The 72,089-nt window shown below is 34.9% G+C and overlaps 4 protein-coding genes and 1 long non-coding RNA gene across 6 annotated transcripts; 1 reads left to right on the top strand and 4 right to left on the bottom strand.

Annotated features, from left to right (window-relative positions):
• Positions 1-17,242: 17,242 nt before the first annotated feature.
• Positions 17,243-21,532, bottom strand: LOC148563369 (uncharacterized). Its single transcript, XR_015883393.1, has 3 exons — positions 21,480-21,532; positions 18,713-18,789; positions 17,243-17,302 (listed from the first exon to the last, which is right to left on the bottom strand). It is a non-coding gene; the product is annotated as an uncharacterized LOC148563369 (long non-coding RNA).
• Positions 21,533-26,531: 4,999 nt separating this feature from the next.
• On the top strand, positions 26,532-27,677 carry LOC148563368 (uncharacterized). The gene has a single exon (XM_088486773.1). It carries the CDS (start codon positions 26,532-26,534, stop codon positions 27,675-27,677), a length of 1,146 nt encoding a protein of 381 aa, XP_088342899.1.
• Positions 27,678-35,111: 7,434 nt separating this feature from the next.
• On the bottom strand, positions 35,112-36,794 carry LOC148563367 (uncharacterized). Its single transcript, XM_088486771.1, has 3 exons — positions 36,555-36,794; positions 35,723-36,351; positions 35,112-35,424 (listed from the first exon to the last, which is right to left on the bottom strand). Exons 1-3 carry the CDS (start codon positions 36,792-36,794, stop codon positions 35,112-35,114), a joined length of 1,182 nt encoding a protein of 393 aa, XP_088342897.1.
• A 1,275-nt stretch (positions 36,795-38,069) lies between these two features.
• Positions 38,070-39,584, bottom strand: LOC148563366 (uncharacterized). Its single transcript, XM_088486770.1, has 2 exons — positions 39,242-39,584; positions 38,070-38,950 (listed from the first exon to the last, which is right to left on the bottom strand). Exons 1-2 carry the CDS (start codon positions 39,582-39,584, stop codon positions 38,070-38,072), a joined length of 1,224 nt encoding a protein of 407 aa, XP_088342896.1.
• A 2,826-nt stretch (positions 39,585-42,410) lies between these two features.
• On the bottom strand, positions 42,411-44,898 carry LOC107642869 (uncharacterized). Of its 2 annotated transcripts, XR_015883596.1 has the most exons (3): positions 44,479-44,898; positions 43,255-43,594; positions 42,411-42,866 (listed from the first exon to the last, which is right to left on the bottom strand). XR_015883596.1 is itself a non-coding variant. In XM_016346367.3 (2 exons), the coding sequence occupies exons 1-2, from the start codon at positions 44,586-44,588 to the stop codon at positions 43,396-43,398; spliced, it is 309 nt and encodes a 102-aa protein (XP_016201853.1). In that variant the 5' UTR covers positions 44,589-44,898; the 3' UTR covers positions 43,024-43,395. The 2 variants fall into 2 exon arrangements, 1 of the variants encoding a protein (XP_016201853.1); XM_016346367.3 differs by lacking the exon at positions 42,411-42,866 and having other exon boundaries at positions 43,024-43,594.
• Positions 44,899-72,089: the final 27,191 nt, after the last annotated feature.

Here is a 72,089-nt window from a genome sequence, read left to right as displayed (position 1 = left end):
AATTTGACGGTAGAAAATTACTCCTCAATTTTGATACTCATTTGTTTTCAACTTACTCCACTATTCCTCTTCTTTGTTGAGTTCCGTCAATTTTAGTATCACACTGCTCTCAATTTGGGATTATACTACTCATTCTTCATCTTCAAAATCTCAGTTTATTCTTCAATTTCAAGATCTCATCTCATTCTTTGTTAGAAATTTTTGTTGAGAATTTTTTATGGTCAATAAGTGTCAAAATAAATAGTATTTTTGACGGTTAATAAGTATCACAAAAAATATATTCTCAACTTTTTCTAACAAATTATTTTTGACGGTCAATATTTATCAAAATAAGATTTAAATTTTTTTATAATTACTTATATGTTAAAAATACTATTTTTGACAAAACTTTTATTAACATATTTCCATAGTTAAAATAGTGTCAAAAATTTTTTTGACGAATTTTAATTCTTTTTTGACACATATAGTCCTAAAAAATAGTCTATATTGTTGTAGTGAATTATGGATGTTAATATGAAATTATGGATATTATGTGTATGAATTTATAAATGTTATGAATAACTTTATCAATTGAATAAATTAATTTAAGAATTTGACATTTTTTCAAATGCAATTAGGATAAAATTTAAAAATACATGTGTTAACTTGATAGTTACTTATGCAATAACTAAAAAATTATATGTGTATGGATGTAATATCTAATAAAATGTATTTAATTTTTAGATGTTAGTTGTATGTAATTAAGGATGTTATATATATGAACTTATGAATGTTATGTGTATGAACTTAGTTAGTACATTATAAATATAACTGCACATAAAAATTACACATAGAAAAAATTAAATCAGTTTATTACCATACCTCATCAAAGCTAGTGTGAGTTTTTATATTTTTGAAAATTGGTTGACTGGCAACAACTTCGTCGAATAAGTTCGTCTGTTCAAATTATTAACTCCTTCTGACATAAATACCGTATTAAGGTCGAATTCAAATGACATACTATTTGTAATAATAACGACGACTTCTTGAAAATTTTCTTAGCCTATCCTAATTATATTTGTAATCGAACTAGAGTTATAATTTTTAGTCTCGAAGAATAAACGGCCTTCATGATCCTTTTAACAATGAAAACCTAATAAACAAAGCTTTCACGTTTGCCAACTCCTGCTATGATAATAAATGAAATGAAGAAAATAAAAATTAATTTAAATTAAAATTATTTAATGTATATTATTATTATTTTTATTTTTTATTGTTATTAATTTTATTGTATTTTTAAATATAACATTCAAATTATAAAAAAAATATTAAATAGTAATTACAAGAATACTGACGTGACGAAAATTGACAGATTAAAAAATTAATGTAAGAAATACGTTGCAAGTACAGTTCTTAACCGGCAAAAATCCGCTTATCAATTTAAAAGGGTTGTCACAAAATTAGAATGAAAATACTGGGAGTATGAATCCCAAGTCGTCTCCCAACGAGTTGCAGGAAAGAATGCAGCTTATTGGTCAAAGGTTTTTCAGGAAATTTTGAGTTTGAGAAACAGAAAAAATTAAATAAGAAAATTTATATAATTTAAATAAAAGTCTTGACCGGGAGTAGATTAATTGGAAGTTCTATCCTCGTTGGATTTCTCTCAAGATCAATTGATAATTGAAGGTTGTTTCTACTTAGTTATCCTTTACCAAGTAAAGTAAAGTCAAGTAAGTTGGAAGTCTACTTCTATTCACAAGTTCTAATCCCCTCCCTTGGGAAGGATTAGCGTTAGTGACTAGTAGAGAGCCAGCCAACAATAAACCCAATTACAAATTGACTCTTGAGTAATCCAACTCAAGGTTCTCCTTTTAATCACTCCCAATCAAGTTAGGAAACTACTCCATTATCATGAATGTAAACTTCACAAAATTAAAAAGGGAAATAAAGAAAAACATGATAATCAACAATAAAAGAGAGATCAATTAAAAATAAAAATGGTTCTTATATTAATAAATTATAAAAATAATCCAATTGTAACTCTGGACAAATTAAGGATATGAAAGAGTAAGTGAAAAGTAAAGAAACAAACTAGAATGATGAAGTTTTGGCGGAGGTAATAACTCTTCTCAATATCCCAATCCAAAAGCAATAAAACAAAATTCTAAGAATTATGAATGTGTAGAGAGAAAACCTAGAGGAGGAGTAAAATCAGATCTAAAAACTGAAAAACTATCGTAATGTGTTGTCTTTTGAGTCTCTGCATGTTCCCTGGCTCTAGTCTGTGTTTCTGGGCCAAAAACTGGGTCAAAACATGGCCCAAAATCGCCCCCGGCGAATTCTGTTAATTTTGCAGATCGCGCATGTCACGCGTCCGCGTCGTCCACGCGTGCGCGTCATTCAGCGTTTTTCCTTGCCACGCGTACGCGTCGTCCACGCATTCGCGTCACTCGTGCAGCTTCCAATCCACGCGGTTGCGTCAGGCACGCGTTCGCATCGCTGCGAATTCTCCATTTCGCGCGTCTGCGTGGGCCATGCGCTCTCGTCATTGCTCGCTGGTCATCTCCTTAATTTCTTGTGTTCCTTCCATTTTTGCAAGCCTCCTCTCCAATTTCCAAGTCATTCATGCCCTTTAAAACCTAAAACACTTAACACACGGATCACGGCATCGAATGGGATGAAGGAGAATTAAAATACATAATTAAAAGTCTCTAGGAAGCAAGTTTTTAACCATGGAGTAATTTTGGGAAGGAATTGTAAATACATGCTAATCATATGAATAAGTGGGTAAAGATTTGATAAAACCACACAATTAAACACAATATAAATAAAAAGTTAATGGTTTATCAAATACCTAATAGTTAGAAATATAATATTATAATTAATATCATTAATAAATAGGACTGATAAGAATATGATAAGTGGATTGATATATAGGAGAATAAGATAAAAAATTAAAATATTATTAAATTATATAAATAAAATAAATTATGAAAAATTTTAGCTAGTTTTGCCTAAAAAATTTTTATAATCAAACTTTTTTTCATAATATAATGAATTCACATTTACAATAAAATTAAAAATAATATATATATCATGGTAACAAGGCAAGTGTAATAAAGAACAAATATAAGCATTAATATTTGAAAGTACAATATATATTCTTGCAAAATTTGACTCATGTTATTTCAAATTTATAACCATATTTGAATTAGTATATCCTTAAGAATAGATGCTAAAATGAATACTAAATATTATATTTCAACAACCATATATCGTGTCTTTCGTTTTCCATCGAAAATGGACGATATATATATAATGTTATTATTTAAAATTTATACAGTTATTTATATAATTAACATATTGGTTTAGTTTAACAAATTATATATATTATAATAAATTACAATTTCGTGGTGCATGAATTTTTAAACTTGTAAATGTTCAAAAATAAATCTTAAAACGTACAAATTAAAAATACTATAATCTTTTTTTTATAAAACATACAAAATAAATCTTAATTTTTTTTAAAGATTTTTATGGAAGTAATGTATTGACTTTTATTCTCTTAATCAATACCCTTAAAAACTAATATAGTATAAACGGTAATTTTACATACATTTTAAACATAAAACACAAAATTATTACATAGTTTAAATAATAAAAATATCTAATTTTATGAAAAAAAAATTAATTAATTCACTTATTTACAATCATAATACTAAATAATTTTAAAAGTTAGATCAGAATTTTAATTATATTACAATCATAATACTAAAAAATTTGAAAACTTAGATCAGAATTTTAATTTATTATTGGCCAGCGACAGACCCTTAAATAGATATCAGATTCGTGACGAATTAATCTTTAACCTGTTAGATTGAAAAATACCGCGAAAAACTAAAAAAATAGTATAAATTTAGCAAACATGATCCGATAGTGATAATCAAACTGGCTAGTTGGAAACTAGAGAATTAAATCATAGTAGTTCATTAATTCTATGACCTAGCTAGTTTGATAGCGTAAATAGCAGTGGTCGGGGTTAACCTTGATAACAATAATTACTCATGTCGGTCTGAATGAATTCTGATGCGTTCATAAAGAAAAGTTTGTAACAAATAAAGATTTTGGAGCAACCGTGGAACCCACCGAAAATAATTCAGTTGCGATATGGACCCAAGAAAATAGTTTCTACAAGTCCACTCTTCGTGGATGTCTTAGAGACAAATAAATATCTACTAATCCTTTAACTTTGTTTCTAATTGCAGCGCGTTTGGTTGCTATTAGTTCCAATAACTATCATGAAATTAAAGTGCTACTTAATTACCTTGTCTGTGTTTGTATTAAGCGGATAAATAATGGAGGGGGAGGGGACCAGTAACCATAAAAAAAAAAAAAATATTATAGTAACCTTGTCTAATAAACGACAACAATTATATCTTTGTTTAAAGGCACCAAAAAGGGTTTTACAGTGTTATGAGAGATTCTTATTATTTTATTTTTTGCGTTAGGAATCTTATAATAAGGTTTACTGATTGATGTTGCATTGCATTGTCTTAGCTTCCTTATCCATTGTTAAATTTCCCCTTACTCAACTATTTAATTCACAAGGGCCATTTCATATACCCAAAATTCTGTTTGTAACATTGTATAATATTTTGGTATATATACCATTTTCTTTTTTTTTTTTAATATTAGGTGAATAAATTATTTTTATAATCAACACTAATTAAATTATTTTTCTTCTTCTTATGTCTCTCCTTCTCCTATTTTTTTCTCTAACTAAATTTTTTATTTTATAAAATCATTAATTTACGTATCTCTAGTTATTGTCATATTTTTTTAATTTAAATTTAGAATTTTTAATTCTTGAACCACCAACACAGAGTATTTTATTGTTATGATTAGAATTAAAGATCCAAACTTTATGAATTTTATGAATAGTCGTATTCTTTTTATTAGAGAACAAATCAACTGTTAATACAACTAATTAATAAATTTTTTTAATAATTATAATACCACCTAAACTAATTTTATATTACCAAATTAAATCACAAATAGAATAAAAATCATAACACATTTCATATACCCAAAATTCTGTTTGTAACATTGTATATAATATTTTAGTATATATACCCTTTTCTTTTGTGTTTTTTTAAATATATATTAGGTGATAATAAATTATTTTTATAACCAAGACTAACTAAATCATTTTTTTCTTCTTATGCCTCTCCTTTTTCTGCTTCTTTTTCTTCAACTAAAATTTTTAGTTATTCATCCTTAAGTTATTAAACTAATTTGATTAAACTTGATTACCAAAATAATCTAGTTATGTAATATCACTGTATTTATTTATACTTTTTGTTAGTTTTTTGTTTATTTTTGTTTCCTTCTTCTTATTCTTTCACACATTTTTTTTCGTATTCTTCATATAAATAAAGAATACTTAATTATTATGGATAAATACAAGAGAAAATAAGGGACGAATATAGTTTTGAAAGGATGGTAATAACATCATAGATATAGAGGATTAACATTTAATTATCAAGAAAATAATCATCAAGACCAACATTTTTTTAGAAAGAGAGTAAACATGCTGGTTTATATAGATAGATAAATATGCTTTATTTAGAAAAATAAAATGCATTTGCAGATACAATAAAAATGATTCATAGTTTATAACTAGCGCGCGTGCATGTAAATAACTAAACAATTCCAAACAAAATAAACATTACTTTGTATATATGTGTTTTTATTTTATCTCTTTGTAACATGCTTGGAGGATTTAGTAGTGTAATTAAATATATTGTTCATTTCTTTCAAATACATGTTTGTTCTATTATTTAAAGTATGTTTACTGATTAATTCTACAAAACATATTTGTAATAATTAAGAAAGTGTCATGTTCGTTTTCTGGTGTGATAAGTTATGGCCTAACATATATAATGATAGAGTAAACTACTATTTCTATTCATGAAAGTTGAAAACGCTGACATATCTATCCATAAAAGATAAAAATTACTATTTGTACTCATAAAAGTTGATTTTTGCAAGAAGAATTATCCAAACTCTAAATAATTACCTAAAATTCCTAAATTACCCTTATCTTCACCACCACACCACCTCCTTTACCCAATCACCTTTCTAATCATAACCTTCTTCACCCAGCCACCACCCCTTTTTCTCTTTCTAATCTCAAATTCCACCACCACCCCCTTTCCCTGAGAAAGGATCAAATCTGAATAACCAAACACAGAAGCCTCATGTATTTGGATTCACTTTTTCTGGGAGAAAAAAAATGACGAAAGAGACAGAAAGAGAGAGAGAGAGAGAGAGCTCGCCGCGGTTTTGGTTCGCAAAGGAGACCGCGGTGGTGGCGGCTAGCGCGGTGGCCCGTCGGGGGCACTGGTTCGGTGATGAGGAGAAGATAGCCACGGTAGGTGAGGGTGGTGGCGGTGAAGAGAGGAGAGGGGGCTGCGACTCTAGGGTTGCTGGCGGCGGCGAAGCAGGGGCTGGTGCGAAGTTCCTCTGGTCGGCAAGGACGAGACAAGAAAGGAGAGAAGGAGGGGGTGGTCGCTGACGCTGATGCTGGAGGATGCAAGAACGGAAATAGAGGCTGCGATATTTGTCACGGAGGAGGAGAGGTGGCTCGCGACTGAAAAACCTACTGCTTTTCTCTTTACTTTTTCTATTGTTGTTGTTGTTGTTGTTGTTGCTGCTGCTGCTTTATGTGAAGAAGAAGATGATGGAGGTATAGTGGTGATGGTGGTGACACTACAAGAAAATGGAACATTTGTAACAAAAAAATTGTATCAAATTTAAAATTGTTACAAATTATAGTTTTTTTTGTAACAATAATTAGTTATTGTTACAAAATAAGAATATTTTGTAACAATAAGAAAATTTATTACAAAACATTTTAATATTTTGTAACAACTTGATTTATTTTGTTACAAATTATGTTGGCTTTCGTATCGAATTGTTGTTTTGTTACAAAATGTTATAATGTTTTGTAACAAAAGATTATATTGTTGTAAAAATTTAAAATATTTTATAACAAAATATCTATTTGTTTCAAAAGCTCTAAATATTTTGTAACAAAAAATTAATTTGTCACAAAATACAATATTTTTGTAACAAGTTATTTATTTGTCACAAAATTCAAAAATCTTTTGTAACTAATAAAAAATTTTATTTCAATATACTAAATATAAGACTTTAAATTTTTAAAAATTAACATAATAAGTTATTTATGATTTATTATATTTATTTAAGATTTTATATACAAAAATTTATTTTACTAAAAATATTTAAGTCAAATTAATGATAGATTGATAGTTTGAGTTTAAAATTATTTTAAAAATTAAATAATAAATTATTTATAATTTATTATATTTATTCAAAATAAATTTTTAGAGATTTATATATTAAACGGAGTATTTTCTCATTTATAATTTAAAGTTTTAGTAATTAAAAAAAATATAAAAATTTTATATTATTTAATTTAAATATTTAAGATTTTTGAATTTAATATTTTAAATTTTATGAATAAAAAAAATTAACTTGTGTAAGACTTAGATTTTTAAAAATTAAATAATAAATTAATTATGATTTATTTTATTTATTCATGATATTAATTTCAAGAATATATATATTGATTGGACATTTTTTTATTATTAATTTGAAAGCTTGAGTAATTGAAAAATAATGAGAACAGATATATGATTTAATTTGAATAATTAGATTTTAAACTCTATTTTATGATTTTAAAGATAATTAATTTAATTATCTCTAATTATTAAATTAAAATATTTATTTAAAAATAAATTAAAATAATAATTAAATAATATTTTTACAAATATTATTATTATTGGATTAAATTTAATTTCAAATTATTACTTTACCCGACTAATTTTATAAAAATAACTGAATTCCTAAATCCATTTATACAACACCCTAATTGAAACCCTAACCCTAATTTCCCTAAACTAGCCGCCTTTTCCCCCTTTCCCTTTCCCTTTCTTCCTAATCTAGCACACACTACACAACGGTAGTAAAGAACAAAAGAAAGAAAAAAGAGACAGGAGTTGGAGTGAGGGAGTTGAATGGAAAGGGAAAAGAGAGAGCATTTGGGAACAAAGAGAAAGAGAGCAACGGGGAAGAGGAGAGGGATTGGAAGGGAGGAGACCGCATCTACTGCGTCGCCACTGCCATCCCGTCAATGTGACCGTCGAGTCACCGTCGTAGAGCTGAGTCGCGAAGAGAGTTCACGAGCGAGAGAGAGAGCGACGTGGAGGGTGAGAGTCGCGAGCCTGGGACCGCTGTGACCATCGCATCGCCGCCATCCTCGCGCCAGCCACTGCCGCTGGCGGTGATGAAGCCTGTCGCCACCATCCACACCTCCATGATCGCCGTCGTTGAAGCCATGCGAGAAGGGAGCCACTGCTGTAGTGGAGAACGTCACACCATCGCCGCTGAGCTTGCTCCATGGTTGCAGATGAGCTTGCCGTTGCTGGAGGCTGCTGCCGTTCTGTCGCCCGGGATCCACTGCCGCTCTGCTTCCATGTTTTTCTTTTGTTACAGTAAGCATTTTTGTTCCGAAACCCTCACAGCTAGTGTATATGCGTTATGTTATGTGTTTGGTGGAAATTCTGAGGTTTTGGAGTCAAGTAAAAGAAATTTTGTTCTCATTTCTTTAGTTGTTATGAATAATTGGCATGATATTTTAGAATTTTAAAATTCTTCAACCAGAATATGTAGAAAAGGATTTAAAACTCAAAAGATATACCCTGAAGAAAGGTGGATTTGAATATAATTAATAATAGGATAACTGTTTGATTAAGTTTGCAATTTCATGAGTGGAAGAAACAGTAATTTAATGATTAGTGATATAGTTATCTTGGTCATTGAGTTGTTTTTGCTGAATTGTATGATTTTGAAACTGCAAAAGCATTGATTTAGAATGTGAAAATATCATTCTGTAATTGCCATGATGCAAGGATGATTTATTTTTTACTTGTCCCAATTATGCTCTCAATGGCTACAAGTTTGATTTTAGCATAAAAAAAATATTTTATGTACTCATATTTATCTTGTAGAGCCATTGCATGAGATTAACACAACTCTATATGGATACTATTTGAATATAAGAAATTAAGAAAGGTGATGAAAGTTATCCTTTTTTGTGCTCAAGAGGTGGAGCTACATGAAATTGCTTGATAATAATCACATGATGGATAATACTTAGATTAGTATTCTTCTCCTATTTCACAGCTCTTTGCCCGTCATCTGTCGCTGTGTTTGCTGTCAGCTTATCATCTTCAAAGGTTAATGCTCTGTTCGTGGCTCATTGTAATAGTGTAACATTGTTATTCATTTTTTTACTCTATTCATAAGAGTTATTGATCTTTGAATTATTCTTGAATGATTTGTGTTTTCAGTTTTTTATTCATTGATTGTTGATTAGCTCTTACTGCTGTTTGTGATTATTCATGATAAATGTGCTGCTATCCTGTTATTCTTTGTGCTTTTGTGGCTTAATTGTGATTAGATTGTGAACTGTCTTGATCAAATTGTTGAGGATTGTTGCCTCCAGATTTGGGTGCTCCAATTGAATATCTATAATTTTTGTTTTCATGATTTGTTGGTTTGTTTGTGATTATTTAAAATTTGGAATGCTTTGACTGGGTTGATATTGTTGCTGATTATGAACCTGGACTTTGGTTTTGTTGTTGCATTTTCATTTGAATTTCTGGATATGGTTGCTCTACAGCTTCAATTTTCATTTCACACGGCCTTCCACTAAACCAAGCTTTCAACATAGATTTTGGATCTTTACCGAAAACCTCTCTATGAATATGAGATTTCACACTTATTTACTTCCTTCTCTTGAATTTACTGGTAAGAGATTAACTTGCTATCATATCAGAACATTGTCAAGTATGGGTTTGGAAAGTGAGCTTTTATTCATGAGATTTTATCACAAGGGGAAAGTTATCATATTGTTAAGAGCTATTATTCAACTGATGTACATTTTTATTAGATGGTTCTTATTCATGAGCTTTTATTTAATTCTTTAATTATCTATGACATAGAATCTATTAATTATTAGATTTTGATATCATTATGAATAAAATTTATGTTTTTGTTTTTTTCTGTGCATTTTTAAAGAAAAAAAAATATTGTTTCTTAAGCTAGTGTTTTTTGTTTGGTGATCTTTTCAGGTTTGTGGCACTTATTAGAACTTCTTCATGAGAAATGAGAAAGGAGCTATATGAACATGATGGAGTTTGTAATTTGTAGTTTATATTTTGGAGATTTATAATTCCTTATTTTTCTTGTCCTATATATCTATCTAGTTCATTAGGGTTCTTCAATGTGTCTTGTTAGTTTGTACTTTAAAGTTTATATGTTGAAGATTTATAAAACAATATTAGTTAATGAAAGATATTTGAAATATCTATGTTATTATATATTATATAAATGTTGACTTGTTGAGTAAATTAGTTAATATATTAATTAATTAAAAAATAATATAATTTGATAAATTATGTGTGTAATTTGTATTAAAAAAATTATTACAAAATAGATAGTGTTTTGTAACTAAAGAAAAAAATGTTACAAAATCAAGTTATATTTTGTAACAAAATTTTATGATAGGAAAAAATAGATTGTCACAAAAAATACTTGAAGATCAAAATTTGTTATCACTTTTGTAATGACTTCTGATTTTTTGTATCATAAAAATTTGTTACAAAATATTACTTTGAATTGTAACAATTCCGTTTTTTGTTACAAAAACTTTTTGTAACGGGACATACTGCAACGGCCCCTTTTTTTTGTTACAAAATTCTTTTGTTTCAAAATTTCGATTTTTTGTAACAATTTTTTTTGTTACAAATATTGCTTTTTCTTGTAGTGTGATGGTAGTGATAAAGAAAATGAGATGTTGGTGGGATTTGAGATTAGAAAGGAAAAGGGGGGTGGTGACTAGGTGAAGAAGGTTAGAGTTAGAAATGTGATTGGGTGAAGGAGGTGGTGTGGTGGTGAAGATAAGAGTAATTTAGGGATTTTAGGTAATTATTTAGGGTTTGGGTAATTCTGCTTGCCAAAATCAACTTTTATGGGTATAAATGGTAATTTTTATTTTCTATGGGTAGATATGTCAGCGTTTTCAACTTTCATGAATAGAAATGGTAGTTTACTCTGCAATGATGACATTATGATGAATGATGACAACCGAGAAGCAGATAATCGTATTTGTTGCCAACATTAGATATATGGATCGGATCTAATGAGATATTAAATTTATCTAATTTCTAATTATTTAACGTAGTTTTGAAATAGAAAAGAATGTTGATAGCTAGTAATTAAATTTGACTACCAATGAAAAAATAAAAAGAAAAAAACAAACTAATAATGTTAATTAAGAGTTAATATTTAAAGTGGTCCTTAAATTTATAGTCGAGTCTTAATATCGTCCTTAAATTTATAATTGTCCCAAATTTACCCCTAACTTAACAACGGTCATTCCCGAGATATTTTCCGATCATGGAATAATGATATAGTTGGACAGAGGCCTCAGGCCACATTGAAAACTACGTTACACTGGTCAAATGTTGTCGTTTCATTTTGGCACCCAAATAGAACATAAACGACATCTTTTAGGGTATTTTGAAGGATTTTAACTTTAACATGTTAAAACCACTTAAAATACCCTAAACGATGTCGTTTATGTTCTATTTGGGTGTAAAAAATAAAACGAAGATGTTTTATCAGTTCAGCGTGGCTTTCACGTGGCTTCTGTCCAACCACGTTATCATTTCATCATCGAAAAATATTTTATAGACGACTGTTATTAAGTTTAAGGACAAATTTAAGATAATTTTTAATTTAGAGATGACATGGAAGTTCGACTGCAAGTTCATAAACTACTTCAAATATTAATTCGTTAATTAATTAAGCCTTTAACTTTTTAAAAAAGAAAAAAAATATTATTAATAGATAGATAAAGACTCAATACCTTTTGAATTAAAGAATAATTGACCACCCTTATAAGAATGAAGATGGAAAGAATCTAATTCAATTCTATTATATAGATATATAATTATTTATGTTGCTTCAATTTCTCTTATTAGCTTAATATTTTAGGAGAAGTGATATTATAATATAATGTCGGAGTTTTATATTAAAAAATCTAGAATTTGATTCTTTATGAGATTTTTTATTAAGAATGTTAGAAAATAATAATCATTTATGTACTTAAATTTTTGAAAAAAGTGGTATCATAATAAATTCTAAAAATTAGTTTAAGGAGGAAAAAATATTTCATATACAACTATATATAAACTAAGCTATATTGATGAGGGATGTAGGATTTATAACATATATTCTTTATGTCGAATGATCATCTAGAACGTAAACATTATTAAGTGGTCTAATAATATCATATTAGAACTGAAATTAAATGAGTCTAACTCAACTCCAAAAAATAATTCAAGAAAAAAGAATTGCCTCACATTTATAAACTATTATTTAAGATATAATCGCAAACTATTATTTAAAATATAATGATAAATAGTGATTTCTAATGTGTTTTTAAAATGTGAAGAGTATATATAGTATTTTATGAAAATTACTTTATTATTAAAAATAAGAAATAAAATTTTTAAATTTTAAATTTTTAAATGTAAAAAATTAATATGAAATATGATAAAATAAAAAATAAAAAAATTATTTAATTAATAAAAAATATAAAAAAATTTTACTTAATAAAAAATATTTAGAGGTACATAACTTAATGAGTAATTACATAAATAAAAGGTTTGGAGACAAAAATTACATAATTGTATCATTTGAGATTTCGATACATTGATGTACTAATACAAATCTATATAAACCGCGATGAGTAGTAGGGTTTTAGAATTTTTAACTTAAATCGTTGTGGCTTGTAGCAATGTACATGCATGAGGGAATAGGGCAAAAATTGATACAACTCGAAGTGATTTATGAAAGTATTTTATTCAATGTAAACGGTGATATCGATTTTTGAGAAATATAAAAATGCCATAAACAGCGATAGGTGATGAAGGTTTATGCACGAAACCTAATCCTCTAAAGGTTGTAGTGGTTTTTGAACTTCTATTGCTCTATAAATACTGGTTTGAAGGTTATTGTGATGTAAAATAAATAAATATGATACCTAGTAAGGATAATTTCTTAGCTCTTGTGTACTATACAGGAAAGATTCAGAAAAACAAAAAAAGGGTAAAAAGTTTACAAACAATAAGCCTTTGAGTATTTTATTCATTCATCAAATAGTTTTGTAGATGTTCAAACTAGAATATTACAGAAGTTTGGGGTGTGTAGAACTAAGTAGGCGGAGAAATTATTTTACAAGATCCTGATTACCGTTGTGTCAAGCGGTGTCAAGTATGATACCTTTGTCATAAGGTCCGATGAAGATTTGCAAGTTCTTTTTCATTGGTGGAGAAGTTTTCCAAAGGTAAAGACTCATGAGTTGTTTGCGAAGTTGAAAGATATTATTGCCAGTTCAGGGGGATCAACTCCAAATTTCCAATTAACTGGATTAAGGAGAGCTTTCAGTTCGATACATGTGGTTGCACCAGCTGTAGTGTTGCTTGCATCTCCATCTTTTACGGTTGATTTAAACTGCAATGCTGGGATGCATGTATTATCGAAGATAATTGTTCCTTCGGTGAGCTAGCAGTTGCGATGGTTAATTCTCATCACATGATTGTTGTTGGTGTGGAGGACCGAGAACTATATCAAATTGAAAATACAATGCGAGATGATGATTCAAAGGAGGAGCTAGTCAAGATAATTGGGGACAGTGATGAGGATCGAAGCGATCCACGTACAACCAGCAGGGTCCATCTATTCAACGAACCTAGGATTGGCAAATGCAGCATTCGGAGACAAGAGTCTCTGAGCGACCCGATAGTACCACTCTAAGAATCGTGCTAATAGGCGTGGATCTACAACTTTCTAAATACGGAGGATGGTAATCGGACAACTACCGATCTTCATCTTCCCTATCTTTCACGTGGAGAAAATCTTTGTTCAACGCTATCTCTAGTCGATGTTCTATGCCACCAAACCGTCGTATCACTCTTTCCACCAAATGCCCCTCAATCGCTGCAAAATAGATCAAGCTTGTTATCGCTATCTGTAAATTCGAGTGCTTTTCGGCAAGTATTTTCGGGTGAATCATCGCCAACGCGTCATGCGCAAAATATGGTTCCCGTACAACATGGAAAAAATAATATATTCTTATGAAATAACATAAAAGAGAAAACATATATATCACATGTGAAATTATTAAAATCTTTAAACAACTTCCATCTCAAGGTCGCAACCTATCCAACGCAAGCCTCATCTGAATAACCCTCGGCTCTCTTTCTCATTCTGCATAGGTTGATATCTCGCCCACCTACAAATTTGATTATTAATTCAACATATATATACCTTAAGATATTTATATAAATATTTTAAACATGAAAAATATTCAATCATACATGGATGTCAACGGAAATGAGAACGTGCTGAAACCATACGGCCTAAGTGTGAGGAACTGCCAGAATATTCACGACTGTAGTAACTGCAGTAGTTCCGTTAGGTTGGTGATATTTATGTTGGCCACCCAACACATGCATCTGTATAACCACTCAAGAGCAATTGAACCCCAACTATACTTGTTCATCTCATCTAGCTTTGCCACATATGGTAACCATCGAAGATAAACCCGATTTTCATTATTATCACTGAACGGCTAAGTAGAGAGTAACGTCCTAATGTAGGTCGGTGCATATACACAGATTGTGTCCTTAGTAGCATCAGTTGAGAGCATCTTGAACTGCTCATGGAACCACGTCAAATGCACTCTCATCTGCTTTACTTTATTTGACGGCGGAAGCTCACCCAAAAGTTCCTCAAACTATTCTCACACTAGCTTCTTGTCAGGAGTGAACTGTGGGAAGTCCGTAAGGCACCCGCTAATCGCCTCGCCATCAATAGGCAACTCCAAGTGGATGAAGCGTCCTGTAAAGTTCTCGTGCACTCTCCGAACAACATATAAAAAGTGTGCACCTCATGACTCATTTTCTCAATGAATGCACTAACCTTAAGGCTCATGCAGTTTGAACTAATGATTGTAAGTCTCGCCAGGTGGTACAATTCGATAGTCTTCGAGTATGGGATAATCCATTTGTAAAGAAGCATATTTTGTTGTCTCTTAACACTATATATACACCTAATCGACTGCATCACAAAACAACAAGTTGACCCTAGTTAGAAGGTCATCTGATCTTCATTAAAATTTTCAAATACAATATATCATCTAATCTCCTAATACAACATCAATAACCTACATATTTTGCTTAACAAAATCACTAGTTGGCAACAAAACTAGCATATCTAACAATATATCATGAACTTTGTGATTATTACTACAAATCTACTTTTAATCAATAAACTCACTTTTTTTTGGAATCTCACAAAAAAAGTTTTGCGCTAATTTTTTCATTAATATTTTTAGTAATATAGACAACACCGTCAAATCAGTATAGACAGACGATTTTTTTTTTCTGTCATGGCTCTACCCTTACGTAATCCTCGCGGTTCTCTTTAGAAAACTCTCCAAATGAAGAATTTGTGCCTAGCTATTGCAGTTTTATATATAGCACCAACGTAAACTGTTAATGCTAACTGCGGTTTTTTCACAACACCATCTCCACGTAATTTGCAGTAAGTCATGACAAATTCTGGCTAATCAATGTGCATAAACTACAGTGAGTTAAAGTGGTTTATGGCCCACAGTTCTAATTTCATAAATTATCCTATGGAATTTTAGGTTTTTTTTTTTTTTTGGTCTTCGTTTATAAATCACTGCCAATCATAGAATTGTATATATACTTTAAAATCATATTAACATAAATTGCTAAAAGTAAAAACTACAACGATTTACGTTAAAATTAGTAAAACCCACAGCAAACAGCGATTTATATAAAAGTAAAAAAGGACTTAAATATACGACAACTCAATTGTTGTAAATTGTAATTGTATAATTTCCACCGTCATTTTATTTAAACATGTCATTTATCCTAATTTAACACATGAATTCTGCTAAACTATTATTGTCTTACAACTTCTAACATTCTTTTCGCCAATAGACGCACAACAAAAACCAATAAACAAAAAAAAATGTAGTGAAAAGAAGTTATACCCATTTTCTTTGATCTCCGACCACGTGATTACATTATTACGATTCATGTGCAACTGTGCCTATTCTCTATTTGATAGTCACATCTGCCAACTTGCAACTTCAACCTTTACCAAATTCACATGCATGCATCTGCAAACACAAGAGAGGCAAAACAATTAAATTTTGGGATTCTATCTCAGAAATTATGCACTCAAAAATCTTTGTATGAAACATAATTAGTGTTTTATCGTTTAATACACCAATCCTATAATATAGCGAAATTTTCAAAAAATAAATTTTATTTTAAAATATAAACGAATATTATTATAGTTTACATTAGCATATTTTAGAATTTAACAATAATAATGATGAAATTACCTATATCTTCAACTGACATTTTGTTTGAGGAACGTGTCCAACTACAATTCTATGCACTGTACTTCGTTCGGTATGAGGTAGCCATCACTATCTTCATGAGTTGATAGAAAATATTTCATGAACCATGGTTAAGCACTGATAATGACCGGGGACAATACCAATATGGAATTATGGATATAAATGAAGATAACATATACTAGTTGGATATAAATTTAACAAAAAAGCTATTATAACGTCAAAATTAACTGGTATATATTTAAATATGTTGTTAAATTTATTTTTATATTAGTAATTAATTTTTTAACTATTTAATGTATAGTTAACATAATTGTAAATCTACATTCATATTTAATTCGAATTTGAAGAACTGATTGGCATCCGATTTATCTAATTTCTTCCAAAAAGAAAATAAAGTACTAAGAAGCATGAAGGAAAGCTGAAAAAGGAAAATGAAGAAAAAGGGCCACACAGCCGAAACAAAGAAGCCACTCGTGCGGGTGGAATGATGGCCAATCATTGCAACCACGTGGCAGAACCGCACGTGCGAACGAAAAGACGTTTTACGAATAAAATTCATTGCTACCAACCATTTATTAATTTTATTTTATTTATTTATTTCAGTTTATTGTGTAGGCCTTACCCTATCTGCCTTTACAGCACGATCTGATTTGATTAGACTCTGGATTTTGCTGTGAAACCTTCCACAAAAGCCAAACTTATGATCGCCTTTCCCATTTTACATCACCAAACATGAAATAAGACAATTTCAATCCTATTAGTTTTTAATTCATTACAATATTAACATATACACAAATTTATTTTGTGTATATTAATTTCTACTTATAATTAATATAATAATATAAGTTTTTTTTAACACTCTTGATAAATTAAATCTAAAAATTTACACGACTATATATATAGAATTTAATTATTTTTAGCAATTTATTATTAAACAACCGTGTAAAAGACATTAAACACTTTACTAATATATAGAGCAACTAAAAATTATTAAATAATTTAACATATTTGACTTAATTATTGAATATAATATATATTAATATTTACATTATTATTTTTATATAAAAATATTTTTATTTGAGTAATGACCTAAAAAATTTCTACACAAAACATTGAACAATGGCCTTTTATTTATTAGTATCTCTTTCAACTTTCAGATAAAATTTAGATAGCATGAGTGTGATCGTGTCATCGTGATATCTTGTATGATTATTTGGTGTACTCATTTATTTTTTATTTAAAAAAATTTTGCATCGATGGTCAACATGCAAACGTGTATTCTAATTATGATTATTATCTTACGGGGAAGTTGCAATATAATATTGTTAGTTTCACATTGTTTAAGAATAAAATTTAGTTATTCACTTAATCTTTTATATAAACATGCACGCACGATTTGGCCCTTTTTTTTTCTTTCTTTCTTTTGAGTTAATTATCAACTTGCATAGTAAGCTGCAGTTAAGCTTCATACTATTAAAAGAAAAAACGTTTTTTGACAGATATATGTATAAAAGATTTTGTAAGTATCCTTACACACGTTCCATGGATGTTACGTAGTTAGCTTTAAATTAAAGTCGGGAATACTTGACATAAATAAAAATGGCTTAGTTTTACACATTAATGTTCGTGAGTCGTCATGGTCTCTTAATTACCTATGTAGCAAGATTCCAATACTTGGAATATAATCTAATCTAATAAAACCATGTTCTCTTATCTTTAATATAATAACAAATAAGAAAAGAGAAGTCCTAGTAGTACTATTACATTGTATGTTACTATGCTTTTCTTTCTTAAAAATGTTCAATGTGTTTTATATGGCTATTTTTTTATATATAAAAAAATATTAGTGTTTTTGTTAAAAATGAGATTATTTGATATAATTATAAATGAGTAAATTTTGTAGGTAGAAAATCAATATATGAAGAATATATTGTCCATGTAGCAACATTCTAGCCAATATGCAGAAAACGTATTAAATCATTTTTATAATACACACTTTAAAAGTTAATATTCAAATAAAATATCATCTTTATTTTAATATTAAAAATAAATAATTTCCGATTTCATATTGAACAATATCAAGCAAATTAAAAAATATATGCATATCCTTTTCTGTACCGTTGGATTTGAGTGGTTGCCGATTAGTTCCCCAGTCAACACGCATGCAATGTATAGTTGTGACCAAAGGGGGCCAGCTATTAATTAGATGAAGAGTCAAACAACCAAACCAAGAAAAAGGAAACTATAAATGATGTGCATGGCAGACTAAAGAAATGGGGAGAACCCACGTGTGAGTTTAGTTATATATCACCAAAGATAGGAGAAAAAGGAAAAAAGAGAAATAGTATATAGTTTTGCTGTGACATTTATATTCCTTTTGCAGGGAAACGACAAGTGCGCATGCCATGACGTTACTGTGTACGGATTTATTTAACTACTATATAGCATTATCTCGTTCTAGTTCTTACCAGCTTGTTAGTTATTAGTAGTTGGTAGTAACTAGTAATTGACCAAATACACTAGATGGGAAACCAATCTTAGCTTGTTCAATTCATACATGTATAAGTTTGATTGTCGGACACACAATCATAAATGAAGAGGATATTAATAATCTTCTCGTATATAAATAACGCAGGCATGCAAACCTCACCACCCACGTTATTTATCACTTCGTGCGTGCTTAGATTACCCTTTACCAAAAAAAAAAATAATTATATAAAATTAATTTTACAAACTTAATTTTAATAAAAAATAAATTTGTGTTAACAAAATTTGTATTTGATAATTTTTATATCAAAATAAGTTATAATAAAATAAATATTATTTAAATTAAACTACTTAAAATCACTTTTAGATAATTATTAAAAGAGATATTAATTTAAATAATTTTTTATATAATTCTATTATTTTATTTTAAATATTTAAATAGATCTTATTTACAAATTTTACAAAATCGAATAAAAAATAATTTTTTTTTATACAAAACGAAAATAAAATACAGTAAAAAATAAAAAAATTTATACAAATAAAAAATAATAAAAATTTTATAAAACCAACAACATATATCATATAAACAAAAAAATTATAATAAAAAATAAATAAAATTTATATGAATAAAATTAAATAAAAAATAAAAAATTTTGTATACAACATAAATATAGTACAATAAAAAATAGAAAAAATTTATATTAATAAATAATAAAAATACCATACAAATTAATAAAAATAAAAAGTTATATCAACAATATTTGTCGTATGAAAAAAATACAATAAAAATAAATAAAAAATTATAAAAATAAAACCATATAAAAATAAAAAAGACTTCATAAAAAATGTACATATAAAAAATAGTATAGTAAATGATAAAAAAAATTATATGAACTAGGAAGTAGTATAAACTTTAATTAAAAGGTTTAATTATTCTGTTGGTCCTATAGTTTTGTGAAATTTTTAATTAGGTCTCTATATTTTTTTCTTTTTAATTAGGTCTCTACACTAATTTTTTTTTTCAATTAAGTCCCTCTTAGTAGTAATTGGCTTAATTTTATAGGACCCAACTAAAAAAAAGAATTGGTATAAGGACCTAAATAAAAAGAAAAAAATGTAGGGACCCAATTAAAAAAAAATTTGGTGCAGGGACTCAATTAAAAGAAAAAAAAGTATAGGGACCTAATTGAAAATTTTGCGAAACTATATGAACCAACATAGTAATTAAACCTAATTAAAAATATAATATCAGAACTCTAAAAAAATAATATAAAAAATATTTATCATATAAATAGAAAAAATACAATAAAAATATAAAAATCAAAATATAAGAGAGTACTAAAAACAATAAAAATTAAAATATTTACCTTGAAACAAATTCGAAAGATCTTGATGAAAATAAAATTTGGAACGAAGAACCACAAAGAACTAATGTAAAAATATATAGTTACTTGTATCGTTTTTATAGAAAAAAATGAAGGGTAGAATTGATAAAAAAAAAAAAATTTTTTCACCTAATTTTTCAACGGTAATCAGCCACTAAAGCTATCACTTTTAGCTTCACATGAACATGCGTTCATAAAAATACTTCTGTGTTCAAAAATTTCAAAAGTTGCCAAACATAAAAATAAAACGTTCAACACACTAAAACACACTTCTTTCTTGTCCAAAGTAAACCCCAGACACACCTTTAATTAATTGATCTTATTTAAAATGTTTTTTTCTTGTCCAAGGTAAACCCCAGACACACCTTTAATTAATTGATCTTATTTAAAATGTTTTACATATTGTAGAAGTTTAGCCATTGACTGACCAAGAGAGAGATGCATAAATCAAAATTAATTAGAAATGTATAGCAGAAAAATTTAGAATGCATATAATTTGTATTTTTATTTTTAATATTTTCTGTGTTTAAAATTTTGTAAAAAAACAATAACAACAATAAAACTATATTTTTATTTTTAATTTTTGTTTATTTTTTAATTTTAAAAATAAAAAATAAAAATATAAACCAAACGTATTTTAATTATTATATATCTTAAAGATATATATTAAAATTATTATTAATAAGTTTTAAAATTTTTTATTTTAATAAATATATAATAAAGACATTAATTTATATTTTTTATTATAAATTTTGAGAGAATAAATATTAATTAAATTGATAGCAGAAAGAGGTGCAGTGCATGCATGATGCATGTAAGTAGTGAGTAGCTAGGTGCTAGGGACAATGGTAGGTGTTTGACTTGAATTGAATAATTAAAGAGGTAATAGTAATTAATGGTCCAGAATGGACAGAAATTAAAGAGGGGCGGGAAGCAGTTGGAAGGAGGGGAAACAGAAACAAAAACAAACAAATTAAGCTTCAAAGTTACAAAGTTCAAGGCAGGAGAAGTACTGAGATATATCTGATGAGGAGCAGAAGAAGCAATTTTGGATTGTGTGAGTGGCTCGTGAAGCATGGGGTTAAAGGGTGGGGTCCTGTTCCTGCATGGCCACCATGATTCATGAGTTTAGCAAACCAAAGAGAGGGTCCCTCAATCATTGCTCACGCGCGGCTCTGCTTCCAAACGTGGCCGCACCATTCTTGATTCCTTCCTCTCAAATGTAATCATGCCCTTACAAGCGCCTCTTCTTTAATTTCCACTCACTCCCTTTGACCACTTCAACCCCACTGCTCTCCACTTAATTTCCATTTTTCAATTTGGTATTTTAACCTTCTTTAGTTAACCTATTATATGTGATTTTCATTCAATTTGATCTATTTAAAAAAAGAGTTAATGTTTGTATTGGCTTCTAAGTTCGTACCTCAATTTAATCATCAAAGTTTTAATTTATTTAATTTAGTCTCTTAATTTAATATTTACAACTCAAATTAATTTTTTATTTTATTTTATTATAGAACTAGTAACGACGTTTTAAAATAGACTATTAGTTACTATCTTAGACTCTAAAAATTATTTGATGTGATAATTAAATTTTTTTATCTCAACTTATTTTTTAAAAAACTTTCAAATCCTTGAGTAAAATTAGGATTACAATTTTTAAGGTTTCGAAAAAAAAAAAGTTAAAAATATTTTAGTTGTCACATCAAATAATTGTTAAAAAGTCTAGTGTGATAACGATCACTTATTTATCTTATTTGTAATAAAAATAAGATCAGAAATTAATCTGAATAAGTTAAAGTATGAGACTAAATTGAATAACTCAATTTTAAGAATCCGATTGAAGTGCAAATATAAATTTAGGGACTAATTTAAATATTAATTTTTAAAAGAATAAATTCAAATCCGATTAAGGTCATACAGTTTAACAATGAAACTCAATTTAAACTATTACGATTTTTATTGGTTTTTGGTTAGTTTGAATTGAGCTGGATTAATGTTTTTGGTAAAATTGAATTGTTGTCATAAAAAAGAAAATTGAAATTCAAAGAAAAGGATAAATATTGACTTATTGTCGCAGCAATATGTATATAAATAGTTGCCAGTCTTTCCCCACATCGAATAGCTGGCGAAACAAGAAAATAGAGTTATTTTAATACTTTATTTTTTAATATCATAATTAAATGTCAAAATAATATATATTTTTGACAAATATCACAAATGTTAAATTTTTTATGTTTTTTTGATGAATAATTTGACCGTAGAAAATTATTTTTCAATTTTGATACTCATTTGTTTTCAATTTATTCCACTATTTTTCTTTTTCTTTGGGCTCTGTTAATTTTGACATTACATTGCTCTCAGTTTAGGATTATACTACTCATTCTTTATCTTCAAAATCTCAATTTATTCTTTAGTTTCAAGATCTCATTTCATTCTTTGTTAAAATTTTTTGTTGAAAATATTTTATAGTCAATAAGTGTCAAAATAAATAGTATTTTTGACAATTAATAAGTATCACAGAAAATATGTTCTCAAAATTTTCTAACAAATTATTTTTGACAGCCAATATTTATCAAAATAAGATTTAAATTTTTTTCACAATCACTTATATGTTAAAAATACTATTTTTGACAAAATTTTTATTAACATATTTTCATAGTTAAAATAGTGTCAAAATTTGTTTTTTTGACAAATTTTAATTTTCTTTTACATATTATAACCCTAAAAAATAATCTATATTGTTGTAGTGCGAATAATTTGTAAATATTTTTAATAAAAGCTTAAAGAACTTATTTTCTTTAACCGAATAGAATAATTGTTGCTAAATGTGTGTGCAAAGTTTAATCAACAAAAGATAATAAAAGAAAAGATAGATAATTGATATTTCTGAGTGTCGACCCAGGTACCATAATGACAATATTGACTAAACATTATTTCTCATAGTAGTTTAGCACAGTTGCAAATTAGTAGTAACAACGTTTAATAGTTTGATTTGATTATTAGATGAAGATAATGCAGCTTCTATAGCTAGTAGAGCCCCACTGCACCCTTTTTCTGTTGAGTGGCCAAAGCTGCCTTAACAAAGGAAAACACCTTTAAACATGCGGAAATGGCTACGTGCACCACTTGGATGTTCACATTTTACAAATTAAAACAAAACAAAAAGGGAAGAAATGAAGGAAATATTATTAACTTGTGTTGTCAACACTTTAAGACACCCTTCTCACTTTGTTAGGCACCTACCTTCGAATCATGTAATCTGTATATAACTATATATCATATATGCATGCTTTTCACATACGTCGTTAGAGACAACATGATATTGTATGAGTGTAGACAAGTTGACATGATATTGTGTACAAATTAAAGGTACCATGATTAGAAAGAAAAGTGAGCCTTATTGTTTACTACACATTAGAGCTATTAGATAGATTGAATTAGGCCAGAAAGAACCATGTAAAATTTGCTCCTATTTTAATCCCTGTTGTAATGGCAATAATGTCATAGGCATTATTCACTACTCTCCCTTGACTATTGTGTTAATGTAAAATTGTTGTAATCATGTAACTAATTTAATTGCTTCCAAGGAGAAAAGAAAGTAGTGTATGGTTTGAACCTTAGCATTTGGTATATATGTACAACCATAATTCATTGTCTTATTGCTACATGTTTTTTTTAACGATATGTTATCGAGAAATCACTACTTTAAATTTAAGTCAATAAGAAGAGTCATAAATAGTTATATCTTTTAACACATTTTTTTAAATAAAAATTTCTTTTAAATTTTAGCATTGGTTTTTTCTTTTTTTTTTTTGTTTGCCTTATGTTTTTTTTTTTTTCTTTTGGGATAATAAATATAAAATTTTAGATTTTTCAATCATAAAAATTTTGATGTTATATGATATTATTTTTTTCAAAAACTTAAATTGATAAAAAATTATATGAATAATTATATCTCTAATAGAAAAATATTAGAAAGTCAATAGAATTTATTACTTTTGGCAGTAATTAGTTAACAATGTTTAAAAGTGCAGGCTAAAAATATATTATTAAATTGTTAGATAAATAAATTAGACTAATAACTAAAAATAATAAATTCTAGTAACGATATATTTTTTTTCTCTAATATATTTTTAGCTATACCTAAAAAATAATATTAATTCAAACTGTATCCATTTTGTGGATAATTATAATCAATAAGGTGGGAGCTCTCAATCTCATTATGATTGAGTTGAAAATACTCATTGATAATGCATTAGTGTAAGAAGAAATAAAGTGAGAAGTAAGACAATTATTTGCTTCCTCGACCAAAATATTTTTTTTTTTTCTTTTTGAATCTTACAGTCTTTTTGGTCTGCATCTTTGAAGCTCATGACATTAACCATTGAAACAAGAGCAAGAATATTCCTCATAACTTGTATTCTTGACTTGCAATGATATTGTATAATAATTTTAAATAACAGAGTAAGAGAATATAATTTTGACTTATTGAGAGGGTAAAAGAGAAAGAAAGGATTAAATGAATATAGTTTTAACAAAAGTATTATTAATAATATATTAATTTTATTAATTGTTAATGAAAAATTTAAGAGTGAAATAATATTGATGTCATTTTAAATATTTTAGGATAAAAATAAAATGATTAAAATATTAAAAATTAAAAATAAAATTCATCTCAAATATTAAGCACTAAAATAAAATTTATTCAAAACGTTGAAAACCAAACCAATATTTTAAATATATTGAATACGTTCAACTAATTAATCTAATTTAAAAACACAATATAGTGCTCTGTTAGGGTTTCTTAACGGAGTTCCTAGTGCCGTCAAGGCTACATTGTCAAGATCAATTAAATCTCAATACAAGTCTACGTAATCTGCATGGCTGAGACAACGAGGGATGAATATCGGATCGAGGAAGACAACCTGAAAGGAGGTAGGAATGTGATTCTACTGGAAGAGGCAGACATATCAAAAGGTATTAACGCTTGGTCCAATAGTCTCTATGGCAGACTCTTTGCTTCCAAAACCTTCTCAATTGGAACAATGGAGAATGCTTTAAAGGCTATATGGGGAAACCCGGAAGGATTTAGCGTGAGTGACAAAGGGGATAATTCCTTCCAATTCTTTTTTAATAAAGAAGTGGATGTCTTACGTGTTGAACGTGGTTCTCCATGGCTATTCAAAGATTATGTGCTCCATGTCAAGAGATGGAAGGAAGATCAGATCTGTGATGAAGAGATTATTTCCAATTTTCCAGTTTGGGTTCAATTTTGGGGTTTGCCAGAATCGTTTAAAATCCTCGAAGTTGGACGTAAATTGGGAGAGAATATGGGCACAGTGTTGGAGGTAGGTAAATTTCAGATGCGAGGCAGAGAAACTAGGATTGTGAAAGCCAAAATCAATATCGATGCTACCAGGCAAGTGAGAGATCGGTTAATAGTGGCAGGACCTAATAAAAAGGAGGTAGAAGTGGCACTACGCTATGAGAGACTTGGAAAGTTCTGTACCTATTGCGCAAAATTGGGGCACGAGGTGAAAAACTGCCATGATCTGCTGAAGAACACAGAGAGTGAGATGGTAAAAGAGGATGACATTGGCGAATGGGTTAAAGCTAGCCAAGTGGGAACGCGAATCTACTCTGAAGGAGAAAGAACATTCAACAACTCAACCCAAAACCAGAATAAGGCCACTCAACGTAAGAAAAAACCGGTCTTAAACTGCTTATTGGAAGAATTTGCAGGGATGTCAATGCAAGAAGGGAAACAAAGTTTGAAACCACAAGACACTGGTAACAGGGCAGCACCTGAGTCACCTCAATCAGCCAATTCTAGAACAGAATGCATGGAGGTTATCATAACTGGTCAGTCCAATACCAAGGAGGATGAATGGCAGCTTATGCAATTCGCTATTGGGGAGTGTCTCACCACAAAAAAAGGTAGGAAGTGGAAAAGGTTAGCAAGACAAGGTGCTGCAGAGTCAGATACTAAAAGTGACCCAAAAAAAGGTTGATGAGTGGTATAGCTGAAGTAACTACAAAGAAAGCAAGAACAGAGGATGAAAATGCAGTTGAACAGATGGTGGAGGGTGCCAGCCTACAATTGGAACCCAAGGCGCCATGAAAACTATAGTTTGGAATTGTCGGGGTTTGGGGAGACCCTGACAATTCACACCTTAAAAGGGATCTGTAAATCCCACTCCCCCGAGATTGTGTTTATAAGTGAAACAAAGAACCAATCTCGACATGTGGAAGCAAAACTTCGGGTATGCGGCTACGAAAACTGGCATATTGTTAACCCGGCAGGAGTGGCAGGAGGACTTGTGCTAGCTTGGAAGGACAACATCAGTGTTCAAATTATTAGCAGTGGAGAATTTTTTGTGGCAGCCGAAATTAAGGAAGTCGGAAGCAGTGAGGTATGGGCGTTCATTGGTGTCCATTTGAGTTGTTCAGAACAAATTCGATCCTTACAGTTTGAGGAGCTTATAACAATGAGCCAACACATGGAAGGAAAAGTGGTAATAGCAGGCGATTTTAATGCTATAACAAGTCAAGCGGAAAAGGAGGGTGGAGGCCAAAAATCAGCAACCACCATTGCAACATTCACTAATTTTATTGACAGTAACGAATTGGTGGATATTGGAATGGTGGGGCACCCTTTCACGTGGACAAATCGAAGACAAGGAGAGGATTTGGTGAAGGAGAGGCTTGACCGCTATTTAGTTGGGATGGAATGGAAGTTGAAGTTTCCGAATGCAGTGGTGCACAGGCTCACAGAGTCATGCTCGGATCATGCTCCAATTTTGATGGAAACCGAACCTCAATCCTGGCATAGTAAAAAGCGGTTTAAATACCAGGAACGTTGGTGTGGAGAAGAGGATGTCAAGAGAATTGTCAGTGAAGTGTGGAGAATGGAAGTTGTAGGCTCGACTATGTTCTCCTTGGCCCAAAAGTTGAAAGTTTGTAGACATAGACTAGTTCAATGGCAGAAAACTCACAAAGCAAACTCCCGGAAAGAAATTGAGGACCTTCAAGCTAAACTAGAGGAGTTGCGGGTGGCTGGAATCAATGGGGGAGAGGAGGTTACCAGTTTGGAAGAGAAGTTGGAGCTGGCATATTTGAAAGAAGAGAGCTATTGGCGAGAAAAATCTAGAATCAAGTGGCTAAAAGAAGGAGATCAGAACACTAGATTCTTTCACCAGAAATTTTAATCAAGGATGCGAAGGAACAGAATTTGGAGATTAGTGGGGAGGGACAATGAGATTGCATCAAAACCGGAGGATATTGCAAAGGTAGCTGAGGACTACTTTTGCGATATTTTTACTTCTTCTTGTTCGGCTGATCCGAATCCATACTTAGAGGATTTGGAGTCTAAGGTTACAGCTTCCATGAACCGTAGGCTCCAAAGGCCAGTAACTATGGACGAGGTCAAAAGAGCTACATTTAGTGTTCATGCTCAGAGTGCTCCTGGTGATGACGGGTTTACAGCTAAGTTTTTTCACTTTTTCTGGGATATAGTTGGAGGTGACGTTTTTAAGGCAGTGAGAAGTTTCTTTCACAGTAGCAGAATTTTAAAAAGCTTCAATCATACTCAAATTTGTTTGATTCCAAAGGTGCCAGATGCCAATGACATGACTCAGGTACGACCGATCAGTTTGTCTTCAGTTATGTATAAAATTATTTCTAAAGTTATGGTGCACCGATTACAAGGTATTATGAATAAAATTATAAGTCCAAATCAGAGTGCGTTTCTCAAAGAAAGACTCATTTCAGATAATATTCTAATTGCCCACGAATGTATGCACTATTTGAAAAATAAGAGAAGTGGGGCAGAGCATGAGATGGCTATTAAACTAGACATGAGCAAGGCTTATGATAGGGTTGAATGGTATTTTTTATGGTATATTATGGATAAGTTGGGGTTTGATGCTAAATGGATTAACTGGACTAAGGAATTGGTAATGACTGTTTCTTACTCTGTTGTTGTGGAAGGTCAACCATTTGGCTATTTTAGGCCAAATAGGGGCATCCGACAGGGTGACTCCCTATCTCCATATCTCTTTCTTTTTTGTGCAGAAGGACTTTCCTTCTTGCTACACAAGGCAGAGCAAAACAGATTAATTCAAAGAGTTCAAGTTAATCGGAGATGCCAAACAATTAATCACCTTTTGTTTGCTGATGATTCAATCCTTTTTTGCAAGAGCGCACCTAATACAAGCCAAAGCATTCTAGAATTGCTAGAGACCTATGAGGGTTTTAGTGGGCAAAAAGTCAATTTGAATAAGTCGGCTATCTTTTTCAGTCACAACACTCCTCAGAACACAAGACTAGCAGTTGCTCAGACACTAAATATTGAACATATCGGAGCACAAGACAAATACCTGGGACTACCCTCTATAGTTCAAAAATCAAAGAAAGCAACCTTTGGAGCTATCAAGGATAAAGTTCAGAAGAGGATTATGGGTTGGAAAAGAAGTATATTGTCATCAGGTGGTAGGCACACGCTATTGAGAGCGGTGGGGGAGGCGATTCCTATTTATACACTCTCTTGTTTCAAGCTCCCGGACACGCTGTTGACTGAGATTCATAGCATGCTCTCGCAATTTTGGTGGGGTCAAAAAGGCGCAGAACGAAGAATGATTTGGATTAAATGGGACACAATGATGAGACCAAAGAAAGATGGAGGGCTGGGGATCAAGGATCTAAGGGCGCAAAATTTGGCTTTATTGGGCAAGCAATGTTGGCGTCTAATGAAATACCCTAATTCTACTATATCAAGAATGCTCAAAGCTAAATATTTCAGATATACAGATTTCCTACATGCAGAGATAGGAAGCGTACCGTCGTGGGGTTGGAGAAGTGTTCTTAAAGGGCGCAAGGTGATCAAGAAAGGCTTGTTATGGAAAATAGGCTCTGGCACTAATGTTCGCATCTTCCATGACCCCTGGCTCCCACCACCAGTGCCCCTTAATGTCCCTCAAAATGCACTCACAATCCCGCCAAATATACAAGTGTATTACGTTAGTGCGTTACTAAATCCTGATAGAAGTTGGAATAAAAATCTGATTGAGTCGATTTTTTCAGTTGATATATGCAATAAAATTTTTTCAATCAAACCAACAGAGGAGGAGGATGAAGTTAATTGGTGCTGGACAAAATCTGGTATATATGAAGTTAGGTCAGGATACAAAATTGCTTATGGATTCTTTCATTCTCCTACTTCATTGAGGTCCCAGAACATACACAACAGAGTCTGGAATAGCATTTGGGAGTTGAAATTACCACATAAAATTAAGATTTTTCTATGGAAAAGTCTTCGTGAAAAGCTTCCGGTGTTGCAACAAGTTCACAGCCGGTTCGCATCCACTCCTGCCACTTGTCCAAGATGCATGTTGAAGGCTGAATCAATTTCTCATACTTTGTTCCAATGCCCCCTGTCTTCAATAATATGGAGCCTAAACTTAATAACCCCTGACCTATGGATGAGAGAAGAAGAAACTTTTTTCAATTGGTGGCAACGAATCTTATCCTGGGCAGTGGCTCAATTCGACGGTAGACAAAAGACCCTCCTCATAGCGGCGTTGTGTTGGAGCACTTGGAAAGCGAGGAATCGGTGTGTTTTTGAGAAGGTAATAAGCCCAGCACCAGAGATAGTGAAAGAAGCTAGCAATTTAGTGCGTGAACTCGTGAACCATACCTGATAGATGCTACTTTTTCTTTACTCTTACTTTACTCTTCTTTAAGTTCTTAGTCTTTCAGTCACAGCTGATGATAAATGGAAATACCCAATTCTTTTGTACTTCCTTATGGAAACACTTTTATTTTATATTAATAAAATAATATTTATCTTTGGAAAAAAAAACTAATTAATCTAATTTGAGTACTAATTAACACGCACGTGGATCAATTAGCTAAGAGTCAATTGTGCTAGCTTACTCGAAAATTCCATTTAACTTATGCTTAGCACACAAGCTTGTTCACTCGGTTTACTAGATTCCAATAAAATTGTCTTACATAAAAGATACCCATAATTTTGATAAAATGTTAAAACTTTTTTGTTTAAAACTAAAAATTGGTTCACTTACATTAGTTAAGCTTTCTTAATGAACAATTTTATTTATTTCAAAAACTAAAGTACCAAAATTAATTATGAAAGATTATGATACCAATAAATTTAATTATAGAAAAAAAATTAAAACTAATTTATAATCATAATAAAAAAGTAATTATCCAAATCAGTTCCAACGATTTTAAAAGCGAACAGTTTAATCTCTAAAAAAAATTAATATATAGATCAATTTTTAAAATTTTATTCGGGTAGATAAATTAGTCTCCAGTTTATTTTCTAGCAGAGTTTATCCAAATCAGTCTCCAAGAATTTTAAAAGCGGACATTTTAGTCTCTAAAAAAATTAATACACAGATCAATTTTCAACGTTTTTCTATCAGATATAATAGTCCCCGTCCATTTTACTTTTACTGTATGTCAACTTTTATTATTATTAACTTAACTTTGTGCATGTAGACGATGACACTACTATATTAATACACTTTTTTTTGTTAGAAATAAGTAAGGTGAATAATGATATTTTAAAATCCAAATTAAAAAATATTTTCTTTTATTACAAACATGTATTTAAAATAGGATATCTTTTAATTATATTAAATACAAAAATATCAAATGGTTTCAACTTTGAATTTCTTGTAAAATAATCTTTATAATTTTATGGAACATTATTATTATTATTATTATTATTATTATTATTATTATTATTATTATTATTATTATTATTATTATTATTATTATTATTATTATTATTATTGAGTGACTATATATATTTTTTATATTATAAATACATAAATACATATGTATATAAGAATCTAATAAATAAATTTATCATTATTTTTGTCAAAAAATTACAAAAAATATGTGTTCGGTTACTCGGATCAGAAACGGGTCTAGTAAAATGGAGTTCGAGAATTGGTGGATTGCTGGATGCCTGGCCTGGAGCAGCTCTGGAGGGAAGGTGGATGAGACTCTTCTGGGCTGATGAGGGGGGAGTGCCACCTATAAGGAATCCAACGCTCAAGTTAGCGTCCGTACCAGAGGCGGCAATTAGGGTAAAATAGGTGATGTACCTGGGGGAGGGGGAGAGCCCTCCCCTTATATAGACTGTACTAGAGTGGGTCCCACATGTGCAGACCCTCTTTCCTGAAAGCTTCCTTTCCAGCTGTCCAGATGCTTTGACGAGGTAGGGGAATGAGGTGAGTTGGCAGGTTGGAGAACCCGTCGGGTCGGTTCGCAGAGGATACCCGAACCCGATTGTTTGTGGGCTGGGGCGGAACATTGCCCCCAACGCGTTAATCACTAAAATAGGTGATTGGCGCGTTAGTGCTACTCGCCTCTTCTCCTGCAGATCGGGAGTCCGTTGGTGGAGGACGCGACTTTGTGCGCGTGTTTTGCCCCCACACGTAGCTTGGCGTGTCGCTTTGACCTTCACGCTGAGCATTTAATGCTCATGATGACTGATTTGAAAATTCAGGAGAAAAGACTACTGTGCCCATGTCTTTTCATGCTCCTTCTTTTAACGGTTACTATTCTGATTTTCTCAAAACCTTGCTTTCTTCTTTTTCATTTGCTTCCACATTTTCATTCACCTTTTCATTTGTTTCCATTTATTACTTTGCCCTCTGAACTGTTCTTGTTTGGAGAGAACCTTGCACGGCCCTTGCTTTCATTTTTTTACATCCTCTGCATATCTTCCTGGTAAGCTTCTTTTGCTACTTTTACTGCACTACTCTGTGGTTATAGTTATTATGTGGATCAATGCATGCCACTTTTCTTTTTCACTTTGGTTCGTATTTACTCGAATATGCATAGTCCGCGTTAAGTAGTTGCTAGGGGGTACCATTCAGGTGTCTATTTCTTACTTTAGTGAATTCAAACTTTAGATACTAGCGCAAGTATCATGGATTAGTGATATACTTAGTCGTAGATCCATTTTGTTTATTTTCCGACTTCGTGCTCTCCCGGGTTAACTTGAGTGGTGCCCCACTGTAGGTATGGCGCGACCACCAGCACCGAATGTTATTGATTTTTACGCCTGGGTGACCTTGGATGTAAATGACACACTGTCTCAGGTAACCAGAGAGGAGCTCCAGGCTCTTCGGGACGCAGGTTCCTTGTGTGGAGGTGGTCCCGAGGAAGCACACTACCAGGTCTATGTCCCCGACGATCGTGAGTGGGTGTCATAAAAATATGGCTTCGAATGGTTGTGGGTTTACAAGCCTATGTTCACCACGCTGGGTCTCTGGCTTCCTTTCTCCCCTTTTTTGTCACGTCGCTACTCAACCGATGCGACGTCAACCGCTGCGACGTCAACCGCTGCGACGTCGCCCCGTCACAGCTTCATCCTAACAGCTAGGCCGTCATTCGATGTTTCGAACTGGTGTGTGAATACCTGGAGATCCCGACCTCTGTGAACGTATTTCTCTATCTCTTTCTTCTAACGAACCCTTCTCGCGAGGGAAAGACGAAGAAGGGGTATATGTCCTTCCGGGCCGTTCAAGGCCGTAGGATATTTGGTCTCTTTGAAGATTTTTTTCATCACTTCAAGAGAACCTTCTTTAAAGTAAGGCTTGCCCCAGGTCATCACCCATTCTGGCTTACCCTGGAGGGAGAAAGAAGGATCCCGACTTACTGGAGTTTTGGGGCGGGCTCGTACTACTAGATAAAGGAAACTTACGAGGGGATGAGTGAGGAGAACTGCCGGATCGCCGACATACTATTGGCAATTTTTGGTTCTAAAAATTTGAATCCTCATCTAGTAATGGGGGACGGAAAGTCGGTAGGGCCCATGTCGGTAGGTTATCACCTTATTTTCTCAAATCTTTCCTTTTCGTTTCCTTCTATGTTTCTTATCACTGACTTGTTGTCTGACTTCACTTGTGCTTTCTTTGCAGTTTCCATGGCTGACGGAAAGACCACCATGGCCGATCTTATGGCCCACTTCCTCGAAAGTGATGACGATGACTCCTCGGCTACCCATTCGGACTCCCCGGGTTCCGACGCCGTTGGCAAAGGGAGAGACCAAGCTGCTGCAGGGGGTCAGGGCGATTCCCAGCTTTACGGGGACGCCCAGGCCGAACAACCTCCAGAAAGTGCGGCTGTGGAGGCGCCGATCCTGGAGCAGGAGGCTAGCCCCGAGGTTGATCCCGACCTGACTATCGTGCTCAATCCTAAGAAATGAAAGGGACCTGCTGGGGAGAGCCTGACTGTGATGGAAAGGAGTTTTCACGCTGGGAGCTTCATTGATTCTCAACTCCTCCCAAGAACCAAAGAATTCTTTCGGGAGGAGGACCTTGCTGCTAAGGCAAAGTGGGTTTATCACAGCCTCCTCCGAGCTGCTGCCATTGCCCAGAAGACAGAATTCATTTTGGCCCAGCATCAGGCTCTGAAGGGAAAGCTTCGTGCCGCCCAGAAGGATATTTCTGACTTGAAGGCCCGGGAAGGGTCTCCCAAGACCCAGCTTGCCGAAAAGGAGAAGAAAGCGGAGGAGGATGCTACTGAAATCAACAGGCTAGTGGAGCGCGAACTTTCCCTTTCTAAGGATTTGAATACTACTCGGGGTCAGGCTATCTCCGCGGAAGCCAAAGTTAAAGAGCTGGAGGAAAAACATGGCGAAGTCGAGAGGTCGGCTCAGGTCGCCCAGCAGGAGGTTTCCTTCTTGAAGAGGAAGAACAAGGACATCGTGAGGGATGCCAAGAAGGTTGTCATGGAAACCGAGGAGGGGATCAAAGCTCAGATTGCCGTCTTGGCACCCGATCTTGATACCTCCTTAGTTGGGGCCTTCAAGATGGTCCAGGATGGCAAAATCGTGGACATCCCCAAGAAGGCGGGAGCTCCTCAGTAGTTATCTGTTACTTTGCATATAGTTCTATAACTTTGTTGTCAAACTTTTTGTTTCTTTTGGGCCAAGGCGCTGCCCTTGTTTTACAACACTTTAACTTGTCAGGCCGATGTGTTGCCCTTGTTTTATAATACTTTAACTTATTGGGCCGATGTATTGCCCTCGTTTGGTAGCACTTATGACTCACCTTATATTTGTTTTAGGCCGACTAGTTACCTTTGGAAAATATTCGCTTTCTATTCTCCTTATCGTCTCGCGGGTAGGCTTTTTATATTATATCGTAGGCCTATTAGTTACCTTTGGAAAATATTTGAAGCTTGCTACCTTTTAGCCTTATCGTTTGGCCGGTAGGCCGTAGATTTTGCTTGTGGTATTTTTGTACCAACTAGGGCTTCTGGGGTGATCAGTCCTGGTTAGCCGTGTAATGAAAAATAAAGGTATAACCTTTAAAATAAGCAAAATGGCATAATGCAATGTTCATGGTATTTATAATGAAACAAAACGGGGTAGCAAGTGAGATAACAAGGTAGCAAACAAGATAACAAAAACCATATGACAGAATAATGAGCAGTAATGAACAAAAGAGGAGAAACCCGTTAATTCGTTGGGTCGCCTTTCAAGGGTAGAATCTTTTTAAGTTCACCGCGTTCCATGTTCTGGGTACCTCGCTCCCACTTAACCGTTCCAACTTGTAAGCTTCCTTTTCGAGTACTTCTCTTACTTTGTATGAGCCCTCTCAATTTGCTGTCAACTTGCCTTTTCCTGGGGTCAGTAATCCGATGTCGTTTCTCCGTAACACCAAATCGCCTAGTTCGAAGCTCCTTTTCAGCACTTTGGCATTGTACCTTAAAGCTACCCTTTGCTTTAGTGTCGTTTCTATCAAATGGGCCATCTGCCTCGTTTCATCGATCAAATCTTTCTCCAACCCTTCTTCAACGCCTCCGAAGAGCAGCCTCGGGCTTGGTTCCTCGATCTCAACCGGAATGACCGCGTCGACCCCGTAAGTAAGCCGGAATGGGGTTTCCCCGGTGGAAGATTGAGGCACCGTCCTGTACGACCATAGAATCGAGGCGAGCTCGTCTGTCCAGAGACCCCTTTTTCTGGTCTAGTCGTTTCTTCAGGCCATTGATGATGACCTTATTCGCAGCTTCCACTTGGCCATTACTCTGTGGGTGTTCCACTGAAGAGAATTTCTGCTTGACATCCAATTCCGATATGAACTCTCCAAACTTCTTGTCTGCGAACTGCGTCCCATTGTCCGAGATGACGACTTCCAGGATTCCAAACCTGGAGACCACTTGTCTCTACATGAACTTCCGACAGTTGTTTGAAGATATACTAGCCAACAGTTCTGCCTCGATCCACTTGGTGTAGTAATCGATTGGCCCGATTAGGTACTTGACCTGCTCGGGACCTACTGGGAACGGCCCTAAGAGATCGATTCTCCATTGAGCGAAAGGTCGCGATGCCAGCATTGAACTTAACTCCATTGCTGGAGAATTGTGGAAGTTAGCATTCTCCTGGCATTTCTTGCACTTTCTCACAAATTCTTGAGCATCCGACATCAGGGAGGGCCAATAGTACCCTGCCCTAATGAGCTTCCTGGCTAATGCCTTTTTCTCAATATGGTGGCCACAGCATCCTTCGTGGACTTCGCTCAGGACGTAGTCCGTCTGGTCAGGACGTAGGCAATTTAACAGTGGCTGGTTAAGCTCCCATTTGTATAGTTGACCCTGTTTTGCTACATACTTGGTCGCTTTCCGCCTCACCGTCCTGGCGCCTTGCTCACCTTCAGGAAGCTCGCCATTTTCTAAAAAGCTGAGGATTGGATCGATCCACGAGGGGGGTTCATCGCTTATGTCACATAGAGGGTTACCGATGATTCCTTTATCAGCCCCTGGATCAAGGATCGGTTTCCTATCTCTGGCTTTGTGCTTGTTAGATTTGACAGGAGGTCGGCCATTTCTTTCCTTTCCCTGGGTACATGTTGAATCGTGACCTCTTCGAAATCTTCACACAACTTTTTCACCTTCTTCGAAAGCTTTGGCCTGATAGGTTCCGTTAACTTGGGAGGTAACGATCTGGGAGTCGCTGTTGACTTCGACCCGTGATGCCCCGACCTCTTTAGCCAAGAGAAGGCCCCTATTAAGGCTTCATATTCTGCCTAGTTGTTAGATACTGAAAAATCGAACTTGACCGATTGCTCGGAAGTCACTCCGGCCGAGATTCTGAGTATTATTCCTGCCCCTCCGAACGCTTGGTTGGAAGCTCCGTCCACATGAAGCTTCCACCATATGCTAGTATCCTCGGATGGGTCCCCGACTACCTCTACCAGGAAGTCCACCATTGCCTGGACCTTGATTGCGTGCTTGGGTTCGTAGTGCAAATCGTTCTGGGAGAGCTCAATTGCCCACGCCATCATGTGGCCCACTAAATTGGGTTTTTGTAGAACTTTCCTGATAGCTTGGTCGGTTCTAACAGTGATTAGGTGTGCTAGAAGTATTGTTTCAATCTTCTGGATGAGGTCAGCAGAGCATAGGCCATCTTTTCTAGCTTGGTATACCTCAGCTCTGCTCCTTGGAGTGCTTTGTTGACGAAGCATACTGGTTGTTGGACCTTGTCTTCCTCTCGAACGAGGGTGGCCGCCAAGCCTTGATCCGTAACTGCCAGATATAAAGACAACAATTCCCCATCCTTCGACTTGCCGAGGATAGGGGCGCTGACAGTATGCTTTTGAAGTGGTTGAATGCTTTTTCACAGGCTGGGATCCATTCGAAGGCTATTCCCTTCTTCATCAGATTGAAGAAAAGGAGGTCCTTTCCTGCCGACGCACCGAGGAAACGAAATAGAGCGGTGAGCCTCCCCGCCAATCTTTGCACATCCTTAATGCAACTTGGACTTGTCATTCGCAAGACAGCTTCGCACTTATCCGGGTTGGCCTCTACTCCCCTCTGCGTTATCATGAAGCCGAGGAACTTTCCGGCTTCCATGGAAAAAGCGCACTTGAGGGGGTTGAGTCTCATGTTGTGTTTACGAAGAGACTTGAAGACGGTCTCAAGGTCTCCTACCAGATCGTTCGGCTCACTGGTCTTCACGAGGATGTCGTCAACATATACCTCAACCGATTTGCCGATGAGGCTGCTAAAAACTTTGTTCATCATCCTTTGATAGGTTATCCTGGCGTTTTTTAGTCCAAATGGCATCACTTTGTAACAGTAACTACCAGTTGGTGTTATAAACGCCGTCTTTTCCTCGTCAGGTTGGTGCATGGTTATTTGATTGTACCCGAAGTAAGCGTCTATGAAACTCAAGAAACGGTATCCCGCTGCTGTTTCGACCATGGCATCAATGTTTGGAAGGGGAAAAGAGTCTTTGGGGCAAGCTTTTTTTAGGTCCGAGTAGTCGACACACATTCTCCACTTTTCATTGGCTTCCTTGATGAGAACTATGTTGGACAACCATGTCGAGTACTCGAGCTCTCTTATGAACCCGGCATCTAACAGGCTAGCCGTCTGCTTGGCCATTTCGTTAGCTCTTTCCTGCGACATTTTCCTCCTCTGCTGCGCTACGGGCTTAGCGTCTGGCTTTATGGCCAGCCGGTGAGACATGAAATCAGGGTCTACTTCTGGCATATCGGCTAGGGTCCAAGCAAAGAGATCACCGTTCGCTCTAAGAGTCTTCACGAGGGGATCCTTTAGGCTGTGGGGGAGATTTTTAAGTCGGCTAGAAATACACCGGCTGCCTCCTTCAACTTCTTTCTCAGGAAAAGGCTGGTGTTGTCGCATGCGACGGTCATTTCCACATCTCCTCTTATGGATCCGACGACCTTATCGTCTGTGACGAATTTCTTAACCAGAAACTTGGTGTAGGCTGTTGAGTCTCTTAAGACGATGAACTCCGCCATTACTGACTTCTTTCCTTCGGTCGACCCTACACAGACTGGGAGGGCAATTACTCCGTCGAGCCTTATGTAGTTGTCCCCGAGGCCTATGACCCGGTGTTGGTGGACCTTGAGATCAGCTTCCCTGAGTCCCAGGGCATCAAATACGTTTTTGAATATGATGTTGGAGTCAGCTCCCCTGTCAACGAGGATTCGTTTGACCAAGCCCGTGCCGATCCTTGCCGTGATCACCATGGGTGGGTTCTCCGAGAGGTCGCGCAACCATTGGTCCTCTGGGCCGAAGGATATCCTAGGAGGGCCCCTAGATTGAGTCTTCGGGTTCCCTAACGACGTAGCCAGGATTCTGACGTCCTTCCTTGTTGCCGACTTTGACTTGGGGGGCGAGACTCGGCCTACCACTACGTTGACAACTATCATAGGGGTGTTGTCCATGTTTTCTGTTGTCCACGTTCTTTTCGGCTCCCTTATGAACTGGAAGAATTCAGCTAACTTCCCCTTACGAATGGCTTGTTCTAAGGCATCATTCAGGTCGAAGCAGACTTGCGTCTTGTGGCCAAAGCCTTTGTGATAGTCGCAGTACAAGCTCTTGTTCTCCCCTGTCCTATCCTTCAGCTGCCGGGGTTTTGATAGGATCCCTTTGTCCGCTATCTGTTGGTACACCTCCGTTATAGGGGCTGTGAGGGGGATATAATTCGTGAACTTTACCACTCGAAGAAACGGTTTGGGTCGCTTTGTCAATGCCCCTTCCCTAGGGTCTCCCTTTGTCTTTCCGAGTAGACGTGTTGGCGAGGATGGGGGTTAGCCGGCTACTGTTTATTGGCCGCCACTACCTGACTAACCTCCTCATCATTGATATATTCTTTGGCTACATTTTGAATTTCTTGCATCGTCCAGACGGGTCTAGGGGTGAGGTGCTTCCTGAAATCCTCATTTAGTAGGCCGTTCGTCAAACAAAAACTGGCCACCGAGTCCGTTAGGCCGTCTATGGTCCAGGCACTCATCATTGAACTTGTCTAGAAACTTTTTGGTCGGTTCTCCGATTCTCTGGGTAATCCCTAGCAGGTTGATTAGATACTTTGCTTTGGCAATGTGTGTGGTGAACCGGGCTAAGAAGCTGCACGATATGTCCACGAAGGCCGTAATGGACTGTTGCGGAAGCGCGTTGAACCACCGGATCGCCGGGCCTGCCAGCGTCACCGGGAACGTACGACACCTTACTGCATCGTCGACCCTTTCAAGATTCATCCTGGCTTCAAAAGCCGCCAAGTGTTCTTGAGGGTCCTTGGTCCTGTCGTACTTCATGTCCATCGGTTTGTCCAAGTGATTGGGTAGGCGGACCTTGAGGATGGAGGGGTGGAAAGGGGTTACCCCTATGATGATGCGGTCCCATTTTTTCCTTCCTCTATTTCCCTGGGTTTTCCCGTGGCCCTTGGTCTTTTCGGGCGTACGGGAGCGAGTACAGGCATTGGTCCTGGCTCGCCCGTCTTCTCTCTCTGGATTTCGTTTGCAACCTCCCGACCTTCTGGATGGAGAATGAGTGCTGGACAGGCTTGGACGAGTGTCCCTGCTGCGAGAGGGTCAGTATCGATCTCGCGCCGCCAGTTCGCGTTCAAGGTTTTGTACCCCGTGCCTGAGTTCCTGGATGATCTTTGAGTTGTCGCCCCCGTCCCCCCGAAAGGACACCTTTTGGGAGATCGGGAGTGTTGATTCTCTCTTTGCGTCACAGGCCTCGATAGCTCGCAGAAGGCTCCCGTAGAGTTCACCCTGCTTCTCATGCGGGATCCTCCTTCCTCGCGGAGCTCGTTCGAGTGCGGGAACGCTGCCATATTCGATCAAGGTCCCCACAGACGGCGCCAATGTTCGGTTGCTCGGGTCTAGAACGGGTCTAGTAAAATGGAGTTCGAGAATTGGTGGGTTGCTGGATGCCTGGCCTGGATGAGCTCCGGAAGGAAGGTGGATGAGACTCTTCCAAGCTGACGAGGAGGGGAGTGCCACCTGCAAGGACTCCAACGCTCCCAGAGGCGGCAATTAGGGTAAAGTATGTGACATACCTGGGGGGAGGGGGAGGGATAGGGCCCTTCCCTTATATAGTCTGTACTAGAGTGGGTCCCACACGTGCAGACCCTCTTTCCTGGAAGCTTCCTTTCCAGCTGTCCAGATGCTCTTACGAGGTAGGGGAATGAGGTGAGTTGGTGGGTTGGAGAACCCGTCCGGTCGGTTCGCGGAGGATACCCGAACCCGATTTGCTTGTGGGCTGGGGCAGAACAATATGGTAAAGTATTATTGTTTAAATAATAATAATAATAATAATAATAGTAATAATTTTATTTTTCTTTTTTTTAACGGAAGACTGTTATGTCTAATGAAAAAAAAAAGTTGGGGATTGATATGTGTATTAATTTTTTTTGGGACTAAATGTCTGTTTTTAAAATTTTTAGGGACTGATCTAAGTAATTACTCTATTGAAAAATGAACTGAAAACTGATTTATCTGTCGAAGTAAAATTTTAAAAATATGTTTGTGTATTAATTTTTGTTAGAAACTAAAATATATATTTTTAAAATCCTTGAAACTGATTTGGGTAATTACTCAAAAAATAATTTTAGCAGCTAAAATTACTAGAAACCTAAAAACACTTTAAAGTTAAAGTTTATTTATTTGTGGTTTTTTTTATATAAAAGAAAAGACAAAATGAGAGAACGAAGAAAAGATAGAATAAGTAAATAAAGTCTAAAGAAAAAGAGAGGCATGAAAATTAAAACCTGTATTATATTTTTTCAGAATTTTTGGTCAAGCAAAAGATTTGTTTTGTAAAGAGGTGAGTACGGGGTGGGAACTGCTACACATTTTGGGCTCATCCACTTTTGCTTTCGGCTATGCACGTCTCATCAAATTCATATTCCCCACCAATGCATTCATTCATTCCTTGAATAAAATTATATTTGTTGTTGACTTACAAATACAACATACAAGAATGCAATGAATATAGGCAAACATAATGCTTAAGACACAAGTTTCTTAAGTGCTACAAAATGGTCAATTTAACCGCCCAAAACTAATGATACTTATTGAGTTGATAGACCATTTAACCGCTCAAAACTAACGATACTTATTGAGTTGATTTTGTTTAAACTATAACGTAAGTGGGATTGTGTCCAATAATTTCGCCTTTTAGCCTTGTAACTGAGTAATCTTTCATTTGGTCACACATAAGCAAACAATAAAAAATGAATTGCCATAAAAAAAAATAAAACCATATATATACTAAAATCAACTATCAAAATCAGCTATTAATATAAAATATATGTTAGAATACAAAATATACAAAAATATATTAAACAAAAAATATATTTATATATAAATATATGGTGGCTAATTTTAGTATATAAATAATATTTTTGAAAAAAAATCAATGTTCAACACATATCTCAAAATCACGTTTCTTCTCCAAACGTACCCAATAGCAAAGAATTCAATTCAACACACGCCATTAACATAACGGCATGTAGAAATCAGCTTGAACTGGCTTATCCGTAATAAAAATAAGAAATGTGCGGAATATTAATAAACATTTTTCATGTGTTTCAAGTTTCAATAATGCAATATATATCATGCGTGAGGTTATATATGTATAAAAATGTTACTTATACACAAAAATTCAGCTATAATATTAAATACATATATTATTTAATTTATTTTTAATATATATTTTTTATATTTCAATATATATTATATACGAATAACTGATTTTTTATATACACGTGTCATGTTAATATAAGTACGAGACATATCTATTGAAGTTGGTCAAATGCCATCATACGAAGCTACCAATGAACGTTCATTGGATTAGATTCCTGTTAAAGTATTACAAACAGAAGACAGTGATGAGATAGTTCTCCTTAGCTTCTCCTCCAAAGGGTACCTCCTTATCTAGTATTCATAGTTATGGTTAAAAAAAATGATCCTCCAACAAAAATTTTATAATTATCTTCATGTAAAACTATTTCTTTTTAGCAATTAGATAATAAATTATAGAGTTTAATTTTAGTATGTTATAAAAGCGTTTTTTTTATTTAAAAGATGACTAAACAAATATATTCATGAGAAGATATTTTTGGCATTTTCGTAAGAGTGTCTGCAAGGAAAAAGACACCAGGAGATTATGTAGCAGATAGAAAAGAATCACAAGGATGCTAGAATAATTGTTAGGCATGGATCATATCATCTAAAATCCAAAAGAAGCCCCAAATAACATAAGAAATACCTGATGGAGGGCCATATGCTAATTATTTTTTCTCTATTCTCTTGCTCATGATATTCGGTGCCTTGAGCAATGTCCTAAAGGTAGCACGAGAAGGGACCATGACAGCACTAAGCAACTCACAAAGGAAGATTACATTGGCCTTGGATTTTGCTTTGTATACAGCATGCAATCTCCATTCTAACCTTGCTCGTTATGAAGTGAATAGGATTTCTTTGTTTATTGCCTAAAAACCAAAAACAAAAAGGGACACCTACGTACTTGCATATAAACCCCACTTCAAATACTCAATCGTCATCATCCAATTAAACAGAGCATTCTTAGGTTACCTGAACAGATTTTGGAGGAAGCATGCTGAAATTAGTATCTCAACCAGAAGATCTATTGAGTTGGAGAATACCAGAAAGATTAATGATAAGAAGTTATAAAGAAGTCAGTGCATCAGGTAGTGACTGGACATACCATAATTTTTTTGGACAACTAGGCTGCAATTTCCAGAGTTTTGAATGTTTTATTTATATTTGTTCATTTCCTTTAACTATTTACATTTGCAAATTATACACCTCTACACTATTAAAGCTGCAGATAATGTATGAAAAGGCTAACTGCAGAACATTTTAGCTTGATGCTCAGATGTTTCAAATCTAAAAGCTAATCAAGAAACAAAGTAAGAGAAAATTCACTTAGTTTTTGCATATGTGTTGAGCTCAAGAATACCATTTCCATCTCAAAGAGGCAGGAAGATGTTCCGTGGGCAGCAGCAAGAATGTCCATATCAAGGAACAAATTAACTAACAGCCAAGAAATATAAGCCCTTGCCTGCCGCTGTACCCAATGTGAGATATCACCAGAATGAGTTCATATGGACAATGGCAGTCTTCTTTCCCTCTTCCTTGCCAGTGTTTGTCGTGACAGCCTTAGGCGTACAGGAAGAAATATACATAAGCCTATGACAACCAAAAAAAGCCGAAAACACCTCAAATAGAGGGTCATCACCGATAAGACCACCAGCATCGTGAACAATAAAGCGAAACCAATTGCCACAGCAACATCAACCCTGCAATAACACAAGAAAAATGTCAAGCATAATACCACCAATGATATGCCATAATCTTCAAATGCATTTCTAACATTATTACGTTAATAAATCAAACAGAAAAGGAACCTTGACCAATTTTTGCAAATTACCCAGTTTCTCTTTCAAGAGAGCATCCAATTCTACAGTGGATTTATTTAGCAGAAATGTAGAATACTAACAAATAGACCCTCATTTGTAAGTGCTACAAGATACTGCACAATGGAATCCTCAGTAATGGACCAAAACCAAATATGGCAAATTCTCACTTGCAATTTAAATCTTACATAAAACTAAAGAGATGGAAACAGATGAAGTGCTTTCATTGTTATGGAATAAAAAACACTTGGTACTTTCATGGTCCATAAGAAAAATCACAGTGTGGATTATGGACTATAACTGATAAATCAAATCCAATCAAATCAAATGCAGGTGTACTAGACATCAGTTTAGCAATACATTTACATCCCAATAGACATAGCTGAAAAAGGATCAACTTCAAAAACTACTATAACAAGCTTGATCAGAAAAGATATATCTAAAGGGTAGCATATCTTAGCTTCACCAGAAGAAACCTTAGCTCTTCATAAGCTTGTATGAATCATTTTCAATCACAATTAATAACTGAAGTGAAACAAATACTCTTAGCTACAAAATGATCACAAGACATGATGCTATTCAAGATTTCCCTTTTCTCTGTAACCCTAAAAGGAAATTCAGGGGGTACTCTACTGATATCTAATAGTTACAAGACAAAAGGATTTTTTTTCCTCCCTTTATTTACTTGTACTTCCTAACAAACTGTTAAATGTTAATTCCAATTGGAGGAGTAAAAAAAGGGATCGAAACAGGAAAAAAAGTGTTACCTTGAATGAAAATAGAGCTTGGGGGAGAAGAAAGTGAGGGGAGAGTAGCTGTGTTGGGATCGGATCTGATATTCTCTGAGCTGCTCCGCAAGTTTAGAGCGAGTTATCATATTCTCTCTCAGTTTCCACCGATAACCCCAGAGAGAAAAAACTACTTTGCTTAAGAACTGCAATGGAAACGCCAATTTCAGAGATCAAAAAAGGAAAATTGGAAGCAAAGAGGGAGCTAGGCCATTGGTAATCTTGGAATCAAGGTCGCCACAAATCGAAGACAAAAGAAGAATGAAGAATCGTTGGGTTTAGGAGGCGAATCAACGAACCCAACCCTGCAAACTCATTTTCCGGCCACGTTCGATTTCCAGTTAGGGGCAGGAATGTAAAACTACTGAATCCTCTGCTAATTACTTAATCTTTGAGTCCAGAAAGGTTGCATATTATTGCTGGGAAAAAAAAATATTTTCGTTATGATTAATCTCTACATACAAGTATTTTGCATTTACAAGCTTTACAAGTCTGAACAAAATCCACCTATTAAATGTGCTGTTTATGTTACGTGCCTTTTTAACAGAATTTTAAATCAATTAACGCACAAATATATAACTTCCATTTTTCAAAAGATTTAGTTTCTTTTTCGAATTTCTTGCCAAATTGGTTGGATCTCCTTCTTGCGTTCTCTCTTTGTTTCGTTTTTTTCGATTTTCATGGTTTCTGAAATCAAGCTTTGAAATCATTTTGAAGATAATGGAACTTCAGAAATACACCCAAACGATTACATAAATACACTCAAACGATTACAGAAAGAATTACAGAAATACACCCAAACGGTTACAGAAATACACCCAAAACAGGGGGAGACAGTATATTTCTTCTTGAAATCTTTTAATGTTTTGCTGGTTAAGGATGAGGCACATGGCAAAAACAATCTAGAAGAAAAACCTAGAAGAACAGTAAAACAGTACCTTGAATAATGTTTCTTCCTTTTTTCTGGTGATTTTTATGGAGATTTGTATCTTTTCTTCTTGATTTCTTCTATTCTTCGCGAGGAGTTGGAACGTTTCTGCAGAATCATAGTAGTTTGTTTCGAATGTCCCTTGAATCTTGATGGTTTGCGTTTTGATTGAGGAAGAAGAGGAAGAGTGAACGTGTTGTGGAAGGGGCGCGTGTTTTTTTCTTGGACTTGGAGCAACTTGTATAGCTTGTAACCCAAAAAGACTTGTATGTGTAGCAGGCCTCTTTTCTTTATCAACAAAAAATTTTAAAAACACTAAGTTTTTAATGCATATATAATCTTGTTCTCATATGTATTATTCTAAGGATTTGTTTCGGCCCGGTCCAATTGGCCCTGTGTCCATGTCCGTCGACCCGATGGGTTAAATAGATCCGAACCAGAAGGTAACCCAGGCATCGTCACCTTCTCCACCTGGCACCTGACAGCTGGGGAAGAAAGCTTCCCAAAAGGGGGGGGGTCTTCCAATGTGAGATCCGCCTCAATACAGACTATATAAGGGGAGGGTTCTACCCCTCTCCCAGAAGTACGCTACCTAACCCTCACTTTTTTTGCTACCTTGTACGGATTCTGACTTGAGCGTCGGAGTATCTTTTACAGGTGGCTCCCCTCATCACTTTATCAACCCGGAAGATCCTCAAGCTCCATTCCTCTCCCTTCAACGTTTGCCTGGGAGATCCAATCACACACGAGCGACCCGGATCCATATCCCCTGTCACCCGGTATATCAAGCCCATCTAACCCGTTCAGAAACTGACCGAATATGATTTTTTTATTTAAATTAAATAAATATATAAATTATGAAAATGCATAAATATGACGTAACTATCTAAATGCACAACCTATCATATCTTAGACACTGATGGACTATACGACGCCGTGACGTATGCAGAATGCATTCGGAATATGTGTTAAGTGAGAGAATGGATACTGAGCATTCGAGATACGCATAAACTCAAAAACGGGGTCTCAATATCCGATATACGTATAAAACGCGTAATTCGTATCTCAGCATCTGAGATATGCTCCGAGGCATATATAAGGTCGCAGTCGAGATTTTCGTTCATTTGAATAGCTTTTAAGAATTTTGTGACTTTATAACCATTCCTGAAGTACATATGACCCCGACAATATGTTCGTGACGAAGACATCAACAGATTAAATGCGACGACTTAGCACATAGCTGGAGCTTTGAGTTTTGAAATTAGTTTTTTTTCTCTTTTATTTTCCGTAAATAATTAATTTAGATATTTAGGTTTTATTAATTTAGTTAATGCGCTAGGTATTTTGAGTAGGGTAAGTTAGAAATTCTATATTAACTTAGTTAGGTATAATATATTTTAATATTCTTATAATTAATTTTAACTTAAGTTAAATAAATAAAATAGCTAAACATAAATTAATATATTCGTTAAATCAAATAAATATTTTATTTAAATAAAATATTTGTTCGATCATATTTTTTTGCTAAAACATATCGTTGGATTGAAATCATCTAGAATATTACCAATTAAGTTAGAATAGTGCATGAATGATTTATTTTTTAAATCTTGCTTGATTGTTCTTTCTTTACTTAACACTGTGAATATTAGCAATAAAAATTGTATTTATATAAAAATAATATTTTATTAATGATATTTATCTATTCGGTTTATAATATTTAATAATTATTAAACATAATTAATGGTTCAGACGAGATTAATATGCAAGAGTAAATTTTGTGACTATTGCAGAGGTCTCGGTTACTGTTATCACGTCGTGTGACCTTAGGTCTCTCTCGTCGGACAGCCTTTTGCCTTATATCAGGGAGACGGAAATTGGGCATGCAATATAGTTGAGGGATTTCATGTTGACAATTCTTTGATCTCTGCATTTGTCAAGCGGTGGAAGTCTGAGACACACAACTTCTACCTTCCACGGGGTGAGGTCAGTATTACGCTTCAAGATGTTGCCTACCACCTTAGTTCGTAAAATGAGGGTACAGTGAACTGATTAGGATTGTACTAGAGACTTCCAGCAATATAATATTATGGACACTCCATCAGAAAAAGAAATCTCATTGGATGACCCAGACCCAGCAACATAATCTGAATCGTCCTCGTTATCGTCTTCTTCGACACTATCACGAGGCCAGGCGTAGTGAATCGGTTTTACATCCAGCGGGACTACTTGAGGACTCGAAGAGAATGGCCCACCACCAACAACCACGTCACGCACCGCAGCATACCTCTCCATCATACGTTATGGCATTAGACTTGCATGTATGTTGAACATTACCGTCACATGCTGATCCCCTTTAATACAGAATAACCTGTTGGTAAATCTACTGTTTGGAAGCGCGTGCAGAAATCTATATGCAACCTGTTCAACCTCTTTACTACTTATTCCCTCATGTTGCTTAGTATGACCGTCTTTAGTGCATGCAGGGTATCAACATGGTTAGTGTGCAACATCACAGTTGAATTAGATTAAAAAATCACTCTTTCGTCACATTTTTTATTATCCCATTGGGATAAATTACAACAAAAAAAGAACTGATTATTCTCCATAAGAACAAAAGAGAAACAGAAAAAAATATTAAATTGTGAGAAGATGGTTGAGGATGAGAGGATATATATATAGATTTTTTTTCTAAGATATCTAGAGTACAGCAACACCTACATTATAATACATATATCTCGGGTGATAAGACCCGTATTAACGTTTGAGTGTACCCCGAATGCTGAGACCCGAATTACGCATTTTATACGTATCTCGAACACTGAGACCCTGTTCTAAGTTTGCATTATCTCAGATGCTTAGTATCCGTTCTTCCACTTAATTCGTATTCCTGGTGCACTCTAGATACGTCACGGCATCGTATAGTTACAGAATGAGGTCTTAGTACCCGAAATATGCCTATTTTCTACTTAATCTTACAGTATTAGAGATGTGATACGTTGTACATTTAAGTAATTACTTCATATTTTATACATTTACGTAATTTCTGTATTTATTTAATTTAAATATAAAATTTCATTATTCTAAACACATTATAATTAGAATAAATTATGATAATTTAATTTCAATAATTAATTATTATTTAAATGAAAAATTTTAAATCAAATGATCGCACTTTGTTTAAGAAAAACTAAGACGTGTTATTTTAATGGGAACTTTTTATGATTGAGCAAAATAATACTTAAACTAAATCAAATAACTCCTTTTGAGAAAAAGTTTACCTGTATTAAAATTTATCTCTTGATTTTTCGTTTTTATTTTTATTGTTTTTTATTTTTTTATTTTATAAACAAAATTATATTTTTTATTTTTATTTTTATTTTTTACTTACAAAATTTTTAAAATAATAAACACTAAAAATAAAAATACAAATCAAACTCTAATATTTTCAAGTCCAGGATATATTAAAGATGTTATAAAATATTTTAAATTTTTTTATATTTATCTTATATTTAAATAATCACTAATCAACTTATCTTTTCACTAAAATTATTTTTAACACTAAAATTTAAATTAAAGAAATATAAAGGGTAATTAAGGCAGAATACATACGCCATACACCATACCATAAAATTATAGTTGTCAAAAACTCAAAATGAAATTGATGATCGAACTAATTAAATTATTAAATCATTAAGTTGTTAATTTAATTATTAAATTATTAGTTGAACCGATTAATTCGTTTTTGTTTGATAAAAAAAATAAAATTCACGTAATCTATTATCTAATTACACAATTACATAAATATTTAGTCATAGGTCAACCCTAAAATCCAATTATATAATTTAATTAATTTTTTATTAAGTCAATTTTCTTTTTAGGTAAACACAATTTAATTTAATTTTATAATATGAGCGATTACCAATTTGAACATTTAAATTTGTCCAATTACTAGTTTCATTTTTACTAAGGTTGTTTAAAATTTAAATTTTTGTGAAAATAAATAAATAAATATATAAAATAAAATATTTTTTCTCTTAACGTTTTTGCAATTTTTTAAAATTATTCTTAACATTTAATTTAATTTAATTATATCTTAATATTTAAAATAATTTTTATCCTTGTTATTAAACTTTTGACGATAAAAAATTAGCATTTTTTTCAGTTTTAGCCTTAAGCTAATTCCACTTTTAAACCTCTATTAATGTTGCCACTGCCACCTATCCATCCATCATCACCACTACCAAGTCTATCAATATCGGTCTTAATGCAAATTCTGTAAAAAATCACTGCTTGATGCTCTCTTATTTGCTTTCTATTGAGGATATAGAAGGAACGTAAAATAATAAGGTGTTAGAAGTAATTTTCTGTTTTAACTAGTGTTGCAGTTCTATATATTAGAAGAGAGAGCTATGACTTATTTTGGTATTTTCTATTCACTTATATATAATTCTAATAGTTGAGTGCTGTTAGAAACAAGAGACTGAGAGAATAATTTGAAAAGTGTATTATTGAATGTATTGAAAGGTACAATATACAAGGGGTATTTATAAGTGCTAAATGAATCAAAGTAATAAAGACATAGAATCATACAATTAATGTACAGATATGCTATATAAATATAGGTGATGCTAATTGATCTAAATTGATTCTAATGATTCTCTAACATCCCCCCTCAAACTCAAGTGGGAGCTAAGGATACCAACTTGAGTTTGGATAACAAAATCCGAAAGCGAGTTGGGTGATGAGCTTTCGTGAAGATATCAGCAGTCTGATCCAGTGTCCCAACAACAATGAGACGAACAGCATCAATAAGGACACGTTGTCGAACAAAGTGACAATCAATCTCAATGTGTTTGATGCATTCATGAAACACATCATTATGGGAAATATGAATAGCACTGCGGTTATCACAAAAAACATCAGTAGGGGACGACTGAGGAGCACCCAGATCTTCGAGAAGCCAACGAACCGAGATAACCTCAGCAGTGGTGTCAGCGAGGGCACGGTACTCAGCTTCTGTGCTTGAGCGAGCAGTGAACGTTTGCTTCTTAGCACGCCAAGAAATGAGAGCATCGTCAAGAAACAAACAGTAACCAGTAGTAGAACGATGATCAGTGGGATCACCAGCCCAATCAGCATCGGAGTATGCCTGAAAGGTAAAAAAGGAATGGGCAGAAAAATAAAGGCCATGAAATAGAGTGCCTTTGATGTACCGAAGAATGCAAAGAACTGCCGCATAGTGAGTAGTACGAGGAGCTGACAAGAACTGGCTGAGGACATGAACTGAATAGGCAATGTCTGGTCGGGTGACAGTCAAGTAGACGAGACCTCCAACTAACTGTCAATAGAGGGTCGGATTATCCAAAACAGTGCCATCCATAGGGGTAAATCGAACATTAGGCTCAAGAGGAGTAGACTCAGTGCGACTATCTGTAATCCCAGCGCGAGCAAGAAGATCTGAAGCATACTTAGCCTGAGAGAGATAAATGTCATCATCTGTGGAGATGACCTCGAGACCAAGAAAATAGCTGAGAGAACCAAGATCCTTCATCTCAAAGGTACGGTGAAGTGATGCCTTGAGATCAGAGATACCATCAACATCATCTCCAGTAATGATCATGTCATCAACATAAAAAAGTAGAAGAACAACTCCATGTTCGCTTTTACGAATGAAAATGGCATTCTCATGAGGACTAGAAATAAAACCAAGACTGCATATGGTAGTGATGAACTTGTCAAACCATTCACGAGGAGCTTGCTTAAGTCCATAAAGTGCCTTGCGAAGGAGACAAACCTTACTGGAAGGACAAGGATATCCCGGAGGTGGTTTCATATAGACTTTCTTTTTCAAATTTCCATTAGGAAATATATTCTTCACATCCATCTGATTGAGAGACCATCTTTTAACCGCAGCAATGACAAGGAGAGCTCTAACAGACGTAAGGCGAGCAACAAGAGCAAAAGTATCTTCATAATCAATACCATACTCTTGCGTACAACCTTGAGCAACCAAGCGTGCCTTATAACGGTCAATAGAGCCATCAGAGCTAGTCTTGATCTTGTATACCCATCTACTGCCTACAACTTTCTGATTAGAAGGAGGATCAACCAAATCCCAAGTGTGTACTTTTTCAAGTGCCTGTATTTCTTCCTGCATTGCTTGTTGCCAATTTGGATTTGTGGAGGCTTCTCTGAATGACTTAGGTTCATGTTGATGAAGAATAGTAGAAAAGCAATGATAATCAAGAAGATGATGAGGCGGATTCCTTACCCTAGAAGAACGAGTGGGAGGAGGAGGCATGACGCTAGGAGCGGGATCGCCGTCCGGACTGGAATCATCGGGAGATGGAGAAGGCGGAGGAGCAAGGGCCTCGAGGGATGGACTTGGGGTAGACCCTGTAGTATCATCACTAGGAAAGAGATCAACATTTGGGTTAGTAAAAAACGGTGATGGAGTAGAAGGAATGGACTCAAAAGAGGAAAAACTAGAGAACATGTGATGCTCCCAGAAGACAACATGACGAGATATACGAATACGGCCAAAGGTAGGATCCCAACAACGATAACCCTTATGTTCAGAAGCATAACCAAGAAAATAACACATGCGAGCCTGAGGTTCAAGCTTGTTGTATTCATAAGGCTGAAGAAGGACAAAACAGACACAACCAAAAATACAGAGAGAACTGTAATAAGGAAAAGTATGATAAAGACGCTCAAAGGGAGTAGTGTTACCAAGAACAGAAGAAGGGAGTCTATTAATAGCATGAACAGCAGTGAGAACAGCTTCACCCCAAGCACGCTCAGGACAGGAAGAGGAAATAAGCATCGCACGGACAGAGTCAAGAATATGACGGTATTTACGCTCAGCTCTGCCATTTTATTGAGAGGTACCAGGACAAGAAAACTCAGACAAAGTACCCTGTTCAGCGAGAAAATTTAAAAGTTTGGAGTCACGATATTCCATAGCATTATCATGTCTGAAAATTTTAATGACCTTTGAAAACTGGGTTCGAACCATAGTGGCAAAGTTAATATAAATATGAGGCAACTCACAACGATTAGTCATCAAATAAACCCAAGTAAAACGTGAATAATCATCAATAAAGACGACAAAATATCGAGCCCCTCCCATAGAAGCGGTGGGAGCAGGACCCCAAACATCAAAATGAATAAGATCAAAAGGAGAGCATGCAATAGAGGAATTATTATTAAAGGATAAGGCATGTTGTTTTACAGTGCGACAAGAAATACAATCTAAAGACTTATTTTGAACTTGACCTAAAACACAGGTAGAGATAAGAGGACACAATTTTTCTAAGGAGCTATGGGCAAGACGACGGTGCCACAAGTGAAGAGTGGATGGAGAGAAAACAGCACAGAGATTTGTAGAGGGAACATGAAGGTTCTCGAGCTCAAATAAGCGTCCGACCTTACAACCAGTCCCGATGATCTTTCCCGTCCGACGATCCTACACACGACAACCAGAAATAGAAAAAAATGATATCAAAACCGAGTTCAACAAGCTGACCGATAGAGATAAGATTAAAATTCAATTTTGGAATAAAATAAGCATCAGAAAGGTGAATATTGGACTGTGAAATAATCCCGTGATGTGTTGCATGCAAGAGGGAACCATTAGCAGTGTTGACAGAAGGTACATTTGTAGTGGGAGACAATGACGAGAAAAGATTACGCAAAGCAGACATATGATTAAAACAACTAGAATCAAAATACCACTTAGAATTACCTGGAGGGGTGGAAAGAGTAGCGGGGGTATTACCAAAAAAAGAGAGAAGTTGCTTAAGAAGGGATTCAATATCTGATGGAGAGACAAAAGGTGTGTTGAGAGATGTGGAAGGGGTGGACGCAATAGCAGCAGCAGCAGTAGAGGCAGGCACGTGTGGAGAGTTGTTGGGATGAGGTTGATACTTGTTCTGATCTGAACGTGGTGGTCAAGTAGGACAGGTAGCAATCAAGTGAACTGAGAGCTTACAATAATGGCAGAACAGTTTTGGGCAATTGGAGCCAATGTGGCCTTTTTGTTTGCACTTACGACATTCAATAGAAGGACAGTCGGAGAAGGAATGCCCAGACCGGTTACAGTTTCGACAGATTTTTTCCTTTCTGCCGGTGGGATCTTTAATAACAGGCTCACAGGAGGTCAACTGATCCCAAATAATCTCCATCTGAGCAAGAAAATTAAAAACTGCTTGGCCACGTTCTTGCTTAAGGCTATGAAGTTCCTTAAGCAGTTGGTACTGATGAGAGCATAGTTGTAAAAACTGGACCAGACCGGCCGGTTCGACCAGAAAACTAATAAATCGGACCATACACCGGTCCGGTCCAAAGTTAGGACCGTTCAAGGCAGAGAATCGAACGAACCGGTTGAACCCATAACAAACCGGCTAAAACCGACCAAATTCGGTGAAAACTGGACCGAACCGAACCGTTCGGTCCCAACTGAAGGCGAAGCTACGATGCATCTAGGTTATGCAAGTCCACCATGCTCTCCATAAGCTCCAGCATGCCAAGTGTCAAAGCTCCAAAATGGCTGTCATAGGGTTCGAACTGCTCACTCCAGGGTTGCAAGAAAGACAATTTAACCACTAAGCTACATTGCTTCTTACTAATACATATCCAAATTATAACACATATAGCAATTTTCTATTTACTTATATTCAATTAATTTTTTTTAAAGTCACTAATTTTTAAATCAATTATATTTTATTTAACTATAAATTTTATTAATATATATATATATATATATTAAAAAGATAAAAAAATTAGTGATCATAATTTATTTTTTCTTTTCATGATTATATGATATCTATTAATATTATTTTTCAATAAATACTTGTAGTATATAATAATAGGTAAAGACTCACATGCAGTTGTCTTCATATGAAGTTGATAGTTAAAAATCATTAGATGATATTTAGTTAAACTTGTCAAATTATCTAACTGTTTTTAAATATCAACTTCACATGAAAATTAATTGTATGTAAGTTTTTACTTATAATAATATAATAATACAATAAATATGAATTAATTAATAATGTATTAAAATTTGAAAATGATCATTATTTTTATAAAAATAAAATAAAAATACTTATAATAAAGAAAAAATAATTAAATTTTACATAATTATTTAATTATACCGGGTTAACCGGTTCGACCAGTGACCCACCGGTTGAACTAGTAACCCAGTGACCCAGTAACCTTACCGGTTCGATCACCGATTCGGTTCTGATAACTATGGATGAGAGAGATCAGAAATAGTGTAACGTTTTGCCAAATGATCCCATACCTCTTTAGCAGTATCAAAATGCCCAAACTGTAAATGAATGCCAGGAGTAGAAGTGTTGTGGAACCAAGTGATAATCTGATGATTTTTACTATCCCAATCTTCCAATTTCTCTGCATATTCCTTCTCAGCATCCTCCTTGGATTTGGAGGCACCATCTTTGGATTTGTCAGTCACAGTTGGCTTAACAGGACAGGTAATATCACCAGTCACATATCGCCATAATTTTTGCCCTTTAAGAAATCCTCGCATAGCTTCAACCCCATGTGCATAGTTGGAGCCATTAAGGATAACAGGGATAGGCTGAAAGACATCTAATTTTTCTATAGTAATAGAAATAATAGCAAAGAGGGAGAAGAAACTGCAAATTCGGGGTAGAAAACGAGAAAACAGAGCACAGAATCGGAAAGAGCTCACCAAAAAATTTTAGGAAGGGTCCCGCTTGTCTGCCACATCAGCACCGCATCAGCAGGGACGTCAGTGCCATGTCAGTGGAACAGTGACACGTGGCAGCCCATGAGAGGACAGAGAAGACAGGCTGGCGTTGAAGTGGAGGTCGGGTCAAACATCGGGCCGGGTTGGGTCAAGCGCGGGTCGCAGGAAAGTTGGTGGCGTAACACGTGGAGGCTCCAGGATCGTGGGATCAGCAGCAAGATCCAACGGCTACTGAAGCATATGGGAGGAGGAACAATGGAGGTGGGCAGGAACATTCCGGCGGCGCGTGAGGGCACATCCGGTGGCTTCGGGCGACGATTCTGGCAGCGTTGGAATTTTGACGAAGAGACGAACACAATGGTGGTGGAGGTGACGAACCAAAGCGTCGGAAACAGAACGAAAAATCATAGCAAAGAAGCACTGTCAAAAGAGAAAAATAAGGAGGCTATGAACAAATGTTCATTGAAAAAAAATTTTAGGCTCTTGATACCATGTTAGAAATAAGAGACTGAGAGAATAATCTGAAAAGTGTATTGTTGAGTGTGTTGAAAGGTACAATATATATGGGGTATTTATAGGTGCTAAATGAATCAAAGTAATAAAGACATAGAATCCTACAATTAATGTACAGATATGCTATATAAATATAGGCGATGCTAATTGATCTAAATTGATTCTAATGATTCTCTAACAAGTGCACTATTATTCAGACTAATCTTCTCAGATTCAATATACTCTTCTCTGTTTATTATCTTCTGTGTTTTAGCTCTCTGTCATGAATCTTGTGTTCATTTCTTGTTTTTTGAACTTCTGTACTTGAGCTTCTATATGGTATCACGAGCTTCTGGTTTTTTCAACTATGGATGCATCTCCACATTCATCTAATAATTCACCTCTTGGGACCAACAACAACAGTTCGAATCTTGGAAATTCTGGCAACAACAATAATAATTCAAATCCTGAAAATTCTGCTAACAATAACAATAATAATCTTCTTGCTAATTTCAATCCTTTTTCTTTCCTACCTCAGTTGTTCAACTCTCGATCCTTTACTTCGATCATGATAAATTAGGAGAAAGAAATCATAAAATTTGGCAACAACAAGCATTAGCAGGTAATTCGAGATCAGCTTTTGAAAAATCATCTCTATAAACTATAAAGATCGTGTTCTTCCTAGATTCACTACGATTAAAGATCAACAAAATGGAATCGAGTCATCAGCGTATACCCAGTGGCTTCAAGATGATTATAATCTCCAGTCTTGGCTTCTGGCATCTATTGATCTTATATTCAAAACCAAAATAGTTGGTTGCTCTTTTAGTCATAAAATTTGGGGCAAAATTGAACAATATTTTGAGAAATCTAAAATATCATGTCAAACAGCTCAAAGCACAAATAAAGATTATCAAAAAGCAAGGTTCAACAGCTTCTGAATATATTTCGAAGATTAAGGAGATTGCAGATTCTTTAGCAGCTTTAGACTCTCCTTTAACTATTGAAGAACATGTTGATGCATTGATTGAGGGATTGAATAAAGAATATCAAATTTTAATTCACACTATCAATTCCAAACGAGAAATTTCCAGTCTTTGTGAGGTTGAAATTCAAATTTAACCTTTGATGATATGCTTGATAAATTCCGAAAATTCACAACCACTATGATTCAAGCAAATATCTCTCAGAGTTCATTCCTTCCAATTCTAATCTAGATCGTGGTTTTGGAGGAGGAACAGGTAGAGGTGGTAGATTTTCACGAGGAGGCAGATCCTTTTTCAATCAGAATAGCCCACAATACCATGTATGTGGTAGATTTGGTCACATTGCTTGGTATTGTTTCAACAGATTCAACCAGCATGTACCTTCTCCATCACCAAAAATTCTCATACTCCCTCTTCTATCTCCTTTACCAATTCTCCAAACTCTTCTAATCTATCACAAGTCAGCACCACTACAACTACACCTCCACCACCAACACCTTCCTTTCATAACCCTGCAGCCTATATGGTAGAGCTTCTATACTTTCAACACTAATAATAAGACTATCTTCTTTTGAATGACTAAATCTTCATAGTGGTCTCTTAGATTTACGACTTTTATTATTTTAGTCTCTCAAATCCAAAATTTACTATATTCTCCAATATCCAACTATAGGCACCATATTGAACTTTGGACTCTTTCTAGTATTAAATCAGTGAATGAAGTGTTGAGTTAACTTGAATTGCCACGCTAAACACAAGGTTAAATGATGTCATTTCGTTTTGCCGCTTAAATAAAACAAAAGTGAGAAGACGAATAAGAAATTTATATAATGTGCAAATTATTTTATCTCTCCCCATCCTCTAAAATGATTTCATTTTTGCGTTGTTTAAGCTCAAAACGAAATGACGTCATTTATCCATGTGTCTAACATGATAAATCAGAGCTAATTCAACATTTTGATCATTAACTCAATGTCAAAAAAAATCCAAAGACTAATATAGTGCATGGAACTAAACCTCAAATATCAATAAAATCAATTTTAAATGTAAAATACTAAAATATTAAAAGTCATACATCTCAAATATCACTACAAAATCTCAAAGACCAATATGATGCCTAAAATTAAAATTTAAAGATAAATAAAATTAATTTTAAATTTAAACAACTAAAATATTAAAAATAGTAAATCTCAAATATTACTACGAAAATTTAGTTCTTTTGAACCCTTGAAAAGGAAAAAGAATAGACGTTATGTAATAAAACCCTTGAAAAGGAAAAAAAAAAAAAACCGTTATGTAATAAAAATTTCATGTATTCTGTATTGTAAAAAAATAATTTATTTTTAAAATTTTGAGCTTAATTGGTTCACCCCATTTTAATAAAATTATGATTTTTTTAGTTGTAATGTTTTGAATTTTCTCTGCACATACAAGCACACAATCAAAGGCTATGACTTTTCAAATAGTTGATCTAAAAAATGGTGTCTGAAAATGAACCAGTTGATTACTCAGATGAAGCAAGGTGGTGAATTTCATATCTGTGACTTCGACAGAAACGACGCCGATGAAGGCTGGGGGATCTGGAGTCTAGACTACGTGGTGGAGGCGTGAAGCCAACGAGGTGGAGCTTGGAGTTCTGGCCACATAAAGGGAGATTGTTAATGTTACAAGTACGAGGAGTGCATGAACTTAGTCGCAAATAAAAAAAAGCAAGGAAGAGTGAGGAGTTTATAAGATAAGAGACTCATTAACTTGACACCTTAAGGTTTTGAGTTAGATGTGGTGTCTTCTCATCTTATGTTCTCTCGCTTGATTCCTTCTCGAAATCTCCCCGATGGTCGAGAGCTCCCCACGGTGGCCCAACAAGTGATGCTGAGTAAGGAGACACCGTGGGGGAGGAGGTGAAGTCGGTGATGGTCTCTCCTAGTTTCGATCTGGTTTAGTGATTCTACTTTTCTAGGCTCCTTGCTTTTGTTCTTCAACACCTTTTTTGTTCTGCATCTAGTTTCTACTTCTCTGTTCTGACACATTAATTTTTAAAAAATTAGGGCCAATTACACGTATAAATAGATTGGAAATCATTATTATGTAGATGTCTTAAATTAAATTATGTTATATGTGGCTAATTTTTGTAGTAATAGAAATAAATTGATATAATCCAATATTATGATTAATTAGTATATTTTTTATATGAATTTTATTTATTTATTTATTTAAAAAAAACAAATTAAACCTTTAGATCATATTTTTATAAGTTCGATTTGTGATAAAATAAAATAAAATTTTTAATATAAAATAAATTGGACAAAAGATAAATTTGATCTTTAAATTTATATATTTAAAAAATTTTAAAATAATAAAAAAAAACAAATCTAACATTCAAATTTATAAACTTCAAAAAAAAACATAAATCTGACCTATAAGTTTTCATACCATAAAAAGGCATCAAGTTTTCACATGGTTAAAAAACATCACTAGAACTACAACACAAAAAAAAAGCGGTTATATAGTTATCTCATTTGTAACTCTATATAAATCAAATCAATTAAATTTGATTATACTAAATATGTAACACCCAACCACACAAAATCTTATGCTTGTGAGGTGGTGAGGTATTACGATCTCTAAGAGTAAAATTATATATATTAATAGTAAAAAAGATATTTAACTAGGAGCCTTAAAAAACGGGTAAAACAAAATCGCAAAATAGAAAGCGCAGCGCTCAGAAAACGAGTTTACTTGCGTGCTAAGAAATCTAAAGTTTATAAGTATAAATAAACAGACAGTGAGAATAGAGAGTCAAGAATACATAATAACTAGCTCCTGACTCAGCCTGCGAAGCCAAGACTGGCCAGAGAATATTTACATACATATATACATATCTCAAAATACCCAAAGTATAAGATAAACCCTAATTCTCCATAAACCTCTAAGAGGTACAAAAATAAAGTAGCTGTTCAGAGAGTTAAGGACATGTATAAATATAAACTATACATCAAAGAAAATCCAGAAATCACTCCGCATCAGAAGTTCAGACGCCTAGTGAGGTGCCTCTCGACCTGCATCTGAAAAACAACAACACAGTATGGGGTGAGAACCAGAGGTTCTCAACATGGTAAAGGTGCCCCGCACATAATATATAAGGTCATGGAAATGCCAAAGGCAATCCTAGAACGCCGACACTCAGTTATAAAGCTTAAAGGACTAAAAATAGAAGCCATAAATAGGTGGTTGTCTAAAGGTTCTCAACCTAACCAAACTTAATCCTGCACACTAATCTTTTCCACCTTTCCTCCGTCTCCTATGAGTTGCACAGACAAACAGGCAAAACAAGGCAAACACAAGTAGTTCACAAGTAATACAAATAGCATTTATAACAAATAGTATATTATAATCACGTAGGCAATCCCATATAGTTCACAAGCAAGCAAATCATACAATATGCACATGATATATGCCTGTCCTATGGCTGTTGATATCAACTGTCGGTTACGTAGCCAGCCCGACATGTCCTCAAGCTCAACACTCACCATGGGAAGAATCCCCAAGCTGACATGGGGGAGAGAACACCCCAAGCTCAATAACATCCATGGGAAGAGTCCCAAGCTGACATGGGGAGGAGACATAATACCCTAAGCTCAAAGGTTAACCATGGGAAGAATCCCAAGTTGACATGGGAAGAACAACACCATAAGCTCAATAATAACCACGGGAAAAATCTCGGCTGACATGGGGAAGACAACGCCCCAAGCTCAAGTTATTCAATCGTTTCTTACAATTTATCATTTTCAATCTCACAGTGATTCATATCTCATCTCATCATTCTCAATTATTTAACATCATTAAGTGTCTCATACATCATTATCAATGTCACTTTACTCTCTTAATTACCTCATATACTATTTTCATCATCTTTATTGATCAAATACCATCTCCTCTGATCACTTATTACCTTTTCAAAGAATCTTTCTTCACTTCCAAGTTACCACAATTTCCTAACTTCATTCTATGACTAGGTTTACTAACAATATTTAGGCTAAAGAAATGAAAATAGAAGTCTAGAGGTTCGAGTTTGAGCTTTAAAACACAATCTATTTTTGCTGAAACAGGGGACACGCGTACGCGTGGGTATAAAAAATTCTTACTCGCGTACATGTGAATCCCAACCCGAAAGGGTTGGTCGCGTCGCGAGAAGCTGGACGCGTACACGTGGGCGTACGTTTTTCCAAAAATTTGATAAGTCTGAAAAACTGCAGAATTTCATTTTCAAACTCTAAATTTCCGATGCGCATAGCTTTTTCGTTTTAAAATATTTTCATCCATTCTTTGAACGACGTAAACTTTATGAACCTAATTTTTATTTGAAATAAGTTTGAAACACTTTGGGGGTCCGAAAATCAAGTTATGTCTTGCCGAAGTTCGGCAAAAAATCAATTTTTTACAAACCGCAAACCTTAAATTCTCACCAAAACAAGATTCTCTTTCATAACTCTAAGGTTCTACACAATATTGCACAACCCAATTCACCTTTTTCATATTCTCATTCTTTATACAACATTCAACACATCACTCAACTACTCAAAACCAATCAATCTTGATGGTTTCAGTGGCTAAGAGAAGAGGGGTTGAATCTTAGCCCATTTTTACTTGATAACACTTTCTGGAGACTTTTTGTCTTTTTGTCTCGTAACCAGCCACGAGACTTTTTCTTTTGTCTCGTACCTAGCCATGAGACTTTTCTTTTTGTCTCGTTGAACAGCACGAGATAATTTTCAGTTTTATCTCGTGTGTAGTAGAAACAGAAATGGAGTAGAAGAGAGAGGAAATTACACCCAGATATATCCTGGTTCAGCTACTAAGTGCAGTGCAGCTTACATCCAGTCTCCATCACAAAGATGATAGAATTTCACTATAATCATTCTTGATTACAAACACCAATTCTCCCTAGGAACTACCCTTCATATCCGGGACAAGTCCAGAATCTAAACCCAATCCTGAACTTGACTTGGTCACCTACCAAGCTTTCAACTGTAAAGTGCTAACCCAACTTACAAGGGGATTCCCACAAAATCATGAAACACAACACAGATATACAAAGGACCTCTAAGGACATCTATGGCTTTTTTTTTAATTTTGCACTCTCTGTCTTTTTCCGCTCTATGGCTTTTTCTTACAAACCTCACTTGTTTGCCTTTTTTCCATGAGACTTAAGACAGACAAAATTAAATAGAAAATTACAAAACATAATACATTGAAGGAGAAGAAATTCTGTTAGCTTTAGGTAGCTCTGAGAATCCTGTGCTTTGCACTCTCACTCTTTCTCCTTGAATCAAACCCTGACTGTTCACCCTTACTTATAGGGAGAAGCCTCCAAGGTTGAACCAAACAAACCAAGCTAATCTTCTTCTTCTTTAAACAGAACCGGTTCAGCCAGAGAGAGAGAAGAGATAACACATGCAAAACCCAACATGCAATTACCTCTAGTCCTTCCTTGGTCACCAATCTCCATCAATCCGAGCCCTCCATCCTTGTCTTGCTCTCCAAGATGAACTCCTGGCCCTTGATGCTTCATGATGATGATAACTTCATCTGCTCCAATCTCTGCCTCCTCCATCACATAGCCACTGTAGCTACCTCCTGTGGTGGTTGAGCAGAATCAAAGACAAGCCATCCCTCTAAGGATCTTCTTCTCTGACCGAAATCTTCTCTTCCATTTTTGGTATGGAGAAGCCAAGATCTCTTCACCAAATCTTACCACAAGTGATGAGAATCTTAGCCACAGCATACTTTTAGTTTTCTTTTTCTTGCCATCATTATGATGGTCTTGTAGCGTGCATCTTCTTCTCTTCGGTAGCTAGCTTTAGCTTCTATGGTTTGCTGTGTAATGACCGAAAAGAGAAGAAAGAAATGAGAGAGAGGAAAGAGAAATTATGAACAATAATTAATAAAACAAAGAAAGAGAATAAAAGTGAATTAATTTTTCACTCCCTTTGTTGAGTAGCGTGTAGCTTGATGATGTCTATCAAATCAAAGACCAACTCTCTCTCATGTTTTCAATGCATGTATTAACTTCAATTTAATAAAATTTGAATTCCACTACATGATAAAAATGGATTCCGTTGGAAGCTAGAAGCAAAACATTTGCTTTCTCTCAAAATTGGTTTTGGACCAAGCATTGGATCATTTAGCAAAGATTATATTTGGGCTTATAGCAACAAAATTCAATCTGGCCCAATTTCTTTTTATTTCGAACCAACTTTAATGGTCTAGTAACAAGTATTTAAATTGGGCCTGTATCACAAATTCTGACCTAAATAACACAGCAACTATTCAGCCATAGGATCAAATTAATTTTGTATCAATGCTGAATGTGTTTTCAATATGATTGGGCTTGCAACATTTTTCTTTTATTTTCGGCCCAAACAGAACCTGCATAGCAAAAATTAATTTAATCAACAAATCTAAATTAAAATTAAATTAATATTTTTATAATTAATCAAATTAATAATGTTTATTCATCACAAATGTTATCTTAGAATTTTCCAAACTCATCAATCCCCCCTTGATGACAAACATTATTAAAATTGAAATGGAAAGAAATTAAAGGTTAGAGTATAGAATACTCCCTTTGCAGATTAGTGTTTCTTCCCTTTCCAAATGTTACAAGGCTCCCCCTTAATGTATGCTAGTTTACCAAGGGAAGCTTTATACCTGTAACTTTAGAAATCAAGCTTAGGCAACTATATTATTCAACATATTAAGTTTTGAGATGTTGAATGCTTGATTTATGAGCAGAATTAGATGACAAACAAAACTCTTTTGTTATCATAAAAATAATTTTTCTACTCAATCACTTTAAAAACAAAAATTGATGTTTTCTGAAGCTGTTTTTCAAGCTATTTTGAAACTGTTTTCCAATTAACAAATCAGAACAAATTAATCATACCAAGGAAAATATTTTAAAAATAGCAACTATCAGATTTTTCATGTCACAACTTAAAGGAACTGCCAAAAATAAATTCAAAGCAGCAACATTTTATCAAGGTAAGTCAAAAGCATCACAAACCTAGCAAGTAAGTATTTTACCAAGATAAATCAAATAAATTACAAGCATCAAGCAGCAACAATCAAGATAGAACAAATACATAATCAACCTCAAACATATCATCTTAACAAGATATTAAAACATGAAACAAGGAAGACCATGAATCCTCAAAAGGATTTCATCCCCTGTTTTGTGAATTTCAATTTTTCCAGAATTTCTTCCCCTTTTGGCATCAAGGAGCACCTGCAAAAGATGACATAGAAGACAGAATATCCAAAATATATCTAAAATGTCAAGAGTGTTTCACAGTGTCATGTGTCTATAGTACCAAAATAAACTACCACAGTATTAGATTGAGCCAGAACAACCCAAATATCAACAAACAGAAAGAAAATAATAACTAATCATCAGATAGGTGAAACTCCGATTCCTCAGCTTCTTCTTCACTAGCAGCACCCAACTCCTCCTCAAGGCTCTCTAACATCAGACTCATCCTATCCTTGCATCTCATCCAAGCCCTCTCATTTTTATAGGCTAGCTTGCGGGCTGCCTTATGGGATTGTACCATAAGCTCTAACATGTTTGAGAATTCAGTGAGGATTTCTTTGATTGATTCTGTTGCCTTGGAGGACTCAGGCTGACTCTCAAAATCACTATCCGAAGCTACAGATTTTTTCCCCTTGGTTCCCTTCACAGCTCCTCCTCCTTTGATCATAGATACCTTATTTTCTACAGCTTCATTTAGGAGATCAATTTTAAAATATTCAAAGATACTTGTTAAAAATATGCCATAAGGCAGATTCACCTTTTTGGTGCTCTTAACTGATTCCCACATGTGTCTGATCATAAGATAACCAAAAGTTATAGGAGTAGATGTAACGAGAGCAAAAATTATGAGAGTCAGAAAAGGTTACTCTGTTATGGGAACCACTTTGAGGGGTCAGGATGTGGGTGATGATCCTGTGAAGCAGAGAGTTGGTAGGGCCGAGTGCTTTGTGGGTAGAAGTAGTACCGTCCAAGCCAGATAGGTTTTCACAAATATGTTGCAGGACAATTTTGTACGTGACCCCAACCTGGGAGTCCCACTTCTCAGCCATATAAGCTCTTGGCCCTGCATCCGTATAGCCCAGGGCAGTTTCAATTGCCTCAGTATTCAGAGTTATGTAAGCCTTCTTGACGTAGGAGTGGATGGTGCCATCAATCAGTCGCATATTGGCATAGAACTCACGTACCAAACCGGGGTAAATCGGTTTCTAGATGTGGAGCAGTGGTGTCCATTGGAGAAGTTCAAACAGAGAAGAAATATTGATCCCTTTGTTGGTGAGTGAGTCGAGATTGACGAGATAGGTGGCACAGAGATGGCATTTTTTCAGAACCTCCTTATGGAATTCATATGAGGCACATGAGTTGAACCTGGCAGGATCAAAGTAAGAGTGTGGTTTGTTGAACTTGTTTTTGAAATCCAAAGATTCCAGGTTTGCTGGCTACTTGGTGTTGTGCAGCGTGAACCCTTTGGTTTTTTGGGTACTCTTTCCGGGTGTGGCCTTCTTTGGTGGAGATGGCGGTGGTGATGGAATGGGTGAGGTGTGTGATTCTTCCTCTTCCGCCACGGAAACCTTCTCCTTTTTCTTCCTTGAAGAGGTTTTCGTGGCTATTACTTTCCTTCTCATGGTGTCTGTGTATTTTGAAGGTGGTGAGGGAGAAGATGAAGATGTAGAATGGATATGAATGTGGGTGTGAGTATGAGGTGTGGAAGGTTTTTGAGAGAAGAGAATCCTTTCACTTTTTCTAGGGGCGGTTTTCTTTTTCATGATAAAAAAAATGGAGAAGTGGAATAGGAAGAGTTGAAGAAGACCGAATTGAGTGATGGAGTGGGGATGTTAGGGACGCAATAAATGTGGAGTGGAGAGAGAATTAGAGGGAGTTTAATGACTATTTATGAGTGGTTATTACCCAAGGGAGTTTCTCTTTTATTTGAAATAAACTGAAAAATGGTTTCCTAGAATCAAGGGATTAGATGAAGAGAAAGATTTGATTTGACAACATCCTCTTCCAACAAGATTTGATGAGACAACAAAAGGAGATTGTGATTTACATAGAGAGAAACTAACAAAACGGTCAGAGTGGGGTCAAAGAAATTTGGTGGGCCCATAAGAATTAATTTCGGCGCAGTCTCCCCCTTGATCATAGCCCTTCTAACACACCCTAATTTTTATCTCCTGCTTTCCTACGAGACAAAACTGAGCAGAATAAAAAATTTCACAAGTTATCAATAGAACTTAAATCAATCATCCCCAATTTTTTTCTCAAAGTGCAAAATCTGTCTTCACAGAGAGGTTTTGTAAAAATGTCAGCAAGTTGCTCTTCAGATTTTACAAATTGAATATCAATAGTACCCTTTTACACATGTTCTCTAATGAAATGATATTTAATTTCAATGTGCTTGGTTCTTGAGTGCAGGACAGAATTTTTTGAAATATTTATAGCACTCATATTATCACAAAATAAGGGTATACTATTGATCTTTAATTTGTAATCTTCCAACTGCGTTTTTAACCAAATTAGTTGTGAACAACATGTAGATGCAGAAATATATTCAACTTCAGCTGTGGATAGAGCCACTGTGGCTTGTTTTTTGCTTGACCACATGTTGAGTGAGCTTCCAAGGAAGCAACACATGCCGGATGTGCTCCGTCTATCCACTCTATCTCTCGCATAATCTGCATCACAAAACCCTACTGCACAAAAGTCATCAGATTTAGGATACCACAAGCCATAATCACTAGTTTCATTAATGTATCTAATTATGCGCTTAACGGCCGAAAGATGGGATTCTTTTGGGTGAAATTAAAACCTTGAGCATACACCCACACTTTGAACAATATCCGGTCTAGAGGAGGTAAGGTACATAAGTGAACCTATCATTCCTCTATGCCTTGTTTCATCCACATCTTTGCCTTCATCACCCTTTTCAAGTTTTGTGTTAGGATGCATTGGTGTTCCCATTGGTTTGGAACTTTCTAGGCCAAAATTTTTTGATAAGTTCTTTTGCATACTTTCCTTGGTGAATAAAGGTACCACTAGGAGTTTGTTTAATTTGGAGGCCAAGAAAGAAAGTTAGCTCTCCCATTAAACTCATATCAAACTCACTAGTCATGAGTTTTCTAAACTCTTCACACAAGGACTCATTGGCCAAACCAAACACAATGTCATCCACATAAACTTGAACTAGGAGAATATCATCATTAGATGCTTTAATGAATAAAGTTGTGTCGGTGGTTCCCCACTTTCCAATAGGAAGGCACTAAGCCTTTCATACCAATCTCTTGGAGCTTGCCTAAGGCCATAAAGGGCCTTTGAGAGTTTAAAAACATGATTTGAAAAATCTTTATGTTCAAAGCCGGGGGGTTGAGCCACATGCACTTCTCTATCAATAAATCCATTAAGAAAAGCACATTTTACGTCCATTTGAAATATTTTAAAACCCTTATGGGCAGCATAGGCAAGAAGCAACCTAATTGCCTCCATTCTTACTACCGGAGCAAAAGATTCATCAAAATCTATCCCTATTCTTGATCGTAACCTTGGGCCACTAATCTAGCATTGTTATGAACAACCTTTCCATCCTCACCTAATTTATTTTTGAACACCCACTTAGTACCCGTAACTTTCTTACCATCCGGATGAGGTACTAGTGTCCATACCTCATTCTTGTCAAATTGAGCAAGCTCTTCTTGCATGGCTTTGACCCATGATGGATATTCAAGAGCTTGTTTGACATTGTTGGGTTCTATTTGTGACAAGAGAGCAAAATTGCTTGGTTCGGATTGCCTTTTGATTGAGGATCTTGTTGTTACACCTTGAGAGGGATCACCAATGATAAAGTCATGAGGATAACCCCTCATGGACTTTCATTCTCTGGGTTTCCAGAGTGGTGTGGAGCTTTGATGAGCTTCTGGGGGTCTCACTGTTTCAGTTTCTCGTACTGGCTCAGGAGACAAAATGGAAATGTCTCCTCCAATCTGACGAGACAAAACTGGACTGGCAGATTCTTCATTTTGAGCAGACTTGGGATTTTTTTTACTTGTTCCAATTTCTTCACAATCTGAATCATTATCTATCACAGTACTGGGAATTAAATTAGAATCACAAAAAGTAACATGTATGGATTCCTCTATGGTCCTATGTTCTTTGAGATAAATCCTATAGGCCTTGCTAGTGGTAGAGTATCCAACAAACATCCCTTCATAGGATTTTGGATCAAATTTGCCAAAGTTTTCTTTATTGTTAAGTACAAAGTATTTGCATCCAAAAATATGGAAATACTTAAGATTTAAAGGGGTTCATTTCCATAGCTCATAGGTGGTTTTCTTCAACCCTTTTCTAATAATTGTCATATTCAAAATGTAACAAGCTATATTTACAGCTTCAGCCCATAAAAATTTTGGATTCTCATTCTCACAAAGTATGGCCCTAGTCATCTCTTGAAGGCTTTTATTTCTTCTCACAACCACCCCATTTTGTTGAGGGGTTCTAAGGCATGAAAAGTTATGAGCAATTCCAAAGTCATCACAAAATTTTTCAAAGTCTTGGTTTTTAAATTCTCTTCCGTGATCACTTCTCAAATGGGCAATTTTTAAATCTTTTTCATTTTGAATTTTCTTGCAAAGGTTTGAGAAGGCATGAAAAGCATCATTTTTATGAGTAAGAAAAAGTACCCAACCAAATCTAGAGTAATCATCTACCACCACAAGACCATAGTGTTTACCTCCTAAACTTTGAGTTCTTGTTGGACCAAAAAGATCAATGTGTAACATCTCTAATGGCCTTTTGGTTGAGATTCCATCTTTTGGTTTAAAAGAGGATTTTACTTGTTTGCCCAATTGGCAAGCATCACAAGTAAGATCCTTATCAAATTTGATATTTGGAATTTCTCTAACCAGATTTTTCTTAACTAGCTTAGAAATTTGGTACATGCTAGCATGACCCAACTTTCTATGCCATAGTCATTTTTCAGATTCAATAGAAGTAAAACATGTTACATGTTGTTCTTTCAAGTCCTCAAGAGTCAATCCATACACATTATTATACCTTTTAGTCTCAAATAAAATATCCCCAATTTTTTCACAAACAACCAAACACACAAACTTTCTAAAGATAAATTCAAATCCTATATCACACAATTGGCTAACACTAAGTAAATTATATTTCAAACCATTTACAAGAAGAACATCATTTATACAAGATGAAAAGCTTTTACCAACTTTCTCTATGGCCACTATCTTTCCTTTAGCATCATCACCGAAAGTGACAAATCCTCCATCATACTCATCAAGCTTTATGAAGAAGGTTGTCTTTCCGGTCATATGCCTAGAACATCCGCTGTCCATATACCACATATTCTCCTTCCGTTTGGATGCTAGGCATACCTACAAAACAAGCTCAAGTGACCTTAGGTATACAAATTTTCTTGGATCCTTTCACGTTAAACCATCTCTTATGTCCTAAGCCATTATAATAAAAAACGACTTTGTAAACTTTATCACTTATCATCCTTTCACCAAAAAAGCATTGTATGGGAAAGTGTCCATTTCGGTTACATAGTCTACAAAACCTTGGAGTTGCTGTTTTGTTAAAGCTTATTGGGTTTTGAAATCTTGTATCATTGGAAGATGAAGCAATGTTTTCAAAAGGAGGTTTCTCAACAGATTTATAGAACCCCAAGCCAGCTTTATCATAAAGAGGTTTTTGACTAGCCAAAATTTGATTCAGATTTTCAGAACGTTGAGTGAACTTGACTAAGTCTTCTTTAAGCCTTTTGACCTCTTTAAGAAACTCTTCATTTTCTTTAAAATAATTTACATATGCAACAACTGAATGATCACTCTCACAGCTCCTAAGTTGGGCTTTTAACTGCTTATTTTCTTCAACAATATCACAAGTAGTTTCGGCCTCCCTTAGTTTTTCTTTGAGAAATCCATTTTCTGCTTTAAGAATGATGATTTGTTGTTCAAGTTCTTGATTATCCAGTAAAAAGCATCTTATTTTTTCAGAAAGATGATCTATCATAAGATGAAGAGATTAGTGTTAGGGTTAGGTATGATTACCTGTTCAACATGGTCAGCCATAAGACATGGTTGAGACTTGGTTTCGGATTCTTCATCGTCTTCTGAATCATTTTCCAGATCCTCCCATGATGCCATTAGTCCCTTTTTCTTTCCTTTCTTCGGCTTTTCTTCCTTCTTCAACTTAAGGCAGTCGGATTTGAAATGTCCCGTTTCCTTACAGTTGTAGCATGTCACCTTGCTGAGATCTTTCTTCTGTTTTCTTGAACTGCCTCCTTTTCCTCTCTCCTTGAGCTTCACCATTTTCCTGAATTTTTTGGCAAACAACACAAATTCATTTTTAGAATCACTGGATTCATCATCCAGGGGGTTAGTCACAGATGTAAAAGCAATTCCTTTCCTTTTTGAATCTTTTTTCAAATAAGTGTTTTCAAAAGCAAGAAGGTTTCCTCTCAAGTCATCATATGTCATAGAATCAAGACCACTACTCTCAGAAATTATTAATGCTTTTGTTTCCCACTCTTTTGTGAGACATCTCAACACTCTTCTCACAAGCACAGATTCAGGATATTTGATTCCCATAGCATCCAAGCCGACAATAATGATGTTGAAGTATTCAAACAATTCATCAATAGATTCTCCTTCCTTCATTGCAAACATTTCATACTCTCTGTTTAACATATCTATCCTGGTCTTCTTTACAATGGTGGTTCCTTCATGAGTCACTAGAAGTTTGTCTCATATTTCCTTTGCCGTTGTGCATCGTGATACCCGTCGATATTCCTCGAAGCTGATAGCGCAGTTGAGTAAGTTAATGGCCTTGGCGTTGAGCTCAACCTTCTTTCTATCTTCTTCGGTCCAGCTTGCTTCTGGTTTAAGAGAGACAACTCCTTCGGCACTTGTGACGGTTGGATATTGAGGACCCTCCAGAATAATCTTCCAAAGTCTGTAATCCACGGCTTGCACAAAGATCTTCATTCTCTCTTTCCAATAGGTGTAGTTTTTCCCATTGAAAAGAGGAGGTCTGTTGCTTGATTGTCCTTCAGTCAAGTTGTAGGACACCAGATTTGAGCCACTATTTTCTTCCATCTGGATCTTTTCTCCAAGCTGCAAAGCTTGATCTCTTTGAGACCAAGCTCTGATACCAATTGATGGTTTCAGTGGCTAAGAGAATGGGGGTTGAATCTTAGCCCCTTTTTACTTGATAACACTTTCTAGAGACTTTTTGTCTTTTTGTCTCGTAACCAGCCACGAGACTTTTTCTTTTGTCTCGTACCCAGCCACGAGACTTTTCTTTTTGTCTCGTCGAACAGCACGAGATAATTTTCAGTTTTATCTTCTGTGTAGCAGAAAAGAAATGGAGTAGAAGAGAGAGGAAATTACACCTAGATATATCCTGGTTCAGCTGCTAAGTACAGTGCAGCTTACATCCAGTCTCCATCACAAAGATGATGGAATTTCACCATAATCATTCTTGATTACAAACACCAATTCTTCCTAGGAACTACCCTTCCTATCCGGGACAAGTCCAGAATCTAAACCCAATCCTGAACTTGACTTGGTCACCTACCAAGCTTTCAACTGTAAAGTGCTAACCCAACTTACAAGGGGATTTCCATAGAATCATGAAACATAACACAGATGTACAAAAGACCTCTAAGGACATCTATGGCTTTTTTTAATCTTGCACCCTCTGCCTTTTTTTGCTATATGGCTTTTTCTTACAAACCTCACTTGTTTGCTTTTTTTTCCATGAGACTCAAGACAGAAAAAATTAAACAGAAAATTACAAAACAGAATACATTGAAGGAGAAGAAATTCGGTTAGCTTTAGGTAGCTCTGAGAATCATGTGCTTTGCACTCTCACTCTTTCTCCTTGAATCAAACCCTGACCGTTCACCTTTACTTATAGGGAGAAGCCTCCAAGGTTGAACCAAACAAACTAAGCTAATCTTCTTCTTCTTCAAACAGAACCGGTTCGGTCAGAGAGAGAAAAGAGATAACCCATGCAAAATCCAACATGCAATTACCTCTAGTCTTTTCTTGGTCACCAATCTTCATCAATCCGAGCCCTCCATCCTTGCCTTGCTCTCCAAGATGAACTCCTGGCCCTTGATGCTTCATGATGATGATAGCTTCATCTGCTCCAATCTCTGCCTCCTCCATCACATAGCCACTGTAGCTACCTCCTGTGGTGGTTGAGCAGAATCAGAGATAAGCCATCCCTCCAAGGATCTTCTTCTCTGACCGAAATCTTCTCTTCCATTTTTGGTATGGAGAAGCCAAGATCTCTTCACCAAATCTTACCACAAGTGATGAGAATCTTAGCCACAGC

Source organism: Arachis ipaensis, chromosome B5, assembly GCF_059453495.1.
Source record: "Arachis ipaensis isolate K30076 ecotype BB chromosome B5, ASM5945349v1, whole genome shotgun sequence".
NCBI classification, from domain to species: Eukaryota; Viridiplantae; Streptophyta; class Magnoliopsida; order Fabales; family Fabaceae; genus Arachis; species Arachis ipaensis.
Note: the sequence above shows the minus strand (reverse complement) of the source record. Positions and strands in the feature narration are given on the sequence as shown.

What these genes read in the sequence shown, in the direction of transcription:
- LOC148563367 (XM_088486771.1), bottom strand. Translation starts at nt 36,794, where the DNA reads ATGGCGTGGGCAATTGAGCTCTCCCAGAACGATTTGCACTACGAACCC. An exon ending in CGGTCAAGTTCGATTTTTCA is followed by an intron (nt 36,352 to 36,554) that starts GTATCTAACAAC and finishes ACATGTACCCAG; the next exon opens with GGAAAGGAAAGAAATGGCCG. An exon ending in AAGTGGATCGAGGCAGAACT is followed by an intron (nt 35,425 to 35,722) that starts GTTGGCTAGTAT and finishes ATGGTCGTACAG; the next exon opens with GACGGTGCCTCAATCTTCCA.
- LOC148563368 (XM_088486773.1), top strand. Translation starts at nt 26,532, where the DNA reads ATGCAGTTGAACAGATGGTGGAGGGTGCCAGCCTACAATTGGAACCCA.
- LOC148563366 (XM_088486770.1), bottom strand. Translation starts at nt 39,584, where the DNA reads ATGGACATGAAGTACGACAGGACCAAGGACCCTCAAGAACACTTGGCG. An exon ending in TAGACGGCCTAACGGACTCG is followed by an intron (nt 38,951 to 39,241) that starts GTGGCCAGTTTT and finishes TCCCCCTCACAG; the next exon opens with CCCCTATAACGGAGGTGTAC.
- LOC107642869 (XM_016346367.3), bottom strand. Translation starts at nt 44,588, where the DNA reads ATGATAACTCGCTCTAAACTTGCGGAGCAGCTCAGAGAATATCAGATC. An exon ending in AAGCTCTATTTTCATTCAAG is followed by an intron (nt 43,595 to 44,478) that starts GTAACACTTTTT and finishes GTGTTATTGCAG; the next exon opens with GGTTGATGTTGCTGTGGCAA.